The 72,089-nt window shown below is 40.4% G+C and overlaps 2 protein-coding genes across 6 annotated transcripts in view; one reads left to right on the forward strand and one right to left on the reverse strand.

Annotated features, from left to right (window-relative positions):
* Positions 1-13,633, forward strand: part of rasef (RAS and EF-hand domain containing) — a 22,274-nt gene extending 8,641 nt beyond the window's left edge. The window contains exons 2-17 of the mRNA XM_080894278.1: positions 1-58; positions 1,341-1,431; positions 2,690-2,785; positions 3,670-3,747; positions 3,851-3,966; positions 6,080-6,148; positions 6,289-6,355; positions 6,719-6,807; positions 7,804-8,104; positions 9,100-9,222; positions 9,611-9,761; positions 9,987-10,068; positions 10,187-10,301; positions 10,687-10,794; positions 10,958-11,034; positions 11,417-13,633. The exon at positions 1-58 is cut by the window's left edge and continues 89 nt beyond it. Coding sequence (XP_080750404.1) covers positions 1-58; positions 1,341-1,431; positions 2,690-2,785; positions 3,670-3,747; positions 3,851-3,966; positions 6,080-6,148; positions 6,289-6,355; positions 6,719-6,807; positions 7,804-8,104; positions 9,100-9,222; positions 9,611-9,761; positions 9,987-10,068; positions 10,187-10,301; positions 10,687-10,794; positions 10,958-11,034; positions 11,417-11,519 — 1,724 coding nt within the window. The 3' untranslated portion in view covers positions 11,520-13,633. The remainder of the gene's footprint in view (positions 59-1,340; positions 1,432-2,689; positions 2,786-3,669; positions 3,748-3,850; positions 3,967-6,079; positions 6,149-6,288; positions 6,356-6,718; positions 6,808-7,803; positions 8,105-9,099; positions 9,223-9,610; positions 9,762-9,986; positions 10,069-10,186; positions 10,302-10,686; positions 10,795-10,957; positions 11,035-11,416) is intronic.
* A 24,465-nt stretch (positions 13,634-38,098) lies between these two features.
* On the reverse strand, positions 38,099-59,314 carry LOC308404098 (transducin-like enhancer protein 1). 5 transcript variants are annotated; one of them, XM_080893958.1, is made up of 20 exons: positions 58,495-59,314; positions 58,078-58,166; positions 57,317-57,380; positions 56,605-56,649; positions 51,739-51,801; positions 51,540-51,614; positions 48,285-48,501; positions 48,086-48,102; positions 45,962-46,075; positions 45,767-45,820; positions 45,429-45,578; positions 45,183-45,321; positions 44,649-44,848; positions 43,571-43,647; positions 43,223-43,472; positions 42,109-42,356; positions 41,589-41,736; positions 41,261-41,411; positions 40,992-41,068; positions 38,099-40,558 (listed from the first exon to the last, which is right to left on the reverse strand). In XM_080893958.1, the coding sequence occupies exons 1-20, from the start codon at positions 58,516-58,518 to the stop codon at positions 40,451-40,453; spliced, it is 2,310 nt and encodes a 769-aa protein (XP_080750084.1). In that variant the 5' UTR covers positions 58,519-59,314; the 3' UTR covers positions 38,099-40,450. The 5 variants fall into 5 exon arrangements, with proteins under 5 accessions (XP_080750084.1, XP_080750083.1, XP_080750082.1 ...); XM_080893957.1 differs by having other exon boundaries at positions 48,285-48,504; XM_080893956.1 differs by having other exon boundaries at positions 51,510-51,614.
* Between the last annotated feature and the right edge of the window lie 12,775 nt (positions 59,315-72,089).

Here is a 72,089-nt window from a genome sequence, read left to right on the forward strand (position 1 = left end):
CCAAAGAGATCAAACAGCAGAACTCAGAGATGGAGAACTTGGCACTTGCCATCAAACGGTGAGCATCATGCACACACACATATATGATCAGTCATTACCTGTGAACGATTAGCAGATGACCTGCTCTACATACTGAACTACAGCCACCTTAATGAGCATGTGGCAAAGATGTAGACAGGACGAGTATGAACCACAGGAGAGAGACTTGAGCAACCAGATCATAAGTAAAACATATAACTACCAGTGCATCAATGTAGACTGAACCTCTTAGTTTGACCTGTTGATGTCAGACATGACATCATCAGTACTTTAAAAATCAGGAAACTCTGGTTGGGCCTTTCCCTACACCTGACGTACACGAAGGCTGAGAACAGTCGATGTAAGTATGCACAAAGGAGTTAATTCTGCAGCCTAAAAAATACAAAGCAACCTGTGACAGAGTCTTTGCTTTAATGTGCTGAATGTTTGATTTTGATGGCAACATAAAGCTTACACAAACAAACCCAGGGTAGTAGGTGCAGCAATATTACTTTGACAATAGCAAATCATAGCAAATAAACATAGGTAGAGAATAATGTGCTTAATGTGGAAAAAGTCAATACTTCTGAGACAAGTGGAGAGTATTCCAACTGCTCATCCACGTTGTCACAGTGGCTGTTATCGCAAAGTGGAAGAATAAAAGAACTACAGCAACTTGTTCCTAAATTAGCAAAACATTTAATATTATGAGCGGGATTACTGAGTTGTGAGGGACATAAGTCTCTAATGCGTAGCTGACTCAGTAATTACCGCGTTATAAACCTCCTTTGGCATTTAACATCAGCACAAACACTGTTCTCAGGGAGCTTCGTGTCATTGGTTTCCAAGGTCAAGAGCTAAATGCAAGCACAATGTCAGGTATTGGATGGATCGGTGCAAAGCATGCCAATGCTTATAGGAGCAGTGGAAGTAAAAGTCAAGCTCACGTTTCCCTGTCTGGCAGTCTGATGGACAAGTTTGAGTCTGGCCAGTGCCAGGAGAACCCGAGTTGTGTGCCAGCAGTGAAGTTTGGGGGAGTAGGGATAACAGGAAAGAAGAGTGTGAGTCAGGCCCTCTCGTCTAACATCAGTATCTGGCTTCAAAAATGTTCTTATGTATGATTGGACAAAAGTAGCATGACTGTTTGACACTGATAGTCAAGCTTGTTTTCTAAGAAATTACAAATGTTTTGTGTCAATCCAAATGTCAGGCGAACAATAAATACTGTCACAAATCAGAAAGTTAAGTTAGCGTCAGCTGCCTGGATCACATGGATAGAAATATCTGGAGTCTAGTGAGGTGATCTTATTACTGTGTTACAGAGCGCAGGACCAAGCATCAATGCAGCTCAGTGAAATGGAGGAAGAAATGGACCAACGCATTCAAGCTACCGAGAGAAAAACACGTGAGCAGGTGGGACCAATACCTAGCCCACACGACACACATATGAGACCCTCCACTGCAGACCCGTGACTTTGTGTTTTTACACTGTTTGCTTTTTTTCGGCTAGTTGCTATGATGCGTTTCTTTCCCTGGAGTTTGTGTAGGCAAAGTGATAAGCAGGGCGCGTTTGTTCAGCTCTTCCCTCATGTCAAACAAACATACGCAGCCGTGTAGCAGCTTACTGATCCCAATTCAGACACGCCTGCTGCTCTCACAACTCTGTGGATATAAAACAGCAGATAACTCGAGGTGCTGGGGCATGTTTTATCCTCTATTCTAAAATGATAAGGCTGTATGTGTTGGTGGTGATAAGGATGGTGGTGTGTGGATGAAGATGATAATCTATAAAGAGCCAGGTCAGCTACATCAGCATGTGGCTGACCTGAACTTTGAATTGTTTAACCTGCTTTTTATTGACTGATGAAGTTAAATCTCTATGAATTCTGTCTGTTTGTCAAACGTATCCACATCCACAGCTAGAGTAGGCAAATTTGTTATTACAGCAGCTTTTTAATGCCTAAATTTAGGTCTGTTTATGTCTTAATATATCGTCTATGAATTAAAAGCCCCCAGATTTGGAGCCTCATGAAAGCGGCAGATATTTCCCAAAATCCAGCAGAACACATAATCAGTGTTTTGTGGAAAACGATAAGCTTTGATAACAGCATTTAGCTTTCCATAACATGAAATAAAATGCAATAAAAGGAAGAAAAGCTGACAAAGACTGGCAGAAACATAAAGCATCACTTGTTATATCAGGAAACAAACCATTGAATTTATTTAAACATGTTGATTTTATCTGTGGTCCTGACGTTTCTTTAAAAGCTGTGAATATAAACTCTGTTTTATCACTGTGCCTAAAGTTATGTAAGTGTTCTCCATTGACTCAGCTAACTCGGGCTCTACTGTTTGTTTTGTCTAAGAAAAGCACACAAAATTAGAGGGCGGTCACCTGTATCCTCTCACACCATGATATTCACACTGTCATATCCTGGCACCTGTAACGGAGGAATTTATTTTGGAAATTGTACATTAAAAAAAAGTTTTTGATTCCTCAGACCCTTCATCAAGGGGTTTAAAATCCACTTTAAAATGGCTTTATGCAGAGTAAGAAGCAAAAGCCAATCACACACATACACAAACACACAAATCATACAGTAAACTGCCTTTCTGATGCAACTGATTGATATATTTTCTGTTTGGGGGGGTTGTATTTGTGCTTTTGCAGGAGAAGAAGCGAGCAGAGGCTTCGCTGAGTGAATTACGAAGAAGTTATGAAACTGAAGTGTGTGAGCTGCAGTGTAAGATCCAGAGGATGCAGATGGTACATTTTTAACTTGTCTGACTGAGTTCTGGTTTTTTACAACACAATTGCTGTAGTGGTGGTTTTAAACATATTTATATGATACTGACACGATAAGGATTTTACGCTCGAAACAAATTTAGATCCAAAATGCTGACTTTAACTCATTTTAATTATATTAGTACATTATTAGTAAATATATTAGTACAATGTAAAATGTTAACTTTAATGGAATCGGGTTTAAAATTGATTGGTATACCATTCAATTTATACCACATTTTTCTTAATGATTAATTAATTGAGTAAATAAACCTTTGATTTTATATATCTCGTGTTTATTGAGGATGAAGAATAATTTTCTGGGTCCATTTCAGAACTTAACATCTTTGAAAGCAGGAAGCAGCTTCACAGAGTCCATTAAATCTCAGCTGGACCTCTTTAACTGAAACTTCACAGTAAATATTTGGATAAGAAAAATCTACTATTGCTTCTCAATCTGACTGAGGTCCTTCTTACTGAAGATTTCAAGTCAGCTGTTTACAAGGGAAGTGATTTCATACAATCTTGAAGAGCAGATCAAGCATGCAGAGAAGCAAGTTATTGTGTTGGGTTGGTCTTAATGAAGACATCTGTGTATGTGTCCAAGCATTTGCATCAGGTCTGAGAACATGCACGGAAAAAAGCATCCCGAAAGTCATCAGGTTAAAATGTTTAAATAGTACAAATTTAGCCGTTTTATGAAACTTTTTTCCCCCACTCCTCTGAAACTGATTTGTAAGAGCTGTTTATTTTTATTTTTTTGAACCAATTAGAATCGACATTTCTGGATGCATGTACAAGTAAAAGTAGCCCACAAGAGTGAGTAGGTCGAATAATCTTTATCCTATACATTTCAACTTTACCAGATAGAGGAGAAGTACAAGAACATCACAGTGAAAGACGAGAGCCCGGCCTTGAAGAAGAAGATCAATGAGCTAACACTGGTGAGAGTGAATGTATTTGAACTCATTTATACAGTCATTATGCTTCCTGCTTACAACACACAGCTGTAATCTTCTGTTTTGCTGCTTGTCTGTGCGTCTGCAGGAGAACCAGCGGTTAAAGCAGGAGCTGCTGAGGTCTCAGACCAAAGTTGCCTGCCTGCAGAGTGAGATGGACTCGCTGAAGACCGAGCTAACCGATCAAAGCATCAACTCCGAGCGGTAAATCGGTTTGGCTGCTTTCGTTAAATAATTTAAACCCTCGGTACAGATTTTGACGTGTGGTCCGTGGAGTTAAAGTTGAGCACCACATCTAATTAGCCACATGTTATTTATTCTTTTTACTTTTTTACATCGATGATTAAAAAAGAAACAAAAAAAATAAAAAAAAAGATTTGTACTTCACATCATTTAGCTCTCTCTAAACACATACAGTTTCACTGCACACCATGAAAGTCTAAACCTCCATTATTGATGAAAAGAAGTTGCAGAACAGGTTTGTATTTCCACCTTTTTCTTTCCTTGTTTAAAGATTAATGAGAACTTGAGAAAAATGAATATTTACACTTGTAAAACCACTGAATACACTTCATACCAGCTAAATGTACTGACTCTAGAAGAATCCAGAATACCTTATCACACGACCCCACCCCTGAGCCGAGTAACAGAGACAGACGACAGAGGCACAACCTCTCCTGGTTGTCTGTCTGCATGTTGGCTCCTGAGAATTTTATTGTGTTGTCACAGCTGAAACAGGATATCCTGGAGTGCCTTCACACGTACAATAACATCTTTGGGAGCGTTACCTAGTAACAGACGCAACAGAGACAAAGGGAGGAGAAAACCCCGCCTGCTTCTGACTCATTGGGTTGACACTTTTGTTCCTCCATCTCTGAGGAGTCTCGCGTGTCTTTCAGTAACTTTGCACAACTGTGACAGACGTGTAAAAAAGGAGAAGACTGTATAAAAATATCAGCCATTATTTAATGGGGAAACTATGATGATTTTATTGAAAATATATAATAGAATTGCGCTGGAGAGATTATATCTCTCGGCTGGCCTGGGAACGCCTTGGTATTCCCCCGGATAAGCTGGAGGAGGTGGCTGGGGAGAGGGAGGTCTGGGCCTCTTTGCTTAGGCTGCTGCCCCCGCGACCCGGCCCCGGACAAAGCGGATGAAGATGGATGGATGGATGGATGGATGGATGGATGGATATATAATAGATTCAAGATTGATGTTTTTACCTACTATGTTTTTACATATCACAATAAGAAAAAACTTCCCAATAAACCATTTAGCAGGGGAAAAAGAAAAAGCAGAACAGAGGAGGGATCCCTCTTCCAGATGTTTATATTTTACATTACCTACCTTCAGACAGCAGATTGTAAATAAAAGAAAACCATAGTGCTAAAGCCAGTTTTCTGTATCAGGCTGTATGCAATTTTTGTTTACTATTGGAATCACCTCACTTCTGAAGCAGCCTCCAGTGGCCACTAGAGATACGGCATATAACCCATGTTGGTTATATTTTGCAGCAGCTGCTGTTTGACTGAAGATCCTAAATTTATTTTAAAGTATTGCATCTTTAGTTTACTTTGGTTGCTTCCCCTTCTGGTTTAACAATATAAGAATTAGTCAAAATTAAGACTTTGTAGAATTTATCATTTGAAAGTGTCATGTAATTAATATCCATAGTATCCTTATTTTCTCATTATATTGTTTTATGTACTTTAATCATGAAGGTTTGTAAAGCAAGGCCACTTTTGACTCATAAACTAAGTGCTCAGCCAGACTGAAAAACAGGAAGTTTTAGTGCACAGGCATATTAATAGATAAGACACAGAAAAGAGGAACTTTATAACCAATGTTTGAAACTGTGTGACATGTAAAGTACCAAAATAACACCTATATGAGGCACAGTTTATGATTCTAATGTTCGAGATCCTGCAACTGGCGTTTGGGCTGTGCAGGGGGTCTCTCTCTTTCGGAAGATGATTGAATAAGAAGAAATATAAATGTTTTAACACACTATGAGTCGGTGTTCTCTCTCTAATAAAAGTAATCCGTACATTTAAGGAGTTTGTGTTGTTTAAGCTTTGTGTAGAAACTGAGGCCCTAAACAGCGATGAACATACAAAAATATGTAACACTTTAGATATGTTTTTTTTTTTTAAATTGATAGATAAATATATGCTTGTGTTCAGATTTAGTAACATTTGGCTCCACAATGTAGTGGTTTACACATTCACCTTAAAAGAAGGAAGAAGGCTTTCTGGTGTAAAGCTTTTCTTTAGATTCACTAACTGTGTCTCTGTCTGTCTCTGTTTTCCTTCAGAGACGAGGAGCTCATGAAACACTTCTATGATGAACGAGACATCCTGGAGAATCAGATTGAGATTCTACAGTAAGCCAGATAATAACACACACACACACCTGCTGAAACAGATTTTACAAGGTTGCCTACATTTAAAATGTCTTTTGTGTGTGTGTGTGTGTGTGTGTGTGTGTGTGTGTGTGTGTGTGTGTGTGTGTTTGTGTGTGCAGGACAGCCAACAGGAAGCTCCATGACAGCAATGATGGCCTGAGAGCAGCTCTGGAGAGGATAACGAGGGTAAATCTTAACACTTAACAAAGTTACTTCATTCACAAAATAAATAAAGACATTTTAAATGTCTTCAGTTAGCACATTTTCGTATCTTAGTTTGATTTGATCCACTCATTTGATTGGACTGCAGCCTATTTTTAAAAAGTAATTAGTCTTTAAATAAATTTATCCTAAAAGCTCATATGTGCAAAATGTTATTTCATTAATTTAACTTATCAGTAATTTGAAAAAAAAAATTTCTGGGAATTATTTCATCATTTAGGCTCTAAGGGGTCATTAAAAACTATGCACTGCCTTACAACATAACATCATTCACATCTAAGATTATAACAATACATTTTATAGTTTATTTTTGTTTCTTGTGTGTAGCAGTCTAACGGAGGATCACCAGGAGAATTTAAGGAAAGAAGCAGAAGTAAAAGCATCTGCTACACATCACCATATGCATTATTAGACAGGTACGGTCTACAAACAACACAGATGACAAAGAAGAGCATCTGTGCATTAAATGTACATTAATCATCTGTATATTCTCTGCACTGGCACACTAGAGCTGGTCTTACACCAAAAATGGAATTATTTTGTTTTCCTAAAAAACAATATATATATATTTAAACTGTTTTATTTTTATTTTTCAAATAAATGTTGAAGTTACTGTAGAGTTTACTTGGCTCCGACAGAAGTTATCGGTGCATTCAGATGTTTTTGGAACTGACAAGGTTTCTTTTCCCAGAACATGTGACATTTTTATTTGTCTAGTAGATTTTGCTGCAAGTTATTTATTTAAGCCGCTGTGAGAAGCTGAACCATGAGATTCTGCAGTTATCCGGCATAAAGGTTTTGTTTTTGTACCATAAAGCAGCAAATTCAAGCCCAGTTTTGCACTAATAAGAACTTTTTGCATCTTAAAACGAGACAACAAAAGTATTTTCTTTTGACCAGTGAATACAATGTATGTGAGGATTAGTTTTGCCTCTCTGAAAAGTTAATTAAAAAACGATTCAGGTATGTAATTATTACAGTTTTAGCTTGTGGTTCTGCCTTTTGGCACTTTTACAGGCATTTAGGCAGAAGCAATATGAAAACAACATATATTGCACACAAGATCATGTACTTTATACAAAAACTACACATGCACATAACATTTTAAAATATTGTTTACAGGTTTTAGATCAATTTTTAAGTTATATATATCATATGTTTTTAGTACTTTACTTTATTACTATTCATTAAAAACAACGTAGACTGTGTAAATGTTATTACAAAAGAGCGTATTAACCCAAAATAAGTCCAGGACATAAAAAAAAACCTCACATCTAGCTTCGCAGGTATTCCATCAAAAATCCTACAGGAAAACCAACAAAACTACTTTATGTGTGAAATGATCTATTACCTGAAGCACACACAGGAGGAGATTTTGTGTTTTTTTTTTTTATTGCCTTTCTCGTCCTCAGGTACTCCCAGCGCATGGACGAGTACCCTCTGTTCAGCCGCCGGCCCAGCGGTGACACCCTTGCCCTGGCCATGTGTGACCCTGGCCTGAGGTGCAGGCACAGCAGCGAGTGTGAGGAGGACAGCCTACCTGAGATCTACGTGGACAGTGGCCTGTCGACGCTCAGAGGCTCACATGGAGGCTATGACTCAGAGCATGAGGTCAAAGGTCAAGAAGAAGAGGACGAGAATCACAGTCCGGAGAAAAAAAAGGAGGACGACGATAACAACGACAGTGTAATCGGAGAACTCTCTGACACTGAGGTAAGACCATAATCATGTCTAGCTTATAGCTACATATTTGTTTTACCAAGTCTAAGACTTAATAACATAATAACTAACAGACACAACAGATGTAATAACTTGAAGAAGAAAGGAAGTGGGCTTATTCAAGTCTGTGGAGACGTTTCACCTCCAATCTAAGAGGTTTCTTCAGGTATAAAAGCAAAAGATGGAGAGTCCCAGGTATTTAACCCTTAGTGGGGGTGTTCCCCTTTGGAGGTGGTTCTTGGTCTGCTATTGATCGCGTGCGTCATCACATGAGCCATGCTGTGAAAAAAGGCATTACCATCACCGGGGGTTAAGGGTGAAGCCACTGTGAGGCCTCGCCCGACCCTATCATGTGACCTATTGAGGTCACCTACAACAACAGTGGAAAGACTTGAATGGGCGTTGAAGTGCCTGGAAACCGTTGCCAACCTTTGTTGCACACATAGTGTTCATGGCGATGGCCTCTTTTGCTCCTCCTTTAAAACATCTGTCTTCCCTCCAAAGAGCTTCCTTTTACCTTTTAGTGTAGATCTACACCTGAGTCTGTTCCTGTTGAGGTGCCTCTTCAATGTTGTGTCATGCATTTGTGGAGTGGCTGTTGGGTTTCTGCTGCATAGATCTCCAAGTACTCCTGCACTTTGATGTTTAGCTTGTGTTTGGGAGTTTTGATCTTGGGATGGACCCGTTTTTGCACCGTCACGCTTGAATAAGTTTCTCTGACTAACCTGTTTGAAAAGGGATGACCAAGTTGTTCCATAGGGCTGTTACCTATGATACCTATGCATACACCATTTTAATTCCCTCTTTTTCAAGCTCTTGAGACCACCATGACCTGGATGACTGAGAACCTACATAGACGATAATAATTAATGATTAAATACAAACTGGTATTTAAACACATAGAGAGTGAAAATAGCTAACTCCAGGGGGGAAAAGCGTATTCTTGCCTTGAATGCTTAACTATCTGCTACTTTGTGTCTATATCACAGCCAGCAGAGACACAGGATGGGGAATCAGCATTCGGATCAGACAGCAGCTCAGTTTTGGACTGGAAGCCATCTGAACCACCAGCTCCAACAACGAGAAAGGCCCTCAGTGCCATCAATATTCAGGTGAGAGAGAAAATTATGAGAGGAGTCATAAAAGAGGGTTCTTTTATTTTGTAAGAAAGGTCAGAAAAACAGGATTATTGGGGTTATTGTTGAAATTTAAGTTACAGTCAGATTTCTGGAAAAAAAATTGTAATTATTTAGAGACCTTACCAGACTTTGTGACCCTTCGTCTCTTCCTAACATTTTGACACTGTAGAAAAAAAAATGTATGAGAAGGTACATTTCGCTCTGTAGTAGCTATGGCTGTGGACTTATTATGTGTAAATCGTCGCTAGTAAGAGTTGAGGAAACTGCAAAATGATCATTGCTGATGATAAAGTGAATTCAACTTGAAGCAAATGTGCAGAAAAGTTTCCTGGAGAGCACTACCTTCCTGTCACCGCTACAGAAGGAGGACAAGGACAGCACTGACCTGGGCTACATGACGTCCGAGAAGGCTTACAGGATCGTGTTAGCTGGGGACGCTGCTGTGGGGAAATCCAGCTTCCTGCTTCGCCTCTGCAAGAATGAATTCAAAATGAACTCTAGTGCAACTCTGGGTGAGCTGGACACAAACTAAAAGCAAGCATTTTAATGTCATGTCCTCTTCTCTACAAGAAGCCTTGTAAATAAAAGCTTGGAGGAAGTTTCAGCTGACTGGTTAATGCTTAATTTTTGTAGACTGTGAAGTAAGATCATTAAAATAGTATAATGTAGTTATTCTGATCAGCTATTAAACACTTTCACTTGCTTCCTTCTTGACTGGCTCTTCTTTGTGTTTTCAGGAGTGGATTTCCAGATGAAAACACTAATCGTGGACGGAGAGCCCGTGCTGCTTCAGCTCTGGGATACGGCGGGGCAGGAGAGGTATGTGTTGGTGTGGATAGTACGTGTTGCTATTTCTTGACAATAAATAGCACTTCATTAGTGGAGTACATGAGGTTTGTAACTGTCTAGTTTGAGCCATCTCCTGTGCTATTTTCAGGTTTCGCAGTATTGCGAAGTCTTACTTCCGCCGGGCAGACGGTGTTTTGTTGCTGTACGACGTCACCTGCGAGAAGAGCTTCCTCAATATTAGAGAGTGGGTGGATATGATTGAGGTAAAGCAATACCGTCCACAGCTATACGGTTACCACCTGACACACTTTGAAGTGAGATGTCCAGGCATCAGAAACATGTATAATATAGTCATATGGTTAAGTGTGTCCACTGTGACGCTGGCAGCATTTGTGTTATCAAAAGATATTTAAAGGTCACACTGATGATTCTGCTTGTTTTTCTTCATTTACATGCAGCCAATATGTAAGTGTTGGATAAGCATGCATTCAATATGATCTGGTGTTCTGTGTGTGTGTGTGTTGTATATTCGGCCAGTGGTGTTCAGAAGTTTGTGCTCAGTGTAAAACAAGTTCAGCACACCTTCCGTAACCTGTCACAAGAGATTTCAATATGATTATTATTATTGTTCATTGTTTTTCTTGGCAGGATGTGTCCCACAAGGACATTCCCATCATGCTTGTGGGTAATAAGTCTGATCTTAGACAAGATGGAATTGGCTGCGTTCCTGCCAGCTACGGGGAGAAACTTGCCATGGTAATTAAAAATAAAAATTTTTACCAAACATTTACATTTACAGTTACCTGTTACACATCCAACTTGGAGAGAAATTATTTAAACTGTAACCTGTAATTCGAGGAATGAATGGCAGTTAATAAAAATATTAAAACATTAAATGTTTTCTGTCTCTGACCAACAGACATACAACACTCTGTTCTGTGAAACTAGCGCCAAAGATGGATCCAACATCCTGGAGGCCGTGCTGCACCTGGCCAGGTGAGATTCACATACCTGATTATTCCAAAACAAAACAAAGCTGTGGGACTTCATGAATTAGACATTAAGAAGCTAACATTTTGTCATTAGTTTAGTGGGTGTTTCACTTCGTTATTGGAGGATGGATGTTGTATATACAGCTTATATCGCATCACTAACTAAGCATTGCCAGTGTTGATCAGTAACACATTAAGAACAACAAGTTTAAACGTCCACCAAGGGATACGTCATTGTATGATAACCATAAATACTGCTTGATCTTTTGTTTTACAAGTGAAACGCTTTCTGGCATTTAAAAGTAAAACTTTCTTTTTCTTTTTTCTTCCACATTCCCATCTTTCACCTGTTTACCCGTCTTACCTGTTTTTTTTCCACTCCACAGACAGGTAACAAAGTTCGCCAACTATGAAGAAAAAAGCAGTCGTCAGTCGCTGCCGATTTTAGACGCTCCCAGAAATCAGCCAAAATTCTCCTGCTGCACCTGATCAAACTCGTCCACACTGGACTTAATGTGGACTGTGCACATGCAAAAAGACATGAAAAGCAGAGCAGGAACAAATGATCAATGTGAATAACCGCAGCTGGATTAAGAGGGTGAAGTAAAGAAGTGGAGAGACGGGACATTACAAACATTTATTTGCTAAATCTTTTAACCGCTGGATCTTGGCTTAAACCTCTCGCCATGTCAAAGTTTTTTTTCATTATGTTATAACAAATTTGCCTTTTTCTGTTTGGTGTCATTTACACTGTTTGACTAATTGCACGTTAAAGCAGGTGACACAGGAGAAGCGAAAGGTAGCTGTGAGAGTAAAGTAGACTTTTAATGTGAGGTTTAAATCTGAGGCCAGGTGAGTGAGTATGGTTGTGATATTTATGTTGTTAAATATTTGCACATGGCAGAAAATAGAAAGCTAGTTTGGTTTATGTTCATGACAAGAAAGTACAGATCCTGATATACAGTGTTGCAAAACAGTTCCTGATTTTTTTTTGTTTTGGTTTTTTTTTTTTTTGGCATATTTGTCACACTTCAGTTCTTATATGATGATTTCATTTATTAAGGGGGGTAAAGCTGTTTAAATCCACCTGATAAAGTAATTCTTCTTAAATCTAGTCAATGTTAGTCACCCTCAGCACCTCAGCAGCAGAAATGGACAGTGAGTCTTTCACATCCCTGTGGAGGAATTTTAATTCACTCTTGTTTGCAGATTGGCTTTAATTCAGCCACATTGGAAGGTTTTTGAGCATGAATGGCTTGTTTAAGGTCTCAATCTGATTTAAGTCCAGACTTTGATTTGTTTTTAATCATTCAGTAGTGGACTGGCTGGTGTATTTGGGTCATTGTCCTGCTGCATCACCCAAATATGCTTGAGCTTCAGGGCAAGCTGTGTTAGTTGTATGCAGATGTGACAGGACTCAAACTCTCCAAGTTGTTAAACTTTTGGTTAATTTGAGACAAGCTTTTGTGTACTCTGCCATCGATGTCAGTTTTGCTCAGTTTCTTTCTCTTTGTTGCATATGAACACTGACCTTAACTGAGACAAGTGAGGCCTGCAGTTCTTGCTCTGGGTTCTTTTGTGACCTCCTGGATGAGTCATCGATGTGCTTTCGGAGTAATTTTTGCAGGCTGGCCACTCCTGGGAAGGATCATCACTGTTCCAAGTTTCCTCCATTCATGTATAATGGCTCTCACTGTGGTTCACTGGAGGCCCAAAGCCTTAGAAATGACTTCATAAGCCTTTCCAGACTGATCCATATCAATGACTTTGTCTCTCAGCCATTTCTTTTGATCATAGCACGATGTGTTGGGTTTTGAAATATTTTAGCCTTCTCCACTTTGTCAGACAGCTTCTGTGGTTAATCACAGAAACCGTTTACTATGATTTAACAACGGGAGCCAATTACTTTTCCACACTGGACCAAGTAGATTTTGATAGCTTTTTACCTTTAAGAAAAGATAAAAACATTTAAAAACCTCATTTTGTATTTAATCTGGTTATCTTCATCTACTATTAAAATTTATTTGATGATCTGAAACATTTAAATGTGACAAATATGCCAAAAAACTAAGACATCTAAAACTAAATGGGTTAATACTTTTTCATTGCACTGTAGCTTTGCTCACCACTGCAACAATCATGTAATTACATTTGCGCTCGGTTATTTTTCCTCTATGTACAGCTTGAAATGTTTGATGTTATTTATGTTTATGGTCATATCAGAATTTACCGCCATCACGTAGACACCAAGAATCACGGGAGAGCCTAAAGTGACAAAGGCTCGTTCTCTGTTCAGCACGACAAACCCTGGTGCAATATCGCAACCTACCATGTTTATTATTATGATGCCACAGCAGTGTTACTTTTTCGTCTTTTCATTGAGGATAATTTTGTGTTGTAGAATTTATTATCTTAGGAAATGACCCGATAGTTTAGGTAAAACTTTAAATAACTAATTTATTACACAATGAGTAGGTAAACATGAAATACAGGGGGCAGAGAACAGAGTATGGCTTTAACTGTATAAAGTTGTAATCCTGGTGATTTGTTCCAACTCATTTTATGGATCTCTTTTATTAATATTAGAGAAAAAAACAGTTATATTATCTAACTGCTGAATAACTGTATCGGTGTCTGTAAGCTCGGAAATAAAATCACTGGTTGGAGCTGGAGAGGCAGTTTTTCTTCTTCAGTTATTTCACTGGTACAAAAATATGTAAAAAAGTAAATGTTACACATGTGAAGAACAGTTTCATTGTTATCGCCTGTTGCATATCATGCCTTGGAAAAAAGAAAAGCATTAAAATGAGCTTTAGAAATTTTCAGCTCTAGTAGTAGTAGTTTGAATACTGAACTCAGTCCAAGACATGGTATTAAGTAGATAATCAATTAAAAAGATTACAACAACAGACACACAGTGAAGAGGTCCAGTTTCATGAGAGGAGGAGACCTAAAAGTTTCAGCTGTGCAGGTCTGTCATTCACATGGCCACACCGTTCAAACTATAACTGAGTTATCCAGTTTAAAAGGATCCAGGATATCCAGGATAAAATAACTCCACTCAGAGTCACTGAACTGTGAACGGGGAAACTCTCCATAGAGACCTGGCTTAAATGGGTTTTTTAATACTGTAAAGTTGCATATTTTAACATAAGAGTCCGTGGCACTTTATACTTTACCTTAAGACCCTACAATGATCAAGGGAAACCCTTTGAGCGTGCATTTGGCGACAGTGAGAAGGAAAAACTCCCAACAGAAACCAACAATAACAGATAAACCAGACATGAAACTCTACAAACTCTGAAGAGAAATACAACAAGTTACAAATAGGTAACAAAAAAATGATCAAATCAAATTTAAGGTATTACTGCTACACTAAAAGTATCAGAACAATATCAGACAAAAGAGCCTGGTGATATTTGATTTGACTGTCCATCTGTCTGTCTCTTCCTCGCTGATACTCGTGCAATCTGCAGCCCCATTAACAGCACAAAGGAGGAGACAAATCAATAAATCAGATATTTTCTCCTTGATTGCTGCTCAAAAAAAAAAAAGACCCTCCTGTTTAGCCATACTCCCCGAGCGTCTGGAAGTGTCTGTGAGCATGGCTGTTTGAATAACTGCAACATATGTCGAGGATTTCGCTCTGTGTGCGTGTTTAGAGCTGGCACGGGTCCCTGTCTCCACCTCCCATCTGTGTACATTGTCACGTGCTTGATGAGGCGAGACCATTCATTTGTCAAACAACATGTGGGGTGGCTGAGGTGGGGACGTGGTGTGTGGGGAGAAGCAGCTGAGAGCAGTGTGCGAGTGTGTGTGCGAGTGTGTGTGAGTGTTCACTGGTAGCAGGGGGATAATTAGATAAAGGAGAACGTGTAGCCGAAAGGTTAATGACAGTAATGAATATATTACCATAAAGGAGACAGAGCCGGTTCTCCTTTTCTCCTCTCCATCAGCAGGTTTAGAAAAGTGACAACAGCAGACTGAACCACGGCAAAAATCACTGATGATTTCAAGTTGATGGTTCACTAAGGAAGAACGATAAAACGGGAAAACTTCAGCGTCTCCTTAAAAAGTTTCAAAAGATAAATAATTCAAGATTAAACAGATTTTTAATCAATGGGACGCATTTTTGCTAGTTCAGGAACACTACACACTCTCTCACACACACTCAACACACAGAAAATGTTCCTTGAGCGTCCTCTGATCGAGGCAGGGACTGTCACCATCTGGAAAGGTCAAAGGTCATGCAATGGAACCAGTGGTCACTCTTATGACATCTGGGAAGGCAGACAGTCCGTACAAATCCACACCCATGTCAGATACGCACAAGTGCTTACACAGTCTAGTGCAGCCAGCACGTTTGTGTGTATTTGTGTGTGAAGATACTGTGTTAGCGTTAAAATAAAGGCACATATGTGGAAAATCATTAACTATTTTTATTGCATTTATTTTTTTAGTCATATCTTTCTCTCTGCACAATGATAACTGCATGTTTTTCTCTGTAAGTGCAGGCTGCCAGTCAACAACACTGTGCTGTACCAGATCTGCAGGCAAGAGGGCAGCAGCCTACTATGATACAAGCTTAGCTCATTGCATTGTGTAATATGTTGTAATACAATGTAGAATTACAAGAATTTATATAGCCTATTATTTGGGTGAAAGATTTTTTTTAATTGTTCTTTTTTGCAAATTAAGCTCTTAATTTGTGAATTATTTCAAAACTGTGCAGCTTTTTTGGTATTTTTTATGCTGTTTGCCAAGAAGGAAATTGTAAAACTGTAACTGTAAAACCACACCTGGGCTATGTTGGTGACTACTGAAGTCAATATGTCTAAGACTTGGAATCAGTGCTGCCGTCCAGTTTTCTAAAAGAACGCTTTAACTCACTTATGCATAAATGTGATATGTATTTATATAAATAGTAACTGCTGTAAGGGTCCAATAAATCCAGCAAACACTTATCCTAAGTGACAGGCCACTCATCTGTATGCTGAATGCTCAACCGCTACGATTTTATATAAAGTAGTAAATGAAGGGAAGGGAAACAGTTTTGTTTGTGGATAATGTGGATCTGGTCTAATAACTGAGGAGATGATGCACTTGTGCTTCTCTTGGTGAGCGTTCAGCTCTGTAGAAGGACGAGCAGGGATTAGTAGATTTTATAATGTGTGTTAATCAGATTAACTTGATTAGGTTAATCTGAGAATGTTTGTGTGTGACTGTATATCAGTGTGTATGACAACTTGGCTGCAATGTGGCAGGATTAAAGCTGGTGCATTGCTCAGCTGCAGACAGCATTTTAAAATGTCTTTGCTGATAGAGTCACATTACATGACCGGCGAACGGTGGGGATGCCAGACCGTATTCTTCAGTGTCTGAACAGCTTTTTTGTTGATGTCTTGTCAATGAGTTGTCATTGCAGTCAACGTCCACAGACGCCCTCTGTTATAAACCGAATCCTCCTCAGGGACCAGAACAGATCTGTACTTCTGTCTGAGGTGGCGATCCTGCAATTTTAAAAACTGCTAAAACTCAGATTCCACACGGTGTCCGTGAGCCAAAGAGTAAAACACAGATCGTGTTCATTTTACTTCCATCACCAGTGTCCCCTGATAGTCTACTGACGTCTCTATGTGTGCTCAACACAAAGCAGGCACCCACTGACATAATGACCTGCACAACAATACAGAGATCTCATTTAACTATATGGGCATATTGACCAACCTCGTCACACACAAGAGAAACCAATATCGACATGCTGCTCTCACAGCAGTGTTATCTTACTTTAGTCCAGCTGCCATATGGTTTAGTCAGCTGAACACAGCTTTATGTACGTATCACCTCTTGTGGATTGATGCAGCCCAAATGAGCATTAAAGCTGCACTGACTGAAAAGGCAAGATCAAATTTACAACAATAAAACTGCTAAAAGTTCAAATGGCAAAGGAAAACCCAAAGATCTGAGATCTAACCAAAGTACTAATTTACTAGTAAATTTAACAGCCAACGTAACCCTGTAAAACCATGAAAAAAAAGGCCATAAAAATTTTATTGACACTTCTGACAAATAAAACAATAAACCAAATAAATATAAATAAATATGAGTTTCAGTTTGGATTATTTTTGCTATATTCTGTATTTTTGTGCAATTTATTGCTTAAAAATGTATTGTGCAATTTATTTTTCAGAAAAAAAAAATCACACTTTTGATGTAGAGGTCTCAAAAACCTACAAAAACCCATCCCACATCACATATGATACATTTGGCATTATGGGGTTATTAAAGCCAGACTTTAAAATGTGTGCATTAAGATCCTGTAGCCAATGCAGACTGGAGCTGCAGTGGCTACAGGCTGATTTCTGCAGAGAGTGCAGAGGCAAAGGGTGCGGGTAAAAAAAAAATACTGATATACAGACTGGTTTTGTTTGATTCCAGTGATTAAAAAAAGTATTTGAATATTAAAATCAGTCCTGCAGGCAGCCAGAGGAATAAAACACTGTAGTTTGTTAGGGCTTATGGATCGCTACCCCCAGCTGCTGTGCACAGAGCAAGTTGTCAAAGCCCAAAAACATCATGTATGACAAGTCTAGAAATTATAAAACTGAGCACGTTTCTAAGATGATAAATTAAAACTTTTTGCTACTTGGCAAATAAATAAATAAATAAAAGTGCACAGAGAACTCTCTCTCTTTCTCTCTGAGCTTTCCCCCCAAGATTTTAAAACTTCTGTTTTGCCTGCAGGCTGTCTACCAATCAGAAGGTCAGGGGTTCGATCCCTGGCTCCTCCAGTCTGCATGTCGAAGTATCCCTGGGCAAGACAGTGAACCCCAAGTTGCCCCCAATGCATTCACTGGAGTGTAAGTGTGTGAATGTTTATTTAAACGTCTTAGGCAAAGGACACAGCTCGTGTTTGGATGCGTGAATGAATGAGCTTGTAGTCAGAAAGTGCTCTGAGTGAAAGCAGTGGTGCATGATTTTTCTCTAGTAGGTTTTGTCATACAAGTGTTGGACTGCAATCATTGTTTTATAATTTTTCTAAAGGCAAACACAGGTATAGGATTACACTATTTCCAAATCACATTCAAGAGTTAAAGTATAAAAATGTATACAACTTTCTAGATTTTTCTTAGTGCAAACAAATAAAATGAAAAGGCTCACACAAACACAGAAAGACACACACATAATAAAACAGATACGCACACACACACACCACAGCACACTTATCAAGTGATTAACTGTCAAACTGCACAGCCAGAGTTCAGCAAAGGTCAGGATTGATTTACATAGACAGATGGAGAACCCTAGTGTGTCAGTGTGTGTGTCAGTGTGTGTGTCAGTCTGTGCACGCCGCCTGCCATCAATAAGTGTATTGGGCTCCACCACACGCACACGAATGTTCTAAAAGACACACACATGCGCACACACACATGTGCACACTCCCCTGTGGCGCTGCTCTGTGCAACTCCTTCATGTTACCATGGAGATGATGAGCTTGCTGTACATCATCATAATGGGGTCGTGGCACAGTTAAAGGTCAAAGGTTGTGGGTGGCATGGTGTGTTTGTGTATAAGGTATCAGTGTGATTGTCCCGGTGGTTAAATCTTGCAATGTGAGAACTTTTCATGGGAAGTCAGCCTAAAAATTAAAAAAAAAAAGTTTGGAGCCATTTACATGCGGGAGACATAATTTAATGCATGAAACTGAGTTAAAAAGACAGCTAGTAGAAAGCATTGCCTAAACATTTACACTGTGTGGCTTAAATTCCCTACATTTTTAACCCAGTCTGGAGTAAAATAAACTATCTTGTAAGATTCGGATAAATTTAAAGCTACGTGTTAACCTAACTGAAACAAAGTGATATGCATTATATATATATATATATATGATATATATACAAATTTAGTATTCTCAGTATATATAATTAGAGCAACCTTTACGAGAACAGTTGGTATAGTTTGCCACACAACTAGGGTCCATTTAGGTCCAAGTAACATAGATTTTTTTCCATCAGGCGGTGGGTGAGAGTTAGGGTCTGTGCTGATGTCTGCATGCCTGCCAAGTTTTTATGACCCTACAGACTCATCCGTGGAGACTTAATATTACAGTGCACCTACTATGCATGCGCAGCAAGCACAGGGCTTCAAGCAGACTTCAAAGAAGTATAACAAAAACGACTCCTGGGCTGTCAAGCCTCCTGCTGTCTGGATCTAAATAAGACCTTACAACTCCAATAAGCCTGGCTTAGAAGTTAAAGGTGGGATATTTCAAGAGCTTTATTTAAAAAAAAAAAAAAGTTTAATTTCTCCACCCTTTTTTAAAAGCAAAATAATTTTTATAGTGCATGACTCCATGCGTGACTCTGCTGCATCTGCCAGAGAAACTATAAGAAACTGTTTAGCTGGAGACCTAAACTTCAAGGCTATGGTATCAGCAGGTGTCTGTGCCCAGAGGGTAAAGCTGGATTCTCTAAAATTCTCCAAAAGTCTCAAGTTCACAAGTAGTGGGTGACGTCACAGTGGCAACATCCATCATTTTCACGCAGGGTGGACCAAGAAGAAGCTATTTTTCTGCTTGTTTTTAGCCTGCACTAGGCTAAAAATGAATGTTAGCCTGCATTTAATCATTCCCTCCAGTCGTTGCTTGCCAAGAGCTTCAGCAGTTGTTGCATGTACCGTTTCTTGTATTGACACCTTCCACACTGAATCAGCAATAAAGTTCACATTAAAAGGCTATAGAAGGTGGTTATAGAAGGTGAAGGTGAAGTTTCATGACCTTCACTTAAAAGATTGTTGTTTGAATCCTATGCAGTACACATATTTTTACATTCAATGTATAGTAGAAAATGATTGTGGTTGGAGTTAAAATCCTGTGTTTATCACATTTTTGAAAGCTCCACTGTTTAGGTTGCTTGGCTTATGACTTCAGTCAGGGGGCTGTATTCAAAAATATTTGATCCAGGCAGAAAATCTATTTTATATTTAAATAAAGACAGAGTCATGAAGTGACACAATCACATTTTGTTACTTTTTCACAAATCATCATGAGACCGAGCTGGCAGTAGTCGGTGTTTCTCTTCTTCAACATGAGCATCCGTTGCCTCTGCAGTAAATAAAGTGACACTGACATGATTCTCGTGTGTTTGTGTGTTTGTGGGTGTGTGTTTGTGTTTGTGCGGTGCTGAGCGGGAAAGAATAGAAAGGAAGAGAGAGAAAGAGAGATAAATGCTGCTGTCGTGCTGTGCGGTGCGCCCCGTCACTTTGATGAATCTCACAGTGAGCTGACGACACCTGCTGACAGCACACTCAAACCTGATTGGCTGGAAAGGCTCCAGGTCAGGAGGATGCTAATGGATATGATGTGGACAACAAATCGCACGCAGCAATGCAGACTCACACAAGGACACACATGAAGAAATAGGTCACGCACGCCCACATTAAGAATATCCAGCACACAAATGCAGTACGAGCACACAATCAGCCCTTGTCTGGCTTTGTGTACATCATTATCGGGGCAATTATAGCTAATGATACAGTTGCCGCTCTGACTTACCTGATAATTAATTAACTCATTCATTATTATATTACAATATGCAGCTATTTTAAAGAAAATCCCTCCTGCTAGGCCATTACAGCCTACAGTGAATCCAGGAAAAGTGTTAACATGAGCAACCGTATACAGAACACAGAGTAGGGCCACTTGATACACATGTCAAGCATGTAACATGAGCACTCTATAACAAAAGAGCCACTCTGCTCTCTGTTTTGATTTGTGCTTTCATCATAGAGGTCAGAAAGCTTCATGCTCTTCCACTTGACTCCCTGTATCTGAACTCCGCATATTTCTTTTTCAAAATGATTTGATTTCGTTCTGATTATGATTTCAGCGCTTGCTGCTGAGAGAGAAACGCAGACACACACACACACAGAAAGAAAAACAGGGTGAACGGAGTCCAGCATGAGTGAAACATCAGTGAGAGGAGCTGGAGAAAGTCATGGTGTGTGGGGGCGAGGGCGGGATGATGAAACGCAGGAGCAGTCTGACCTTTGAAGAGCCGGTGGAAAATGTAGGGACAACTTCAAAAAGAGCACCATGAAATATACAACACACCACCGCCTCTGTCGTCGGAAAACCTCGTACCTCCAGGTGTGCTGTTTTCCAGCTGGTTGTTTTCGGGCCTGGGCTCGCCTTTGATATTTACCTTCACAGGTCAGATAAGCAGCGTTACCTCAGAAGGCCCTGTGAAACACGAGCTGCTGAGATACAGACTTGTTTTTTTGTTTGTTTCTGTCACTGTATTCGGCCAACTTTGGCTCTGAGATGGCAGGAGTTGTTTTTTTCTGTCTGTTGACAGTGAATCAGATGCAGCTTTGTCTCCATCCCTCTTTAAATCATCTCTCCTTCCATCTCTGTCCACGCTTCACATCTTTCACTTGCCCTATGTGCCTTTCCCTCACTCGTGCTGTTCCCCCGTCCTCTGCTATGCAAGTGTGTGTGTGTGTGTGTGTGTCCTTTCTCTTGATCTGCCCATCTATCCGTCTGTCTCTTTCTATCTTGCTTGCTTTCTCTCTATGTGTGTGTGTGTCTGGTTGATGCAGATGAGACAGTGATACATGATTTGCTGCGAGTCTTTCTGTCAGAGGACATCAGATCATCAGCAGCACACACACACACACACACTCACACTGTCACACACACTTGCAGGCAAGCACACATACATAGACATGGGGTGTCTGAGGAGATAAGGGAGTCTTTGAAGGTGGAAATTAGTTTTGGCGCCTGGCTGCTCCTGTCTTGCAGGTCATGTGACTAAATCCTCCAGTTACACCAACATAAACTGATAAGACAGCTACTCCGAGTGTGTGTTTGTATGTGTGAGTGTGTGTGACTGTGCACATTTACCTGATTGCATGAACCCATGTGTGTGTGTGTGTGTGTGTGTGTGTGTGTGTGTGTGTGTGTGTGTGTGTGTGTGTGTGTGTGTGTGTGTGTGTGTGTGTGTATGTTTATAGATTCCATTTATCCAGTGTGCATCTCTTGTGGCAGGCCGAGGTAATTGGTGGCAGATAAACAGCGCTTAACACACACACACACAGACACACAGATATACACATGCACAGTAATCAGAGGGGATTTACAATGTGTAGTTTGGAGCCTAATTGCTCTTCAGGTCCCAGTGAGAGTGCTGCCAAAGCCATTAGCCACTGCTGTTCTCTGAGTATTCAGTGCGTTGTCACTTGAATGTCTGTGTGTGTGTTTGGTCTCTAGAAAATGATCGTGCACACCACTTCAATGTATTTATGCATGCAAGCAAGTGTGTGTGTGCTTGTTCTTCTGTGTGTAGATCCTTATTTGCTTCTCATTGGTGCGCGCGTGCCCGTAGCTTTAGTGTTTTTCTCAGGGACTTGGCTCCCTTCCAAGCCCGAAGAGCTAATTGGAATTAGAATAACATTCCTCAAAGGCCGCTCGTTTAGTGCCAGAGCTGAGTGCTAACGACAGAGTAGTGGGTGAGAGCAAGGCGGGAGTGAGCGCCCTAACGATCTGCGCTAACAATGTTTTATTCTGATTTTTAATGAGGGGTAATCACTCAGCTGGATAAGAAGAGCAGCAAAAAAAAAAAAAAGGAGGGAGATGGAGGGGGTGGAGAGGAGAGAGGAAGAGAGGTGATGAGGAAACAGTAATTATCTCCTCTTCGAGCTCTGAATCACAGCCGTCTTGCTGTCTCTCCCAGGGAAATTAGAGATGCACACTAACTGCCTTTATTCAGAGTCACTGCTACCTGACAGCACCGTGATAACACACACACACACACACACACACATAAACATAAAAAAAGGCCTTTCAGAACAACAAAACTGCAGCCGTCACCTGATTCTGGTTCTGATGTCATTTAAATGGTTTGCACACTGCTGGATGTTTCCCTAATCAGTGAAAACTGACTACATAGGAATATTTCTACAAACAAACTCACGGAGATGGATGTTTAAATTGGAGTTTTGTGGATTAAAGGTGGGCCAGTCTGTTGATCTTAAAGAAAACCCCAACAATTTTAACTTGTAGCCTCAATATTGTATAAATGTGCCCTCCTATTAACTCCACTGCTTTTGTCTGTAGTATTTAGTCAGAAGGAAGAAACTATGTCCACACTAGCCCGGATAGATTTGAAATTAAGCGCAATCAAAACAACTGCTCTATAATGCCCTCTGCTAGCTTTGTTTAATTGGTCACATGACTGCATCACATGACTAAAATGCCTCATTGTTCTAGAAAGTCTGCGTTTTTGAGAGCATTGTACCTTGGCGAAAACGCTGTTTTCAAACGAAAACGCATTAGTGTGGACGTAGCCTAAAGTAATATTAGTCTTCACACCTTTCCTGTCAATGAGAGAAGGCCTGGTTCTTCTGGGGGGAAGGGTTATAGAGCTTACGATATAACCTACGTAACAGGACGACATTTTTGCATTTCTTTGTAAATTCACATCCACTCTGGTAGTTTCAGGAATTTCCCACCAGGAATTTGCTCATAAGTTGCTCATAATTTCCTTATGATAGGCAACGATTACTATTCTTTCACTGATAAATTAAAAAACTGTGGTAAAAAAAAAAGTAGCCATACATACACAGGAGGATAATCACAATAGCTTCTGCTTGCATCGAGCCAATGTGTGGTTACACGTTCTCAGGAAGTGTACGACAGGTTTCGGCATTTTGATTCAGGCTCATCTTCTAGTCATGACTCCTTCTGTGTCAAACAGTTTTCTAATGTAGACTGTTTTTGATATAGTATATATTTTTTTAACATTCACGACTGTAGCTAATGGCTGTGAGATGGAAAAGCAACACTGGTATCACACTCATCATACAACTTTACTTCCTGGATGGATGCCATCTTTGTTCGGCTTGTGGCAATTTTCTTTTAGCATACGATGGCGTTCCCCTAAACTCACTTCACTAAAGACTAGAGAGGAGCATGGAGCTGCTGTAGCACTTGTGTTAAGTGCAGCGTCCTTATCCACTTGGCTCATACTCAGACATCCAGATTTGGTTGATTATATACAGAATGATCGGCAGGGCCGGGTATGGAGCGAGAAGGATGAGTAATAAATGCTATCCTACAACACTCAGCGTCAGAGAAAAACAGCCTATGTGTATTAACACTCGACAGATCACTGATGTAACAAAGATGGAGCATCCAAATGCTTTCATAAATATTTAAGCATTAGATGTTTGGTTTTTTGTTTGCTTTTTTGTTTGCTTTTTTGCTCAAATTTGCTTTTCCTCTCATCACGCCTTTTCTTTAGGAAGTTCTACCAAACAGATAAACAACATAAAATGAGCTCTTGTAAACACATAAATCTTACCCCCGGGCTGTTTTCATAACAAAACATTCTCCCAGATGTTTAGTGACATATACCCTTCGGCATAGTCACATAAAACATATAAAATGAGCATTAATGGGAAGTTGATGCCATATATTAAAATCTTACCGACAGAAGACAACATTTAAAGACTCCATCCCCATTAAATCAACTAAATGTCACCGCGTGTGGTCGTGAATTCAAATTGAAATCCCACAATACCTTGTTCCCAATCCACCTAGGCCTTTAAATTGGTTTATATAAGCTTTACACTGGTGATAATGTTCCTTTCTTCAGAAATCAGTAAACGAAAAAGAAGAAAAAGACCCCTGTTCACCCCCATAGGCACTGAAAAAAAAAGGCCCGTAACATTAAAAGCTTAGAGAAAGAAATAGCTTGATGTAGACTTTTTCTGGGTCATTTATAATTGATAAAATACACATACTGTACAAAAGGGATGCGGTTTCTTTTTATATATATATTTTTGTGTATTTCCCACAACATGAACAATAAAGTCACCTGTTAGTTAACTGATATTGCATAGAGTGAATATTAAATTGCACTGTGTTTCCCCCGACGTTTCACAGTCATGGCACTTAGTTAATATGTATCATAGTTTAACAGAAATCTTTCCAATCTGGCCAATAAGATTGAATCAGACAAGCCAGTGAGCAGCTTTTGCATTAAAAATCCCACCAGGAAGCCATCAAGGCTAGCAGTTAACCCCCCCCCCCCCCCCATCAATATATTGTAAACTTGCAAGATTTTTCACCCAGTCCGACTGAGCGTTAATCAATACAAACCACAGAGGGGGTTGGTGAGAGAGCAAAAGCGGGGCGAGGGAAAGGACTTGAAAGAAATCAGATTTGCAAAAGAATCAGGGATGCACTTAAATGGAAATGATGGCCGAGAGAGAGATGAAGCCAGAGAGAGAGAGATGGAGTGATATGGCATACAGCAGTAGTGGAGTGTGAAACAGATGCTGCTCAGTGGAGAGTAAGAGGCCAATGGAGCTTGTAGCTTCGAAAGGGCAGAGGCTGAATCGATTCAAGCACGCAAACACACACAACGATCTGCACTACATCTGCGTGTGTGTGTGTTTGTGCAAAGTGGGATTGTGGGGGTGAAGGAGAGTGAAAAATGGATGAAGAAAGGAGGGGTGGGTGTGTGGAGGGTACAGTGAGTGATAGCAGCAGGGGAGAGATAGAGGTGGAGATGGATCAGCAGAGAGATAGAGGCTGATTATCACTGAGCACTGACAGAGTAAAGGTCCTGTGGGTGTGTTACTAATACGCATACATCTACACACGCGCGCGCGCACCAACACACACACCCACACCAGGTCTTCAAGTAAACACATGAACTTACGCACTCAGCCACAAAGTGATGGAGATGAAGCAGCCAGTGTGTAATACAGTTAAACCCCCATTTCCACAGGCATCATTACTAAATGCCTGTACCCCCTCCTCTCAGCTCCGCCTCTTTCCTCCTGTTTTCCCCCTCCCTCCGACAGCCTTTCAGCTCCCCCAACCCAAATCATAATCAACTCTCAGTGTTCCTCTGTCTTCAGCATCCTACCTCTTTTCTCCTTCTTTACACGCACCCCTCTTCCTTCTCCCCTTTTCCCCCCACTCCTCTTCTGCTTACTTTATCATAGCTCCTCTCTACGTGAGGGGATTCTCTGGCCCCTCGGAGCAGAAAATGGAGGCTAGTCGAGGGAGACAGCAAGAGATAAAGAAAAGCAAATATGTTGCACTGACACACATGTAGACACAGAGACATACATGCCTCAGAAATGCTCAGTAGTACAAACATCCAGTTTCAGCCATATTCAGTTCAAATCAGTTTTCTGTATATAGTGCAAATTCACAATAAAGGTCACCTCAAAACGCTTTACGGTTAAGATCTTAAATGAATACAGAGAAAACACCAACAATTCGGCAAACCCCTGTGTGTAAGCACTCGGCGACAGTGGGAAGAAAAAAGTCCCTTTTAACAGGAAGAAACAAGCTCAAGGAGGGCAGGTCACATATTAGGAAAGAGACAAGAATACAGGTGAGAGACTCTCTTCTGTGACTCAGCTGAGAGGAGATGAAGGCAAGCAGGCAGCTCAGGGCTACTGTCACGTATGTCACAATCCACCCGTCCGTCAAGTAGCTGACACATGTACCTTTAACTAATCAGTTTTGATGAACATTATACGTTCTGCTTCTCTGTAATTTTTGGCCATTTTAACAAACTAATATGGATATAGCATTACGTGACTTGTTGGCTAGTGAAGTCTAATTATGAGGGCTCGAGCTGACCTTTGCTGAATTAGCCATTATGGTATTTTCAAACCAGGTGTGATGAGGAGGGGTGGATCTGATCTGGTAAAACCTGGGACAGTGCATTTGTATGCCCTGGATAATCCTATTCTAACCACATTTTACCAGTTTAACTTAATTTTGTATTCGATTAGGCCTAAAACTAGCAACTGAGCCCACAATGGATTTACTGGTGTCACAGAGCAAAGGAACTGAGGACTATTTTCAACCTCGAAGATTTTCTGAAACCAGAGGAGTTGCGCTCTGCTGGTTATTAATGTTAAATTCTGGTTTTAGACACTTCCATCTTTGCTTCACCCTTCTCTCATCTTTAATACAGTGGTCCCTCGCTATATTGCAGTTCACCTTTCACAGCCTCGCTGTTTCGCTGATTTTTTTTGTGCAATTTTGCATGTTTTTTTTGTTTGCTTGTTTTTACAGCGCATTGTGTTCTGCATCCTGATTGGCTGTAGACCATTGTCAATCAATCTCGTGCTGGGTCTCCTGTACGGTAATGCCTCCAGCATGTCAAATTTACTTAAATCTTCGATCGCTAGCACTGTGACTCTGAAGTACCGAACTGTATGTTTGTAAGTTTTCTCCCCAATGTCGATGAAACGTTTTGCACCGGCAAAGGCACCTGGTTTCATTCTATAATACTGGACTTATTTTTCTGTTGTTCATACCTGTCTGAGAAAAGTGTGTAAAGTGTGTAGTGAGGGGGTTTTAGAGCCTTAAAACATCTATAATAATTGTAAAAAAATAAAAATAAAAATAGCGTTGGCTACTTCAAGGATTTCACCTATCGTGGGTTATTTTTATAACGTAACTCCGGCGATAAACGAGGGACCACTGTACACGTTATTTGATAGTGCCTCTAGTGGCCACCTGAAAAACTGTAGTTTCTTGGAACTTCCTGTTGGCTTCATTTTTCAGTGTGTTATGTTGTGAAATTGATTGTAATTCAACTACCCTTATCGTTAAAGGGATATCTGGCAATTACTTGGATAGAATTTCTAACTTATCCAAATGGAAGATAAATGTACACCTCCCCTTAGCTGGTCTGTCTTTTTCTGTGTTGATTAGAACCTTTGAAGTGGTGCTCAAACTTCAGGTCTTCTTTTGGGACCTCAGATTTCATGGCAGCATGTACTTTACACTGTGGTGGAAAGCTTACGTCACAACATTTAAAACTACAATTGTGTGGGTAAATGTTTTTCTTAAATAGCTAACAGATTGGACATTTGAGTGTTTGGTGTTCCATGTTTGATTCTGCACAGTACATAAACTACAATAATAGCCAAATAATGTCATTTTCAAATAAATAAGGACTTGCTTTGAGACCACAGTGAGAAGGATCCAAGCGTGCTTCATTTAACATGATACAGCAGCATCAGAGGTGACCTGTAGAATTAACAATGTCGACAGATTAAAAGGAAAAAAAACATAAAGCAATCAGAATCCAGTGTTTAATCTCCATTATGATTAGAATTTTGATCAAGTGAAGTCTAGCGGGAATGGAGAACATTACAACGCCCTTTTGTTCTGGATTTGACTGTGAGCATGAAACACCGAGTTTGTCGGAGTGCGAAGAATAACACCTTTAGAATCAGTGAAACAAATGGATGCTGTTTCACAGTCTGACAAAAAGGATGGGATGGGGGCGACAAACAGAGTTCTATCAGAAGAGGAGGATTATGGAAATCAGGTTGTGATCTCTGGTGCGGTAATCCTCGCCACAGCAAGCAATCCCATAAAAAGTGTTAGTGAGATTAACCAGCAGATTAGCCACGTAGCCACACACATGTTTAACTGATTAAAACCCTTAAAAATCCAGACTCTGGGGAAGACCCATTCCATTTAGCGTCTGTATTCAGAGTTTCCTCAAGCATAATTAAAGAAAATTTTCTGAGTTGCCCCCTGAGTGTGTGAGCAGTGGCAGAGGCAGGCTAAAATGAATGAAGATAGAGGATTAGTGTGACCCAGAGAGCGATAAAAGAATTTTAATTCCCTTTGTATCCTGATGATTGATGAGAAATCCCCTTTTCCCCTCCACTCTATTGCTGACTGAAAACATAACATTTTGAATTAAAAATGAAATAAAGAAAATGGAGATATGAACTACGAGGGGGTTTATGCATGTATGTTTAGTTGCTTGTGGTTAGCGATAGCTGAAATGAGTCACGCTAAAGGTAATCGATGTCTCTGATCGGCAGACTCCAGTTTATAGCTATTGACTGGGTGGTCAATACATGATGAGCTTTCAGCCTGCTGGGAAAAACAACCCTGGAGCCGTGTGTTTGAAAGCAGCTCGCCAATTTTCTGATCAATTCCCCAAAACTGGGTGAGTCAAGGGCTGAATGTCGAAAGTTGTTCCACTCATAGGAAAACAAGCTCAGTTAGACTCATAAATTAGAAATATTGAAGAAGCTTGTGCTGGTATATGCTGCAAGTTAAACGCACACACGCACACAAAATAAACAGCAGATAAGGTCAGTGTACTAGGATCAAAGAGCCAGTACATCAGAAGAAGTCTTGCACATATAGAAATGACCCTAAAATAAGACTGAAAGAAGAAGAAAATAAATGCAAGTGCAGTTTTTTCCTTAGTAAACTTTACTGAATATGACTTTTTATGTGGTGCTGTATTTTCAATCGGTCTCTACAGTGCATTATTGTGCAAAGGCCAAGTGAGGTAAATAAAGTCACCTCCCATTACCACCCAGGTAGGCCACGCAAGACATCTGGATGAGCTTACTGTAGTTCTTCTGTGGATTTAGGCTGTCTTAGTGACTTCCGCCTCGTCTAATCCCACATTTACTCAGTGATGCAGAGATCAGGGCTCCATCTGTTGCAGGACTCCTTGTTTTTGTTGTTGCTGAGGAAAGATCTCTGCGTATCTGGGATAAGTCAGACACTTCCCTGATGCTCCTGGATAATGGGCAACAAGTTAAACACCTACGCTGCCTAAAAGTTGAAGTACAGTATTGTGTTACTTCCCACCTTACCAGGATCGCAGATAGAGTGATTATTGTGATGCAGACAACTGTATCCTATAAGTGAATTCAGTGTTTAAACCTACAATGAGTGAGAAAATAGTAAATGTGCAAAGACCGAATCCTTGTGAATGCTATCATCTGTGCCAGTGGCTGAGGTTTCTTAGATACCTTAGCACTATTCACTTACACGGCACTCTAATCATTACCACATTTTCATAAACTATTTATTTTACAAGACTAATCCAAGTTACATTTCTCTGATTATGCAAGTCCAAGGTTAGGAAAACTCTGTGGCTTATTTAATCCTAAAACCTCAACTGACTCAAATATGAAAAACACATTCACATATAATGAATAACTACAATTACACACCCCTTCAACAAATTGCCACCCACAAACTCAATAAATGAAATTTGTGTGGCAGGAGTAGAGATCAGGCTGGAAAGGTGGAGGTATGATCTGGAGAGAAGAGGAATGAAAGTCAGTAGAAAAAAGATAGACTACATATGTGGGAATGAAAGAGAGACAGGTGTAATAGTGAAAATGGAATGAGCAGAGGTTGTGAAGGTGGATAAGTTTAAATCCAAAGCAACGGACAGTGCATATGAGAGGTGATAAAGAGAGTGTAGGCAGGGTGGCATGGGTGGAGATGAGAGTCAGGGGTGTTTTTTGACAGATGGAGTGAAAGGGAAGGTTTATAAGATAGTAGTGAGACCTGCTGCGAGGTATGATTTGGAGACGGTGACACTAACAAAAAGGCAGGACGCAGGATGTTCTTTGGCGTTCGTCTGCTTAACAATTAAGCTCCTAATTAAGACTTTATTGTAGATGACATTTCAGCAGCTGCAGTTCCTCTGGGTGGGGCCCAGGCTGAGGTTTAGCTGCTGGTGCGGACCGCTGTGGTGTGCTTCTTTTTTTTAAATTTTTTCAATAACTCTGACTGACAGTCAGCTTCAGGTGAGGATGCATATTAAAGATGGAAAAGCCTCACTCACATTCACACACACATACACACACAGATGCAAGTACACACCTTTATCTCTGTCCTATTGAATAACTCTCTGATGCTTTCCATATTCCATGCAAGGGATTATTACAGCTTACCCACAATCCCCAGCAGCTGATTATCCTGTGTGTTGACAGGACAGAGTTGTGCTATCGGCCCTGCGCAGCAGTCAGCTGTGTGTGTGTGTGTGTGTGTGTGTGTGTGTGTGTGTGTGTGTGTGTGTGTGTGTGTGTGTGTGTGTGTGTGTGTGTGTGTGTGTGTGTGTGTGTGTGGTTGAGAAAAACATACCGTGTTTGATGTGTGAATGAACATGAAAAGGAAAAGGAAAGATGTATTCTGCATTTATGTGTACGAGTGTAGCAGAGGAGGAAGAAGGAAATGATTTTATTCTCACGTGCCTGTGTTAATGTGAGTAAAATGGAATGAAAATTAGTGCGTGTGTGTGTGTGTGTGTGTGTGTGTGTGTGTGTGTGTGTGTGTGTGTGTGTGTGTGTGTGTGTGTGTGTAGTAGTAGTAGTAGTCCTGAAACAGGCAGGTGTTTGTGGTTGATACCTGCAGCTCCAGCAGTGCTGATCACCCCAGCATGGTACCTCACCTTGGGAGGGAGGCAACTCTAAGCTTATTAACACGCACACACGCATGCACAGAAACACACACACACACGGGGGGGGATTATTATAATAATGATAATAATAATAGTAGGAAATAGAAAAGTAAAAGGGAAAAATCGAATAAGCTCGGGGGAGAGCGAGGAGGAGAAACCATCGTATGTTTCCAAAGGAGAAGGAGACGTGTGGAAAACAAGTAGAGAAAGATGAAGGAAGGCGCACCAAGCAGGACCAAGCGGAACTATAAGAGAAGAGGAACCACAAAAGGCAAAAGCATCTTAGCTTTGAAAGAAGATAGAACAGAGGGAGGTGGGAAATAAAAATGAGAGTGAGGGCAGGAATAGAGAAAGGAGGAGAGAGAAAAGTAGAAGGAGGCTTGAAGACACAGCATAACAGCATGTAATAGTTTTAGAGGCCCCGGTTTTATTCATGCTGGCAGCACCCGCTCTCTCATTATCCCCTAGTCAGATTTGTGTGAATTTAATTTAATATAGGCATTTTGTAGCTTGTCTTTCTTCAGACTCTCTACTGTATGAGAGATGTCCTCAAACTCTGTGAGGAAAATGTAAACAGCATTAGAATAGAGTAACATAAAGCACACAAGTGATCCCGGAGTGACCATTAATAGTGTTGGAGTGCTTGTGTGACAACATTATAGCTCATGCTATTATCATCTTTCACATCGAGGTGTCATTTTTCAACTTGAAGGGTTAATTCGACCTAAAAATCAATGTTTCCCCCAGCCTGCAGTGATACTTATTCACTAGATTGTTTGTGTGTGTGTATGTGTGTGCGTGCGTGCGTGCGTGCATGCGTGTGTGTGTGTGTGTGTGTGTGTGTGTGTGTGTGTTGGCCAGGTTTAGCAGAATAACACAGAATTGGATGGCACTCGGTTTAAAGAGCAGATAAAACAAAATAACTTGAAAAACTATGCAGCAGGTAGACAAAGTTTCACCTCTCTAAAAGCAGAGGTTTGGGCAGGTTGCTGGTCTGGCGCAGTAAGGTGTCAGTGTATACAATTACCAAATAGGAAAGACATCAGCAAGGATCGTTATTGCTGTCTGCCAGTTTAGGAAGGGTTATAAGGTCATGTCCAAACACTTTGAAGTTCTACAGTCAAAAAAATTATTCATAGGTAGAAATCCTTCAGGCTGATGTTAGAAATGATAGTGCAAGAGACTGGCTGGGTTTAGGATTTTTTTTTTTTTTTTTTATCAGTTTTCTTTCCTTCAGCAGCCTGAATGACGTGACTGCACCCACTTGATTTTTCTCGTTACCGACCAGACCAAATTGAAACAACCTAAGAACAGTTTTCCCATTGCACTACAATTATATGCAATTGTGTTGTTTTGCTGCTAGTTAATGTCCAGCTGCAGAAAGCTGCATATTCATACTGCATTGTAACCATTTCTCATGCCTGTGTGCACTGACATAGTATTGCTATATGATTTTAACTCCTGAAAATGTTGATTTTTGAGGAGAAATTATCCTTAAATACCCATGTGTGCCAACTTTGCTTCCAAGTGTTTAGTCAGGAAGAGTGTCAGATCAAGAGGAGCTTGTGTTTTTTTTTTTTAATCATTTCTTTGTGCCATGCAGCTTTTAACTCACTACAGCAATAACCAGTTTGAGTTGTTATGAAGCTTCCTGGTCCTCTGTCCCCAAGCTTTTCACCGTTACCTTCTCAAAATTATCCACAAAAACAAAACAAAACATGGTGACTCACGTTTGCATGCCAACTTTTTTTTCTTTTCCAGTTTTAGAGGTAGTTGAAGCCTATGATGTTCCTGTCTTTGCTCCTTCTGCCTGTGAGTTAGAATGTAAACCCTCCTCCCTTTGCTTATATCGCTGCTCTTTGACCTCCAGTGAACTCTGTCTAGCTAGCATTGCTATACGCTAACTCAGCATCTTATCTCTTGACCTTGACCGGTGTGCACAGTTCAAACTCCTAACCTTGTTTTGAATGTGATTATGACAATGAAGCAGAAAATACTAAGAAATACTTTGTACATAGTTCAAATTCAGTACTTGGGTAAGTGAGTATGTACGTAGCGTGAGCTAGAAGGTAAAGTTGGCTTTTTAAAAATGATAATTTATCAATAAAAAAATAAAAAATAAAAAAGAAATCCTTCAGGCATTTGCCAATCTTCCCGGGAGTGGACATGTCAGAGAAACTGCAAAAAACATAAAGGCTACATCTCAGACACTACAGGCCTCAGTTAGCATGTTCAATTTTTCATGACAGCACAGTTAGATAAAGACTGGACAAGCCTGGCCTGGGTTGCCAGGAGAAAACATCTTCTCTCTAGTGAGGATGTTTCGCTATAATGCACAGCATCACATTTGGAGGAAACCAAACACAGCATATCAGCACAAACAGCTCCCACCAGCTGTCAAGCACACTGGTGAAGGAGTGATGATTTAAACTTGCTTTGTAGCCACAGCACCTAGACGCCACGCAGTCATTCAGATGACATTCAACTGTATTCCAGTATAAGTAAATGTGTAACTTTTGTATAGGCGACTCCATCTGTCTGACACCTAAAGCTTCCCAAAGCTGGGCCATGCAAGAGGAGAACAACAAGCAAAACAGGAACAGAAAGACTGAAAAAGAAAAGAATCAAGGTGTTGCAGAGACGAGACCTCAACCCGATTTAAATGCTGTGGTGGGAACTTTAAGAGCGCTGTACACAAACAAATGCCCACAAACCTCAATGAACTGAATCAGCGCTGTAAGGAAGAGAGAGCTGAAATTCTTTCACAATGACAAGAGACTGATAAAGTCATACAGAAAGGATTATTGGGGAGTACTTAGTTGTTCACAGGAACTGCATAGTAGTGTCCAGTGAGAACTTTCTTTTTTGCATTGACTATGCATGCCTGAATAATATAAATATTAATCACAATGATGGAACTGACTGTATGAAGTATTTTAAGAGCTTTTTTGGTCGTTCTGATCTTCCAGTCTAAAACTTTACTGTTTAACGTTGAGTTTCTCTGATCTTAACTGAGATTTTGTCCACAGCCAACTGTTTTTAGGCACTCCAAAAATCTGCGATAAAGACAATAACCCACTGTGCACCACCTCGTAACATGAAATGGTCCGTGGCGTTAACAACCAGTAGGTACAGATATGGTGTCACATTTATCAGTTAAAGATTCATGTGTAGAAAACCAGAAAAGATAAAAGAAGAGTGAACATTAAATATTACTAAAAAGGTGGCTAGAAACAAAACTACAAAAGAAAACAAAGCTGTCCTTGTGTCTCTGTGTCATCCGGATAAACATGTTTGCTTTAACATTTAAAGCTGTAATATCTGAGTGCAACTCGTGTCACTTCCCTGAGAGATGGAAGACGCTGATTGTCGGCCTTAAAACACAATAAAGTCTGAATTATGCTGAATCCATGCATTATAGTTTGTGATAAGGTTGAACCCTGCACGTGCATGCATCAGTCGCGTTAACGGAACTTTTTCATTCATCAGTAGATCATTTCTTTCTGTCTCAGGCATGCTGAAGGAAGAAATATCTTGTACCATACATACGCACTTCACCGTATGGGGTTTTTGTATTTGTCTGTATGAACGCTGTAGGAACCCAAATCCAATCTCTACTTGTGTTTAAATCCTTCAACAGAAAGAGCACAGCCTGAAATATCTTATATCCCAAACCGGTCCTCATGAATGTAGAGATTCGTTTCTACATACTCACACCCGTACTGTACACATAAGCTGAGCAGCAGGAAGAGAGCACCTTTTTTATGTGGCGTTGAGATAAATAGGATTAGGGATTTGGGAGATTTAGGGGGAATAATCCGTCTGTGTATCGGAGAGAGGCAGCAGCGGTGATGATCAAAAGAGAACACTGTGATTCGGAGCTCAGACATCTCCGGATGGACTGAAAACTTGGAGTGACATTTTCTCCATTTTTTTCCTCCAAGGATCAGCTCTCATTTTGTCACTGTGAGTGCTGTAATTGCCACATAATCACCTCGTACTGTACGACAGTGTGTTTATGCAAGTGCCAGGAACGGATGGAGAATTATATATTCAAAGTAATTAATCAGATTTACAGTTTACATCGGGGGAAACAGCGAGCTAGTCTGCTTGTTGTTGGTGTTAGTATTAAGCAGGGGATTGGACTTAGTTATTTAACACACAGATGATTTGAACAGCTGCTTTGTTCAGCTGTTATCTATATGTCCACATCAGTACAATACAGACAAAAAATGTTTAAAAAACAACAACTTTTTTTTCCTGCGGACAGATTGTTAAGTGGGCCACCCAACAGCTCCATTCTTCATCTACCCATTTAATGCTACTCTTAGCCATGAGATTTACCCTCAAAGCAATGCACAGAAAGCAGGAAAACACTTCATAGATGGAGGTCAGGTGTTTCTTCTAGTCAAAATGAGTGGTAACACAGGAAGAGGTTAGACTTTAGTGAAATTCAGCAACTTGTTAGCAAGACGAAGGCAGTCAACTGAAGCAACAGGAGAAATGGACGCTGTCACGTACAGATGTGGTCAGAAGTTTACATACACTCATCATGGGTCGTTAATGTCATGGTGATTTGTGGATTTTAATGATTTCTTTGAACTGTTCTTAATTGTACAACATGCATCAGAATTTAAAAAAGATTTTTTCAAAGAGAGCTGGATGCAAAAGTAGGTGGTTATATTTTGTCAAACATCCCAGTATGCAGTTGGACATCCACCAGATGTTTTTGGTAGCCATCAACAAAATTGGTTGGTTTCCTGGCACGGACCCAGCTTTTAAGAATAGTCCACAGATTTTCAGTAGGGTTAAGGTTAGGTTGGTTTTGATGTGTGTTTGTTGAGACCATCGTCCTGTTGGAACACCCAGTTGTGTTTCAGTTTCAGCTATTGAAACTATTGATTTTATCGATTTACCTTAGCTGTTTACTTGAAGAATTTGGAGGTAGTCTTTCATTATTCCATCTACATGCAATGTACCAGTGCCCCTGGGACCAAAGCATGATGCTACCACCACCATGCTTGACATTTGATACAGGGTTCTTAGGTTTGAAAGCCTCCCCTTTACTGTCATTGAGGTCAGATAACTCCGTCTTTTATTGATCTGAAGAAAAAAAAAAACATTCCCCAGAAGGCACCTGACTTTCTCCTACAGACAGCTACAAATTTCAGTGGAGCCTGAAGGTGTCAATTTTGAAGCAGGGCCTTTTTTTTAGTCTGCACCCTCTCAGTTCATGGTGATTTAAAACTCTGAAAACCTTCTATGCCCTTTTGCTTTTAATCATTCAGTGCAGTCTAATACCAAAACATTTCGCTCACTGCTCTTCTTCTGTTTATTTGCTGATGTTGTGCGTTTTCCATTTAGCACCTATATATGTTTACATTTAAGACATCCCATGAGGTTATTCTCCAACTGTCAACACCAGCAGACCCAAACCCAATCCAGTCAGTAATTATGGTCAAAACATACTCATTAGGTGTCTTCCTGTTCAAACAACGTTCAACCCCAACCGGGACAGACTGTGTCACGCCTCCCTTTAGCAATAACCAACTGTAATATACCAGAGTGCTGTCATTAGTGAGTGAAACAGTTACACAACTGCGTTGCCTTAACGGCAGGTCTCACCATTCAGATGTTGTACTAGTGTTGCAATCTTGGATAAAGGTAAGGCCCTGAGGAAGTATTTTGGACAAAGCAAGCACCAGTACATCTCCCAAGTTATTCAGCTGACTTTTCTTGGCGACCCTCTCAAAGCTGCAGTCATCCCAGTTGCTCGTGAAACTTTTCCTGCCACACGTTTCCAGTTAACGTTCAATTTAAATGCTTTGATAAAGTTAATCTGTGAGCAGCCAGCTTTCTGTGGTGTACCCTCCTTGTGAAGAGTATCGATAATCATCATCTAAGCAACTGTCAAATCAGCAGTGTTCCCCATGATTGTGGTTGCATTTATTGAACTTTGTGTTCTGGATGTACTCAAACTTGAAATGATCTATTCTGATCATTTGAGGTGCTGATTTTATGATTTTTATGATCTGTAAAAAGCCTTCAAAGTTAAAACAAAAAAAAGGCTTGCAATATGCCATGTTCAGTAAAGAGTTTCTAAATTATGAAAAAACTATGTTCTCATAATATCTTTTTGTTGTTGTTAGATGCACTGGCATGCTAGCTTCACTTAGGACTGTACAGGTTGGACCTTTCAGCTTATAAAGTAACAGAGGTGACAAAATCATAAGATTTTATCTCGTGTCAGCAGTTATGTGGGAAGCAGCGCACTCTGAATCTTCACTGGATGTTTTTCATGTGACTCCCAAAATAATTATCCTTGATCAGATGCAGTAGGCCAAGTCACAGCTATTCATTTCATGCAAGTTTATAGTGGTAAGATGGCCAATAGGAGCAGACAGGATGCAGCTTTTAGCTAAGAAAAGCAATGTGTTGTATGAGAGTTACATAATGACACTCAACTACAGTGCATTTTATTTTCATGATTCATCCACAAAAGCCAATAATTCCCTACATCTTCCTCCTTTAAAAACTTGAGTGTTGTTGTATCAAAGTGCAAAGTTAAAAGACACACGTTTTAAAAAAGAAACATTTATTGTCTAGACATTTCAATCATTTTAGACCCACTAGCATTAAGATCACTTAGTATTTCTCCCGATTAGACGTTTCTGCTTCATGTAAAAGACGTACAAAAAGTTTGTTTCTAAAGCAAATCTGGTAAGAAAAAAAAGAACATATGTACATTTATACAAACAGAAACAGATTTAAGAACAAGCTAAGCACAAGGTCGTGAAATTAATGAGCTGAAGTTAACCGACTCCTTCCTGAAGCTGAAGCGCGACTGCACCTTCTCTACCCTCGTCCTTAAGACGACGGTGAAAAATAACGATTTAATCTTTTCTTTAAAAAGTGACATCACATGTTTCATTTCAAAGCTAAACTTTGACCTAGTGTCCAAATTCAGAAATACAAGGTAAAGAAAGTATATAGCAAAAAAAAAAAAAAAAAAAAAAAAAAAAGTAATTTATTTAGTGAGTATAATCAGGAGAAGTTTTGTTTTGTTTTTTTACCCATCCTAGTCACTTATGATTTTCCAAATACAAGAACATTAAATTACATGTTAAGCCTTAATTTGTTCCCATCCAGGAAATATAATCATCGATTCATACAATAAGACATGACGTGTTTCAAAGATTGGTAAAGGCAGGGTGGGGGTGACTTACAGCGGTAAAGACATGGTGATTCTGTGACATCATTTCAGATCCATTGAGCAAAGCCCTTTCCGACATGCATTTCTTTCCTTTAATCACACAGCTTCATGTCTGAATGCACGAAGCAGCCTGTCACACTAGAATGGAGCCGGAAACACTGAAGTGTCACTTTCAACACAGAACAAAGTCTATTTGTCATGCCACTGTATTAACGGATGCACAAAAACTACTGCTGTCACTCACTCACTCACTCACTCACTCACTCACACACACCCCTACCTTTCAGTGACTGACAGGGAGTTTTAAACATCCAAATGTAACCACACTAGAGTTAACACTGCCAGTGCAATAAATCTTTTGCACGTATTGCAAAACTCAAATCGGACATCTGCATATATCACGTCTGAATGAATTCGTGTTTACTTTACCACTGCCCACACCCTACAAGTCAAAGAACATAAACCCCAAATATTTTTTTTAAAGTCATTATACTCACTTCACTACCCCAAAGTAGTCAACCTGGAAGAAACAAAAAGGGACCTACAGCACTTTACCAGTATGATGAAGCCATGGAGTATGATGTCTGAAAGGGACTTAACTGTGGGGTTACTCTAAGGAAACACCCACCAACATGCACTGATGGCATAGATTACTGCCATATTGTTATTATTGCCATGCCCCTGCCCCTTGCTTTTGTTAGAATAAAGCTCCATCTAAATATTTCTGTCAATATTGTGGAGATTTTACATTTGTGTAGGACAACTTTAGTGTGAAAATATATGAAACCTATGTAATAATAGAATTTGACAATTAGTTAATCAACTTTTTTGAAAACACCAGGTTTTCACTCTTGCTCTCACCTTTTCCCCTTTTCTTTTTTAAAATTAAGATCACAGAAATAAGGTTTTTCAGAATAACCCAAGTTAAGCATTCTGTAACATATTACCATTTCCTGTTCTTGAAGCTTATCTGGATTGTTATGCTAATTTTTCTTCACATAGCTGAGTGCTTCACTTTTTCCATTTGAAACTGGTATGGATCTTTAAAAAAACAACAACAAAAAAAACCCTATCATGTTACATGAGGATCAAATAAACTCATGACAGATGTTCGTGGCAGCATAATGTGAGACAAGTCATCATAGCCTTCAGCGTGTTTTAAAAAAATGTACCATTTGGACATTTTAAGTAGTTAAGTACAGCGTGTAGGTGGAAAGCTACAACTACAGTGCAGTTAGTGAGGATAGGACTTAAGGTAAAGACAGAGAATGTACTTTTCAGACAGAGTAGGCGTATCAGAACAGTAAGCTGAGGTTTTAAGGTCAAACAACCATAGCTAAGAGGAACGAAAGGCTGTGAGCGTCTTCTGAACCAAAATACAAATCAACATATTCCGCATTCACTGTTTGAAAATGTCCCTCCATTCTGTTGTTCCTCTTTTTCTACCATCTTTCCAACATGATGCCAATTCTTGTCCATTCTTCCTTTTCCATTTGTCGTTTTTTTTTTTTTTACACAGTCACCCCGCAGGCCTGAGAGGTTGTCCAAATGTAGTTGTGCTGACATTTAGTGTGTTTCAATATCTGATGTTCAGCAGTGTTGTCTGAAGAGCTCGTTTCAGAGTCCCCTTTGGTCCTTCTCTGATTCGTGTAAATGATCCCAGGTTAGCCCCCAGCAGTAAGCAGATATCTGAATATTTCCTGTGCTTCCATTATCATCCACTTGCTCCAGTTTATTCCCAGCTGAGTTGGAGTCATGTACACAGGCACAACAGATCAGTGCATATACAACATGGGTCTCCTTAATGTGTTTCTCTGAAGGTTTCTAACAGAATAAAGAATGTGCCATCAAGGTCCACCTTATCTGTGGTGTGTTTCTAGAAACACAGAGCATATTGGAAAAAGAAGAAATGTCCCAGCTTTCTTTCCATATATTTAGTAGATGACCTCATAAACAGTGGCCTTCTTGTCCCCTGAACCAGTAACAATGTACTTGTCATCCACAGATATGTCACAGCTTAGTACCGAGGATGATTCTTTAGACTGAGGAAAAAAGAGATAGGGGGAAAAAAAAAAAGTCAGTAATGAAACATTTTAAAAGAAAACTAGAAAATAAATTCATGTGTGTTTGTATGGAACACAGTGCTTAAAAGTTTTAAAGTTGTGCTTTTAAAATTTACTGAATAGTACTGAAAGTAATATAGGAGCGACTATGAGACTGCGAGGCTTTTACCTCAGTACTCATATTCAAAGTTTAAGCACGTTTTTCTGTATAATTCTCTTTAAACAACCTCCTTTGTTGGACAGCACTGACTGTTTCATAGCATTGACTCAGTTACTGCATGGATGCAAAACAGTGCTAGTGGATTTTGCAGGGTGGTTTATTAAAGCCAATGCAGCAACTTTCGAGGAGCACATTTTGTGTCATTTATGAAAATATATAATACAATGAATGTACTGATCAATTGCCACCAACCTGGAATATGCTCGCCCCATAAGGTGTCCTCCATGCATTCAGTAAGTTGTCCTTTCCTGTGCTCACAAACCATTTGCCTAGTAGAAGAGTAAATACAAGCATGCACAATATAAAAAATGAAAGCACTGTAGAATGGAACATACAACGTACAGACATAACTTCAGTGAAACCACTGGGCTGGGGGTGTCTTCACCTAACAATGGATTCCAAGCCCACGTTTTTTTTTTCCACCTCTATTTTGCAGCTCATTTAATATGCAAGTTGCTTACCACAGTAGGCAAACTGCAGGGAGAGCACACAGCTCTCATGTAGATGAAGCTGGTATTTATCCGGTTTGGTTACATGAAGGACCTCAACATTGCTACTCTCCATTCCAACAGCGAGCCATTCTCCTGTCGGACAGTAGCCGAGCGAGAAGATCTGAACACAAGAGAAAATAAATATTAATAAGTCCTGTCAGGATTACAAATTTAACCAACTGATACACACAGATTTTGTTTTAGTGGGGATGCTACTTTAAAATAAAAACTGAAACTTGTGGATTTCTTTTTAAGTAAATGACTGAAATAATGTTCAAATGCCTGTATGATTGTGCACCTGTGATGTAAAGTCATGCTGCTGCAGCTGCCGTCCCTCCCTCAGATCCCAGGAGCGGACTGTGTTATCCAAGCCTCCAGTCCACAGCTTGGTGCCATCATTGGAGATGTCGATACAGCTGGCTCCATCTGTGTGGCCCTGGAACTGCCTGTGGGATACACACATACATTCTCAATTAAATAAAGACGGACATTTTGGAACAAGGCACCAACCATGAGCTGTGCAGGGCAGTTGGTATGCATCACATGTTACCATATGGAGAGTGCTTACAGCATTTCTCATCAGAAGCCACTTTTGTAGTACTAACACTACAGATTGTCTGCCTCTTGGTGCTACAATCATAAAGGTTAAATCAGTCAGGGGCTGAGACTGCAAATTAAAGGTCAAATCTGTTGCTTAGAGGAGATTAGAAAAGCCAAGCAGTGATTGTAGATGTCCTTAACATTTAGCAGAGGCATATATTTATTTGCAGCAATCTTCTGAAGAGTGACAGAAGTAAAAGCATACAGTTATCTTTTACCTAACGAGTGTCTGGTTGTGCAAGTCCCAGACTGCAATGTTTCCATCGCTGCAGCAAGAAAAGCAAACTTTGGAGTCTGGGCTAATTGCCAGAGCATAGCATGCTGGTGCTGATGATGTTAACTCTGCTTTAATCCTGGGAGTAGGCGTGGCCAAATCCCAGATTGACAACGTGCTTGCCTCGCCTCCCACAATAAGCGTCCGACCATCAGGGAGAAGACGGCAAGACCGGATGTAGTTGTCTCGGTTCTAATTTGGTAGGCACAAAAAAAGTTAATATTTAGTACAATATACAACATTTTATTGTGTTGTATATTCACCACATACATTTCATTCACTATTCTGCAATCTAGAGCACAAATTCTAGTCTGATCATTTCTGACAAACAAGTGTTCCTCAAACTAATACTCAACTATATATTATAAGGCCATTACTGTAGTCCTATCCCGGAAGGAGTATAGTAAGTAAAGCTAATTTTTCATGGGGATTCGACAAATTTGGCCTGTCCATACAGTCCAATACTTTTTGTTATATGGACTGATCACCATCAAAACACTGCCAAGTGGTCAAACCAAGTCTGGACAGGTAAAAGGGAAGCTGTTGTCACCACACGAATAACACAGACAGGCAGAATAACAACAAATTAGTGTTGTAGAACAGTTTTCTCCGCTATGCATGTTGATGGCAGCTGGCCAGTCTCCCCTCACAGCTTCTATGTTTGGCTTTGTTTTGTGCTCATGTTAATTTCCCTTTTACTTCTGCAAAATAAACTCATTGTTATATGTGGTCTCCTCTTTTGAGCTAGTCCAAAACCCTATTGTGGCAGGAAATATTTTCCACTTCTGCACCTCAACAGGCCTTGCAGCAAAAGTACATTAACTTTTGGGTGGTGCAATTTTGAGAGTCTCAAACTGGTAGGCCTGGGAAGACTTGTTTTGTTAGAATTCATTTGCTGCTACAACTCGCCTTGCTCTTGTGGCGGCTGATTCCTTTGCAAATTATCCCCTAAATTCTAACTTAAGCTATGTATATATAGAAAAATTCTCCTGTGTTTGTAAACTGCTATCCACTTTATGCAAACCATGAGCCAGCTCATAACAATACACCTCACTCACCAGACAGTCTAGCTGGGACACAGGACTCTTGTTTCCTGGGTGACTAATGTCCCACACCTTGACACAGCCCTTTCCTCCTGTGTACACATGTCGGGTGGGGTTACTGATGGTAACGGCACACACCACCTCTCCGTGGTTCAGTGTGTTGATCTGACGGGCATGGCGAGGGATCCCAGGCCCCACCAAAGCATCTGGAGGAAATGGAACTGGCTGCATCTGTCCGTCGGCCGCGACATGAAATGAATAAGCACTGATGACAGAGTGGAAAAAGGATCAAGAAAAAGAAATCATCATTGTCACCATCATCATGGGAATTATAAGACTAATTAGTTTTACAACTATACTTACGGTTTGCCACCAGGGATTCCTGTCAGACTAGGAGGCATTCCAGGAACTCGCATGTGAGGATGAGGATCAAAACCAACCTTTTGGACAGAAAACAGACATTTTATAAGCCCAGGACTAACAAATACCCATGAGAATTGGCAAAATGCTCACAGGTCAATACTAACCTGTGAAAAAGAGCATAAACACTCATGAGCGCAAAGCTAACACATACTCTCAAGCACACATTAAACTGCTTATTCTAAATGACAACTACAAGAGACAGCAAACACACACAGGCAGATCTGTAGGTATTTGTGACTGCCTCCCACCCCATCCTCATCCAACAAACAAACACACACAGCTGCTAAGTACACAACCTGAGTTGCTATCAAGTGTTGCTCAGACACTGCTGTGTGACTACTAAAGATATTTAAACAGTGTAATGAACACTATGCAAATACAGCAAAGAGTAATGTGGCGAATGTACTGCACATAGGTATGCCATCTGTATAAATACTATCCAAAAGAAAGCAGGGACATGAAGCTTTGCAACTATTCACAATTTAATAGTAGGTTTTTGCTGTTGTTTTGATTCTTGTTTTAAAGTATTCACATTGATTAATGTCACTTTCTTTAAAATAAAATTTCCATTCTTTTGAGTATTTAAATGCCCTTTTAAGTTACAATGCATGACACGGGAAACTACAACATAATGACTATTTCTTTAGAGGGGTGTAAGTTCAATGAATGTGGTAGAGATGAAAATCTGCCTGGAGCAGGTTACAGAGTTTTATGGCTGAGAGGTGACAACAACTGCTGCCCACCTGCTTCAGGTATAATAGCAAAGAGAAAGGCACAGTTGAAAAGTTTCATGTGAAGGGAGCAGAACTCAAAAATGCACTCTGTTCTTTTCACACACATTCACTGACATGAAAATTCATAAAACTAAAGAATCCAGAAGTGCAAACCTGACACCAGGCTAACATAACTCTAGCATCTGAGTTTCTGCCAAAGTTCTATCTTGGCATGCAATCCATAGACATACACAGATTTAAAGGGTCACCTCATTTTATCACGTTAGTCTTGTTCTTCTACTCACCATTGGTGACCGCCCGTATGCGGCCACTGCAGCTGCCGCTGCAGCACTCATCTGAGGTGACATGTTGTGCAGCCCAGCAGCATAGGCTGCAGCTCCAGCTGCACCAGCTAGCTCCCCGTTCATTCCTGCTGTGTGGGGCAACATGCCAAATGCACCTGGATATGGACCTGGTACAGCCAGGGGAGTTCGCAAACCTGCAGCTGGAAACAAGCACAAGAGGATTAATTAGTTAATGTCTAAGAATGCAAGTCTACGTCTTTTCACCATGCACTTACCAGACATTACTGCCAACGCTTGACTAGACTATCATGTAAAAGCAACTTAAGCCTAGGTAAACTGAGATTTCTAACCAGATATCTTGCAGTCACACTTCATATTAAGCTGTCTCTAGGATAAGGTTTTAAATATCTTCCATGAAACTGACTGAACGAGCAGACTTCTGCCTGAAGCAAGCAAACTCATTTTATTTGCCTCTAACAGAAAACTACATCATTTTTATAACCATTTATTAAGTAGTAAGTTTAAATGACCTACTAGGTGGATGTGGTATTTCCATTGAGGGGGGTTTTGAAAGATTTGGTCGGATTCCAGGTGTGGAGCTGGGCCCGGGGGTGGAGTCACCTCTAGGCGTGGGTGTGCTTGACTTCAGCCCAGGTGTACCTGCCTTATCTCGCTGCCAAACACCAAGGAATAATTATAAATATACAATAAATAAATAAATCACTCCATTTACTGGGTTTATTTATATAAAACAAATAAGTTTTTCTTTTCCATTCCTACCATTGCCATCTCTTTAGACTTTAAGGAGGAGGAGCTGGCTGATGATGCAGTAGAGGCTGGACTACAGGGGTCTTTCTTGAGAAGACGCGCTTTATCCAAACCATTTTCTCTAGGAGAAGGAAGAGGTGTGCCACGAGGGGAGGCTGGATCCTGGTGAAGTAACAAGAATTCTGTTAACTATTTGGGAGTTCAACTTAATACAATCCTTGAAAGAAGAAGACCACAGACGCCTGAATATGATGCACATCTTAAAAATGGACCATTGATGTAATGTAATTTAAGCATGTACCAGACAGCACAAAAACTAACATTTATAAAATATATTCAAATGTACTGACCTCATTTGAGACATCCACCACCAAATTGTCATCACTTTTCTCTGCGTCACTATCCTAGGGAAGAGGATCAGTTAGATAATCAAATTAGTCCATTGACTGGCTGTATAATTAATAAAATATGTTCAAATGAATGAAGACATTCCTTTTCCTTTGTCACGTTACATTAAAGACACAGGTACCAGAGAGATTCCTTACATAGTGACTTGAGTCCTTGTCATCCACCTTTCGCTTTTTGGTGTCATTTGAGAAGTCAGGTCCGTTGCGTCGCTTATCTGAATTCCTAAGACTTTCTGGCAGCAATGAGTTACTCTGCGAATGAAAGCAACGAGGAGGATGAGAAGGGCAGAACACTGCCGTTCATAAAAATATGAAAAAGAAAAAGGACAATTTGGAGGATAAAGACAAATTTTGCCATTTACGGTTCTGATTTCACTCAGTTGTGTATGCATCCTGCATGAGCTCACTAAAGTGTCTGATCCGTCTACCACTAATTACAAGAGCTATTCAGCTATGTAGAGCAGGTTAGAAAAACATACTCCTACTTGCAAATAGGTTAATAGTTCACAGAAGCATGAATTAAGCAGCACTAACACTTAAACAGCAACCTCTTTTCTCACTTGACCAAAGCCCGTCACAGCCACACACAAACACATGCCTCTGAAGTTGATGATTACATTAAGTGGCTCTCAAAATCTATCAGTGCTCCCTCTCCTGGCTCTGACAAGCTGCACTGGCTGTACTGAGAGTGTGGGTGAGAGTGTGTGTGTTTGTGTGCACAGTGTGTAATTGACTGTGAAAGCCTGTGTGTACGAACAAGTGTGTAACAGACTGTGAGTGTGTATTGCTTGCATAACACTCCTGTGTCCCTGCGTCCCAAGACTACACATACACACAGAGCTGCCTCCCCCTGGCCTCCTGACCAATGGATCCTATTGTTAATGGATTAAAGCTTCATGTTGAGTCCATTATAGTCTCAACCTGTCAATGAAATGTGCATCCAACATACACAAACACATGCGCATGCACAAATCAAGCAAGGGAGTGAGTGCTTGGGCTTTGAGGGGGGAAAAGGGTAAATGAAGGAGGAATGGAGGGAGGGTGTGAGAGTGTGGAGGAAAAGAAAGGGTGACAAGAGACGAGGGACGGAAAAGAGTTTCGGGGGGGGGGGGGGATCTGTATTCTGCCAAAGGCCCCTTCCTTCATACCCCCCAAACCTCCTTTCCTCCCCTCCTCTCTTTATTGAAAGGTTTTAGTGAGCTGAGCACAGAAGCACTGACCCGCAAAACGTAAGCAATTTCCCCCCTCCCTCACTCTCTGTTCGCTTTTAGCATGGTGCCTCTCTCTCCCATCTCTGAAATACACACATATACACACGATGTCACATGACTGCTGGTCCCTCACCCCCCACTCTTCCCCAAGCCCTCCCCTCTCAGTGGTGATGATATTAAACACAATGAGAGTCTTTAAGCGCGGGATAAGGGGCGGTGGGAGGGGGAGAAGGGGGTAATCTGCTCACTGAGGTGTTAAATAGGCACAACAATGCAGGCTAGGGTTGAGAAGTGTGTGTGTATGAAAAATGTGTGTGTGTCTGTGTGTGACCATGCTAAAAAGCTCATTTGGAGGAGAAAGGAAACCTAAGTTCAGAGCAGATCTAGGGCAGAACTAAAGAGGCAGGCCAAAGCCCTACCCAAAGAAATCCCACCACCCCTGCAGACACAGACACACACAGAGACACGGACACACACACACACAAGCTGAGAGTCAAAATGCACAACTTAAAAAGGTAAAAGCTACCTGGGTGTGAAACAGCACTAAAAACTACAAGGTGCTTTTATTCATAATGACATGTCATAAATTTTATTGATCCCTCAGGGGGAGTTACATAATAAAAGCAATTTCCATATAATGGGGGGACACACACACACACAGCAACAGGTGACATCTACTCGCATTATGAAATTCTGTCCTACAGCATTTGGATGGATTTGACATCAACCTTTAGCTACTGCATTTTCAATTAAGCCCTACACCTTCTAAGAACTGTATGAGTGGCCAAAAATAACCTTTTATATAAGTGCATTAGTAAAAACCAAGCAATTAGCATATCTCTTGAAATTATATAAATTAAATATGTATAATTAATGTGTGTGTAAATTTGCATTTGACCATGTTTAGGAGCAGTTTACTTACTCACAGCTATCTATTAACTAGAAGAACAAAGCAAATTTCCCGTAAACCTAAACTATCCCTCAAACAAAAGTAAGACAATAGTAGCTCACCAGAGCAGTAAACATTGCTGCAGAAAGAGGAAGTACTTACTGTGCTGGGCTCTCGCTCTGTTGTCATTGGAAAAGCATGTGTGTGGTTGAGGTCACGGGGGGTTTACCAGAGCAGAAAAAAAACCAAACAGATAAGGGAAGAAGAATGAGTTCAAACAGACTTCATTGCAACACAACTCATACATAAACAACCCCTTTCTATCAGAAGTGTTTCTGTGCTGGAAGGTGCGTCTCCTTACCTCTCAGGTGTTCAGGTCCTGCAGGGTGAGAGTCTTGTCCAGACATGTGAGGTTTTTTCTCACCACTCTCTTTTCCTGCCAGATGAGGAGGAACAGCTCCGAGTGCTCCTGACAGAGCCAGAAGACTAGCTGAACCACCCAGCTGAGAAGGATGGAGGCCAGCAGGGTGAGGAGTGAGGGGCACAGGAGCACCACCATGGTTATGGGACAAGTGCTGCTGCTTTAAGAGAGGGGAAGGGGAAAAAAACAGAAGGCGAAAGAGGTGGTTAGTTGGGAAAAACATTTTTAAAAAAGTGACCTGCTACAAAGAGGCACCAGTCCATTTTTATTTAGTCTGTGGTATACACAGCTGGACCTGTAACAGACAGGTCAGACAGATGAATAAAAAGCAGTTTAAAAGAACCACACCTATGTGGGTATGGCTTAATTCAGCAGTTGTGATGTAGTGCAGTACATCACAATCATGGCTAAAACAAAAAACAAAAAAAACAGAGAAGTTGAGTTCAACGAGAAGTCTCAAATTTCATAATACAACTACCATAAATGTTTAAAGCATCAGTATCCGACACCAAAAACCCAACATAAAAGCAAGCCAAAAACAGCTAAAACTTAACAATGCTTTGTAACCTAATCAAAAGAGACTTCTGTCCCTATTAAAGTCTTCAACAGATGGGACAGTTTCTCCACTGTCTGGGGTTTACACCACCTCAACAAGCTGCTGCGCTCTACAAGGTGGTGAACACAGCCTCTCCCCCCTACACACATCCTCCTCCCTCTAAGGTCAAACACTGAACAATACTGACAGCTGGGATCACAGCCCAAACCCTGAGGATGTGGAGGGGGTAGGAGGGAGGAATGACGAGAGCCCCAGCTGCTGCTTGCACTGTCAGATCTTGTGAGAGAGTGAGGCGACTGAGCAGAGAGGGGAGGAGAGAAGGAGAGAAGAGGGTCAGAGAGACAGAGAGAGAGGGAGAGCCAGTTTGGCTGGCAGCCCTGCTCTCTCTTTCACACCAAATCAGGCGCTCGTCTGAGCGTGAAATGCCTTTGTGTTCCAAAACATCATTATTGCCTCCTCAGACAGTAGCTGCGGGAATCCAAGCTCACTGATTCGCCGCAGGGAGGGGAGGAGGAAGGAGGGAGAGAAGAAGGGAAGGTGGGGCACAGGAGGCGACTCGGCGGGGTTGGAAGCAGTGCTGAAGGTCAAACCGACTTTTATCTCACCTAATTGACGCACCCACCCCCATCTCACTTTGGATCCCCCGCCTCCTTTTACCTCTCCATCTATCCTTTGCTCCCTGCATCCTCCCCCAAAGAATGGAGGTAAAACAACAAAACAGTCTTTTAGCATCAACCCCCATGCCTGCCTGCGCTCACACACTCAATTTCCAGAGTTAGCTCGCCTGCCAAACAATCAAACATAAACACACCCACACGTCACACTTGATCACACTTAACATGCATACGCATAGTCTAGATAAACAAAGCAGGCACACACATCCTCACTCAACCATCCTACCTCTGCCTGTTGTTTTCTGGGGATAACAGAAAAGCATGCTCTGCTACACACAAACGCACACACACACAAACAGATGCAAAGCACACACACGCACGCACACGGATACACAAACAGGACCCCTGATGGGAGTAAATGGAGGGGAAGTATTGGTAGAGGCAAGGGGAGCCTGGTTTGTCATGGGATGTTAGTGTGAACTGGTGTGTCTGCGTGCATTTGTGTGGGATGTGCATGCGTGTGTGTGTGTGTGTGTGTGAGAGTGTGAAGGTAGGGGCAACATGCTTCATTACGCTCATTTAACTCACAAACGGGGTGAATGACAGGCTGGCGTGGGAGACGAGAGGAGATGGGAAGGGGGGGGTGTAAGGGCAACGCTGTGACCCCCCCTTTTACAAACACAAAAATCCTGCAATTAAGACTCAAACAGCAACTGCCAAATCCACCTCTCACACCAATCAGACACTAACAGAGACCCCCATCAGTTCACGCCAACTAACAAGCCCACCCCACATCACACCAAGCCCTCTCCAGACCCCTCCTCTTTCCCACATTCCCCTTGAACCAAAACCCATAGCGTCTCCTCCAGCCAGTCAAGCCCCTATGGCTCCTATAAGTCCGAGTAATAATGGTTCTCTAATCCCACCCAAAGAGTCATCACCACCAACAGCTAGACTCTCCATCTCCGTTTTACGTTGAGCATCACTGTCAAACCTCAAGGAAAAAAACTACTTTTTACTCTTAGTGTGCCAAATCATTTTCTACTTAAGTATGAATAGCTGGTCATGCCCCATCAGTCTTCCAAGTCTGTCAACATCTTTTCAATAAACACCTTTCATAATTCCTGAAGCATATCCTCTTTGTCAACTTACTCATAACGAAAGAGTCCAGTTCTATCAATCAAAATCAAAACCATAGTCTCAAAAGAGAAAACATATTTGCACAAGGGTTAATTTTCTTTCATTTCCCATAAAAATCACTCATATGCCCTACATCTAATTCTACAGTCTAAGTCCAGTGTTGGCTTATATCCTTGAGTTAAGTCTGGTGACAAAGGAATAAGGAATCTCATTTAAAAAAAAAAAAAAAAAAAAAAAAAAAAAACAACAACACACAGTCTCAGGCATATTCCTAAAACTTTATATAGATATCTGTTATGATTTGGTAGCAGTTCTCAGGGTTTTAACTGAAATTCGAAGAGAGAAAAAAAAAGACAAGACAGGTGACCAAAATGAGGACTTTTACCTTGTGTTTGACTTTGACCCATTTGTGTTTGAGTAAACAGTAAGATGTGTATTTACAATCCGTTTTTACTATGTAAACAGTACAAATTGTTTCTTCAAATAGAACACAGACCTTTGATGACACAACAAGACTGTGGAAAATGTGGCTTCTATGTTAATCATTAAATGGTGCATATGCAATGTATTAGGTAATTTGCTATACTAATGTCCATGTCCTTATTATGGTTGCCCCCTAGGCAGCGACTAACACTAGTCATACTTACTATGTTAATTACACACAAAGAACAACAAGAACAAACAAAGAAGATTACTGTGGTAGCCAACAACAACCTGAGAACTGAAATAATTTTATTACCAGAGCAAAATCAAACTGTGTTCCAAACTTGTTTGTGTAGGGAAAGAAATATTTCCTATGGAGTAAACACACACACTGCGATAGTTAATGCAAAGAGAAATTAAAGGAATACACACTGTAGGTGGAAGACCGGGCAGTCCACGTACCCCGATGACAGCATTGAGCTCTGCCATGGTCACCTGTTTGGCTCGCTCCACAGCCTGAACCACCTGCTGCTGATGCTGTAAAACAAAGATGCACAAACGTTTGCCAAAGCCTGAGAGTAATGGCAGATTTACCAGTAAAATTAGAGTGTATAAATGGGATACAAAGCACAGTCTGTAGCTCTAAGTCACACATACTTACCTCCTGTGAGAGGAAGGGAATGACTTGTGCACAGATGGTGTTTAGTCTCTTGGCAATCTCAGTCTGATGAAGTAAGAGACACACACAGATAGAAAGAGACTTAATTGTTGATAACATAATTACATTCATTTAGAAAAGACATCTGTTCAGTAACACCAATAAAGCAATAAACGTGCACACACACACACACACACACACACACACAAGAAAGTGCTGCCACCACAGCAAGCAAGCAAAATACCCCCCCCCCCCCCCCCCAAAAAAACCCTACCAGACAATGATACCAATGACACTCATCGACTTCTCTCCACACAGAAATCCAGTGTGTGCCATTTTCAGCACACACAGTGTAATGAGATTTTCCTCTCTAATTATAATTGTGGGCTCAGCTCAGGTTTCTCTCTTACCCGTTCTATTTCTTTTGCTCCCTCTCCGCCTGTCCTCTGTGTTCTTGTCCCTCTTCCCATCAGCACTTCAACATAATCTCATCAACTACTAACTTGGTTTGCTCTCCCTCGGTATCCATGCCAACACATCCGCCTGCCCCTTAAACCCCCGGAGGTGGTTACAATTGGCTGAAACCAGATACCCCCGTGGTGGCATCAAATCAGATAAGGGGACTCATATTACACATCATCCAATCAAATTGATACGAGGACGACCAGAGTGAAGTGGGAATCGGGGACCATGAAAGGTAGTAATGGCTCAGACGACACACACATAAATATATAGATACATAGAAACATGCATCATATCACCCTGTATTATTGTTGGGTGAATACTCAGGAAAAATGCGATGGTTGTCGTCACCGAAACAACAAATGGTTTTATGGAAACTTTTCAAAACTCAGCCAAAATTAAGTCATCAAGCTAGAAAGAAATGTAATATCCCACAGCACAAAGCAACCACCTGTGTGGGTTTAACTAACCCAAAAATGACTTCCCTTGCTATGCAACTGTTATGACTCACTTTACAGTAATAGCAAACAAGTAACTGTTCAAGAATTCATTGCCCTAATCTCCCATCTACATATAATTAATTTAACCTGACAATCTGCTATTGTTTACAAATTAGAAATTTGAAGAAATGGCCACAAAATCAGGGGATTAAAGCTATTACAGATCATCCAGAGAGTGATGGTAAAGCTAACATAGGCAAAACCTTTTTTATGCTGTCACCGAGCAAAAATTCAAGACTAATCTATGAGTAAAGTGTAATCAAAATGGTCCGAGAGGAAACCTGACTTCTGCATGTTCTCTTGGCTGTTTTAAAACTGTGAAAAAATGCAGAGAGGAAGACTTTGGGAAAACGCTTATATTTTTAAGAATAAAGGAGCTCCTGTTGGCTGTTCTACAAATGCAGATGTACATGAATGTCCCTTCAGATGGAAACCCTGATTGAGTCATGGGAAATCCCACTGGGAAACTTGCTCTTCAATCACTGGCATGAACTGGCCGCACAAAAAGGAAGATGGTCTTGTCAAACAAAGAGTCTAAAAGGGAGACAGCCAATAAACATATTAAAGCATGGTGTATGTTTCTTTTACAAGTTGGAGGATCGCTCATTAGGTAAAGGGGAGTGTTAGTAACGTTACACACCTAGCTAATGGCATGGTAAGTTCCCAGACATCAGCAACTGTTTGAAGGAGACATCAATATACAATATGTTATAGAGTTTTATTACCCGATGAAGGTACATCACAGCACGACCGTTTTGGAAGCATGACTGTCTGTTAAAACTTCATCTCAGTCCTTCCACTAGTCACTAAGATATTTCAGCCTGGGCCAAAGTCCAAAGGCTGACAGGCACTGCCATCTCTAAAACTTTAAAACCATGGCGTTGCTGCTCTAAATTATTTAATGATTTTAATGGGTCTGACAGCTCCTGAAAAACTGAAGTGGAGACGTCCTCTTTAGCTGGAGCATACTTGCGCTCAATTAGAGGTCTCTGTCACGCACACACCTGTCAGCTCGCCAAACAGCCACAGTTCAGCCAATTATGTACTTGGATGAGCTAAATCAAGTGCTACCGTTTTCACAATGAGTCTTGAACTACACACATAACTGCTTCAAAAATAATAGTACTTTCAGTTATATTTATAAAAATTATGAATATATTTATAAAGTAACACAACATACATCTTGACAAGTCAACAAATGATACTCCCCAGACAAATTTAAATAAGGTGGTTGAATAAATACTCCACGTAAAAGTAAGCAAAGTCAGAACAAATAGACGTAAGTATATATGGAACAGCTTCCCTCTGAGAAAACTAAACACCGAACAACTGACTCTTTATCCAGAATCAAAAGACATGTTAAGCCTTCAGAGTACGCATACCTCCGTGTCATAACTACATGAGCTCAGCAGCCTTGCCACAGTTTTAACATTGCTGTCTGTGTATGTGCACCTGATGGCTACAGGACACTTTCGACAAATAAGAAAGGGGGATCTTAAAAACCTGTATTCTGTCCAGTTTTAAAGTTTCAGACTTTCCTGTACTGCCAAAGTGCGTCAAAAATAACCAAGTCATTCCATACCAAGAAATTTTGAAATGAAAAGCTATTTCTGGCATACTATGTATATCCATTCTCAGAATTATGAGTTGTAAGCCTATAATTAGCTTTGTATACAGGGTCAATCATTAGGCTGCCTGAGAATAGTGTGACCAGATACTAGGGCAACCCAGCAAACCTAAGTCGAGAGACAAAGTCAAATGCTCAAATTTCCCAGGCTGCAGCCAAGACTTACAAGTTCATGGTGTTGGCTTCAAAAGTTTCTCCTCTCACTCACTTTGAACAGGGTAACGTTATATGTTATCTAACTGAATTATATTTGCTTGTGGGGAAAAGCTGCAAAAAGTTTTCAGGCAGCAGCTCAGGTGCTAACCAATCAAATTATGTTATGCAAATGTCCTGAGAGAGCAGAATGAAGATTGAGTACTCTGTCATTCATTTGAACTTTAGCAATAATCTCCAGAAAACAAACTAGACTTCTATCAGTGGAGGGACGAAGACTGTTTTGTGATTTTTGGCAATATTTATGATGAAAATGATCAAGTTAGAAGCAACAAAACATGTTTCTTTTTCCTCTACTTGGTGCCCAGCCTTTGTATAGGTGGTACAAAGGAAGGGAAATAAAGTATTGTTGTGTGCACTAAAGGAAAAAGCAATGTGACTGTGATATTACTAAACCTAAATGTCAAAACTGAAAGCTGAATATCCACCCAATAATCAAATATTAGTGTCCAGCTCGACCAGTTCTCTTGTATATGCTTACATTTAGACCCAACCAGCTACACTAAGCTCATAACTGCTAATCAAAGCTTTCTTTGCTTGCTTTGTGATTTTACACAATATGATCTGTTGTTACTCTACTACGCCTCTCCCCCAACATTGAGACATGTCTAATGTCAAGCATAAAAAAGTAACAAAATCCACAAAAACTCACAGCCCGTGCATCCAAACCCTTAAATTAACATTTCTATATAGTGAATGAATCGAACAATGACTCATAACTGAGACAGTGGGTGAACAGAAGTTGAGGATGCAGAGACAAGATGCAAGCATACACAGAAAATGTGCGAACAGAGAAGCAGCTTCCCATTACACATATAATTGGAGCATTATGCACCCCCCACAAACGTACATCCTCAGCAGGAGGTGAGTTGTTAGTCTATATCCTCCATACCCCCACCCACCCACAGAAGCTTGTTGCTCTGACAACTGCAGTCCCAAGCTAATGACCTCCCCTGGAGCTTTAGTGAGTGTAACTGTGTGTTTATGTGTGTGTGTGTGGACAATAGGAAGAGATGCATCTCCCTTACAATGAAAGAGCAGTAGCTTCACATGGACATAAAATGAAAGAGGAGCCAAAGAAGGGGGAATTTGGGGTGGGGGGTGGTTTGTAGCAAAAAGGAAGAAGAGATCCCATAACTGTTATTGGAGAGCAGAGGAAGGCAGAAAGAAAAGAAGAGGACTTGGGGTATAAAAAGGGAGAATAACACAAGAGGAGAAGGAAGGGGAAGGAGTGTGAGAGAGGCGGAGAAGTATCCCCACTCTTCACTGAAGCATCCAGCCAATCCACCTCCAATTTCCTCTGGTCTGACTGGTCGATAGCTGTGGTAATTACTGGTAAACGCTCTGAGCCCTGCACCACTCCTGTGGGGAAATGTGTGTTTGTGTGTAGCGAGAGGGTGAGTTTTTCCCCTGCTCATCATCCACATGTCTACACACTTAAAAGAAAATTTTTAACTTTCACATATGTATATGCATCAACAAGTTCTGTGCTTGTGTTCACTCTACCGTCTGTGAACTGAAACTGTCACTATCGTCGCGTTTTTGCATACATTACTTAGAGCTATGCAAAGTGCCCTTGCCTTTCTGCATGTGCATGTACACTGATTGGGTAATTGCCCTTGTTATTGTGCGCTTCATGTTTGAGTCTGCCTCATTACTGTGTTAACCTCCCAACTTCAAAAAAGGGAGAGCTCCACTGTATCTCCTCCGTCTGCCTCACCGTGATCGATTCCTCTGCCCTCACCAGCCCTACCCCTCTAATGTAATAAAGCAGGCCGCTCCCCTAGACAGCACCAATCAATCTACAGAGCCATTCATCCTGCCTCTGGGCTCAGCCGGCCGGCCCTAACTGGGGAAATGGAGACAGAGCCCCATCGATCACAAATAAACACACATCCACACACACATATACAAGCATACAGTAAAAGAGAGACACACACACACACAAATGCACTCGTGCACACGCAAGGACACGTCAACAGGCCCACACTCCACATACATCAAAATCCATCCATGAGAGGAAGAGAGATAAACAAGAAGACCGACAGAGTAGACGAGCAGCCATACCTGTTTGTGCATTTCAATGTTGAGGCCATACGACATCTCATAGTACTGGGGGAGGGGAGGGAGGCAAAGAGTGAGAGGGTTAGAGGGGGTGAAACAAATCCTAAACCCCTGAAAGAAAAAGCCTGAATAACTTAAACAATAATTAGCTACACTGTAGATGTCTTTGAGGATATTTGCAGATCTTTTTAAATGAAGTGTTCCACAAAAAGGTCAAACTACTTTGAAAGTCAAAACATGCAAGTCAAATGCTTTTTAACTTGAACATGAGGCAATGCAACATGCTCGCAAACAATCTGAACTGAACAGCATTCGTGTCCATGTTATGTTTGTTTCTGTGCTAGATTAGAAGCTTTTGACACACAGCCACATTGCTTTGTGTAAAAGAGGTAAAACTTCAGTGATTTAAGGTGAAAAGTAAGCTCTCATGTATATTTTATTTTCTGAAACAGTGAAACACATTTTAAATCAACATGAAAAGTCGTAACAGCACAGCATCTTTACGCAGTAAAAGCAGGTGACACTTGCATGTTGCTCTTCCTCTTCCCTTCATTTAGTATTTAACAATACATATATTTTGTATTACGAGTCTTCAGATAGGAATTTGTATTCTGCTTTATAAGATATGGACAACTTTCTCCTCTAGGAAACTTTAGAACTCAGGCATGTGATGTGTGACCCTGCAGGGCAAATGAATTGAGTATAGGGAGCTCACCATGACGTAGTGCCTCTGCATCTCTGTTTTTTCACTGGCCAGCTTCTCACACTCCAGTTTGAGACTTTAAAAAAAACAACAAGAAATACAATACACCATTTACTTTGAGTGGGACTCAACATTTCAAGTTAAACTAATCAGTTTTCATTCTTTCTCTCACCCCTCTTGCTTGATGATTTTAAACACCTTCTAAAACAGACCATGGAGATGTTTTTAAAAGAATTGATGCAAAAATGGAAAATACAATGATTGTTCCCGTCAAATAATGGGTATATGTTTATGACAATCCTCTTCTTTGAATATGTAAATCAGAAACATTATGTCTGCAGGTCTAGCTTTCACCTGTTGTGAATGACCCACACTGACAACATCTAGAGCAAAGTTAAAAAAAACAAAAAGAAAAAAAAGAAACACTCACATGTAGTACTTAAGCAAGCCTTTTCCCTACACAGCTACACACACAGGGGAAAATAAGGCGTGATTTATGAAACCCTCAGCCCACACGCCACCCCTCTGGCTCTCACCCATCAAGAAGATGTAGACCTACCGCAGTGCAAGCGCTAACACTGATGCCTGCTTGCATATGTGTGCACTTTTGTATGTGTATGTGAACCTAATCCAGGTTTATGGGTTAGTCTGAAGCCAGGGTTGAGGTTTTGTTCATTATGGTTATGAGGATGACTGTGGTTAGGGTGAAGTTTAGTGTTGGGAGGGCAGATGACAATAGAGGAAAATGTGAATTGAGTGTTTGTGTTATCCACCTGTGGTACTGTGCCTGAAGAAACTGAAACTCCTCCTTGATGCGGTCCAGTGACTCTGGGATGGTGAACTTGAAGGGCTGGCCTGGAGCCTGGTGGGGCACACACACACACAGACGGATTACCAACATCACACTGGTACATTACTTACACATTATTGGTTACATTATGAATCTGGTACTTTTCAGCACAAATACAATATCAACAACTTCGAAATATTAGTCGTTATTTAAAAAAAAAAAAAAAACACAAAAAGCTAAAACGCAGTATAATCAATCCCACTGTAGAGCCCAATTAGTTAGAGGACTGAGCTTAATATAAACACACAGGCAGCCCGGAGGGGCGGGTCATATAACGAGGTAATGTTACCCGGTTAGCCCGGTGAAATGAGCGTCTGTTAATGCACAAAGAGCGTCTTACCGGGTGTCGCCCCTGGGGAAACATTGTTATCTCCGGGAGGATGAAACTGTTTCTTTCTTAAAACCCCGTCAAAGTGGGATCAAATGGGGATGAAAAGTAAGGTTGTGGGAAGCTCCCAATCACGGAGAGGAATCCATCCGCCGTTGTTATTAGGACCCCCGGTCGTTAATTACAAAAAAGCACCGCTTGTCCGCTTCGTCTGGGTTCACCGACCGTTTAACGTGAATTTCCGCTTCTCCCTGTCTCTCGGTCGTCTGTCCTCCGCTCCACAGGCAGCGCGACCGTAAATCAACCGGAAAAACACGGGAAACGGCTCATTAGTTGAAAGCAGCTGAAGGGGGAGGGAAGAGAAGGGCAGGAGAGCCAGGTGAGAAATGAAGAAAAAAAAAAATAGGGCTGGAGCCACCTTCGCCACTCCGGCGTTTGTTTTGTGTGCGAACTGATGTATTCCGAGTACGGAGGGCCGACCAAACAAACAAACAAGATAAAATCAACCCCGTAGATCCTCAACAGACAGCCGCAAACTGCCGGCGCTCAGTCAGAGCATCAGAAACAAATCCACACAAGTTAATTGTAGAGAAGAGTTCCCACTTGACTCGCCGCAGTCGCTGGCTGGCGGTTGAACGGTCAACAAATACAGAAATATTTACTTCCTCGATCAGTGTGGAAGCAAGCCTTGCCTCCAAAATAGATTTCTCGTTTTTAAGACAAAAGATAAAAAACGAGGAAATATATCGTTAATTTTGATAACAACAACTCCCACAGCGGCGGGAACTGTTCACGGTCTTGCTCTGCTTTACCTCAATGGCAACTTTCTCACGCGGTTTCACGCTCACCCAGTTAACCGAAACTATAGGCCAGCCCACAAAACGCCTCCGAACCAATCAAAGTCTCCGCTCCACGTGGGGACAATAATGTGGGTTATGAAACTGGCCAATGGTCTCTCTGCGAAGTTCCTCGATTCCGTTGACCTCGTTGAGCTACGCAGATTTTGACCAATCAGCGCGTCGCAAGGAGCTGCCACTTCGGAAGCGCGCAGGGCGGGCAGTGCGGTGGGGAAAAAGGCAAGTCTCAGCTGTCAATCAAAGTAACGTGGGTTCCAAGAGCAGAGCTGTAAATGTGCGCGTCCACACATACACACACACGCACACATTAACAAGCACACGCAGGCACACACTCAAACAGAAAAACACAAATATTGTTTTTCTTAGCTGCCGTGAACCTTCCCAGCAAGTGTCGTGACAAATAACCCCAAATCTCTCTCTTCCTCTGCTTTCTCTCCCCTTCTATGTAATAATTTTCAGCGTGGGAATTGATTTAGTAGGACTTGAACGCGCTTTATGTTCTGCTCCTAAAAAAAATCTAATTATGCTGCTCATCTGTTGCAGTTTATTGCTATTTTCATACAGTCAGTCTACAGAAATCGCTCAGTTTGCCTGATCACGTTTCCTTCGCTGGCCAAGGACAAATCCAAAACTCCTTACTTGTACTGTGATGTCTTTATATCTCTTCAAAAACGTAGCTCGGCATTGTGCAAATGCGATTTTGACCCAAAGAAAGCAGAAAAATGCCAGGGGGGTTCCCGATTCGTTGTAATAAAGCTCACAGAATGGTATTTTATTATACCAGCAGTCAAAGCCAGACTGAAGCAGCTGTAAATAAAGACACACTAACAAGTGAGCAGCGCACACAAAGAAAAAAAGCAGATAACAAGTCAAGAGTAGCTGCTAAAGTAATGAATACAAAAATATAAATGATAAAGAGGCTTTTATTGAAAATGTGTGAAGAGATATGCCACCTTCATCAAAAACGAAGACCATATCTTTTGCACATAAAAGTTTCAGCAATGTTTTTAAAATAAAGACGTCACCATTTATTGCTCTTCTAACCAACAAGCACAAGTTATAGCTCCATTCCCAATAAAGGCTATTGCTAAGTTACACTCATGTGCCAGCTACCTGATGAAATACTGCATGGCTGAAGTCACCACGTTGTGACTGGCGAGGGGTGTTTGAAGCTGAGTCATAAAGGAGGCTCGCGGGATCTTCTCTACTCCTCTTATCCCATCTACGCACTGCTCACTTCACATTGGATGGCCCCTCAGAGACACACTGGCCTGTGATTGGCTTGGAGACCTCAACCCCCTGACCCACGTGACCTCTGACCTCTATGGTGGCTGATCCAGTCCATATGAGAGACTCCTGACTGTGACCAACAGTGACCTTTTTTTGCAGGTCTCACACATGCACAGACACGCAGGTGCTGTGGAGTGGGTGGTACGGTTACAAAGGCTTGCATGGCAGCTACACATTTGTGTGGGTGCTTAAACGCATTTTTTCTTTTATAAGTGTTGGTTCACATTTGTGTTAACCTTTGCTGCCTGTGACCCACACCCTCACCCCACCCCCGGTCCCTCTAAAATGAACAACCAGGATTTCCTTGAAGTGCAACTCAGCCACACTGTTTGGAATTCACAGGAAAATTTTGTGCTGCATCAACCTAATGGTTGGACCTTTTCATTTAGGCTGTTTATATTAATTTATTCGTTTTGGCTGTATGCGACTGGCTTCTGGAGCTACAGTTAATCACAGTTACTGCCTTTGAATATATGGTAAATTTCCACTAAAGAAAATCATCCTGAGTGTGTGTAATTTCTGAAATTTACAGCATGTTTTTAGAATCTTGGCTAGTTATGTTTGCTGCATAATGTTTTGTTTTTTATTGTTTTCCATTCTTAAACCTCTCTACGGTGCACTGAATTATGCACATTGCTACACTTTCATGGCCCCAGTTCCCCCATCTTCTCTTCTGTTCTTCTCAAATGCTTCAAGGCTTAATGTCATCATTTTTTTAGTGCAGATTCAGTTGTTCAGAATCAAGTGCAGTGTTGGCCTTATTGAGTGTACCTGAAACGTAATCTAAAATTTAGATCAATAACTTGTCCATACTGTGTGATAAGTTCCTACAAAAAAGAGGTACAATCCCAGTTCTGCAAAGTTGTGATGTGGTGAAAAATGTAAAAAATTAATAAATAAATAATCTCATAAACACATACTTTATTTACACATCAAATCTTTCTTTTTAAAGTATTGAATTGAATTCGGTGGCAGCAACATGTCTCAAAAGTTGGAGTACTGCCACATTTACACCTGTGTAGTATCCCCTCCTCTTTACCACTCTGTGTCTCGGAACTGTGGAGACCAGCGGCTGCCCCCCTTTAGAGCAATGTCATCCCATTCCCTGGGTCTTCTTTATCATATTTTCCATTTTATGATCTGCCAATTTCTTTTAGTTGTTGGAAGGAGTGGGCCGCAAGCAATCCAGTTCAGCATCTGAACTCTTCTACTACAAAGTCATGCTGTTGTAAAATAGATGGAACATGCAGTTTAGCATTGTCTTGCTGAGGTATGCAAGGTCTTCCAAGAAAAAGATGTCATCTTTTAGGATACGTTGTCTAAAGCCTCTGTATACCGTTCAGCATTGATGCCTTTCCAGATGTGGAAGCTGCCAGTTCTTTTCACTATTATATCGCCATAGCATCAGAGACTTTTGAACTGCAGACTTTTGAACTGAGTGCTGCAAACCAGATGGTCCCTGTCCTCTTTAGCCTAGAGGATGCAGCGTCCATGTTTTCCCAAGAGAATTTCAAATTTCGATTCATCTGATCACAAAACAGTTTCCCACTCTCCTCTGTCCATTTTAAATGAGCTTTGGCCCACAGAAGACACCAGCAGAATTTCAGGATCATGTTCACATATGACTTCTTCAGTGATTTGCATGACAGAATCATCCCTGTTTTTAATGCAATGTTGCCCAAGGGCCCAAAGATCAAGAGCATCCCAACTTTTGTGAAGCATGTTGCTGCCATCAAATTATATTTGAGCTGTTATTTTTCATGAAATAGTAAAAATTTAAATATTTGATGTTTTTCATGTTCTTATGTGGATAAAAAATATGGTTCAGTGCAAATCACTGCATTCTATTTTGATCTACTCTTTACAGAGAATCCCAACCTTTTCAAAACTGGGGTTGTAATCATTAACATTTTTAGTGCTCTATTAGTTCTACAAACACAGCAAAACAAGAAGAAGCACAAGGCAATATGCTCCTTTTTTCCTTACCTTAACTCACCTCAATGCAAAGATCCTAACAGCCCATCAAGTAATAGTTAAGAGGTCACACACCAGTCAAAACTAAACCTTTTTAATACACAACACAACATCTATAGTTAAACTATACATTGTATTAATAAAGATCCATGTTTTCTGTTGGTGTCTTTTCTGCACTATAGTATTTTATTTAACACTGTATTTTGAATATGCTAATCATCCAGTATCCCCAAATAAACAGGATGATTAGCATTTTATTATTACTTTATGAGAGATTTGCATTTGAGGTTATAGACACAAGACACCACAAAGTGTTGAGTAATGATGAAAGTGATGAGTGAGACAAATTGCTTCTACCTAATGTTAACCACAGGTTACTGGAGAAAAAAGTAAAAATACAGAAAAACACATGTCCTGTATAATAGAACGCTGCATTTTTTCTTAAAAGAAACACTGGCGGTTTTTTAAATACAGTTCAGTTTAATTTAAATTATATGGCATCAACTCACAAGAACAGTTTCCTCAAGGTACTCTAATGTAGAAACCTCCATATCGTGCACTTGGTGTCACAGTCTGGCGAGGGCAGACTGTATGAATTGAAAAAGGACCCAAAATGCAGACTCCAAGGAACAGGGAACAAAACTTGAATGTTAACAAAAAGCGAGCCGTTTAATATGGCTGGAAAAAAAGGTACAAACAAAGGGCAAGGCAAACTGAAGCAAAATTAACACAAACCTAAACTGGGAAATCTAAACAAACAATAAGAAAAACCTAGACAAGAAACTTGGAAGCATGGCATAGGAAACATGGCGTGGACAACAGACGACCTGACAATCACACACTGAAAACAGAGGACTTAAATACACAGGAGGTGATTAGGGGAAGTGGAGACACATGAGGAAACAGCTGGCACACATGAACATAATGACGTCACAGTGGGAGAGTAAAACTGAACATGATGAACACAGAACACCAGACCTCTTCACAATAAAACAGGAAACATAATGAGACATAGACATGACAACCCGAACTTGACAACGTAAGACACAGACATGAAACGCATGAAGAGCAGGGGAGATTTAACATGGTTGGAAACACGAGGGGAAAATAATAACTAGAAACACTTAGGCATAATAATACAAACTTGATAACATAAGACACGCAGCATGAAACACGAAGGGTGAGGGGAAGCTTAAATACAGGGGAAGAAAACACAAGGAGTCTAATAACCAAATGAACTTAGATAACCTAATGAACAAAATAAACTCAAACTTAAAACGCTGGGTCAAGAGACCCAGGACCATGACACTTGGCGAAAGTAGGAAGGAAGAACTGCCTTTTAACAGGAAGATGCAACCAGAGAGGGGCAGCTATGTGCTGTGATTGGTTACGGGGTGAAGGGAAATATAAGAAAAATAGAAAGCATGAGGAGATAAGGACACATCACAAATTATGTTAGAAGTAAAACACGGAAAGTGAAAAGAGTAGTGTGGAGAAGAAATGCTCAGTGCAGCAGGGGAAGTCCCCCAACACCCTACTTGGCTCGATTCGACTCAAATCTACTCTACCCGGTTTCCATCATTTTCCATTACAACTAAGTATCACCTCAATGTGGGTGGGGTCATTATAGAAAGACTGCCAGAAAGTATGTTCACATTATTTGTATACAACGCAAACACAGCACAACGAAGCGATGGTATACCTGCTGCTCGGTCCATGGCTTTCTGTCAGACTCAGGGTAAAAGAAGAGCACCGGAAAAGAGTGAAGTTGGCAAGACAAAACACTCCAGACCACGATGTTGGTTTGCGTGTTGCCATTTCCCTCAGTTTCAAAAATCACAGGCTTTATTCTTGTGAAGGAGTTGCTCTCATGACTCATCCAGTGACATCACTTCCTGGCCAATTAATGACATGCAGTCTGTTAACGTTACATTTTTGGTTCAACTCACCTTACTTGGAAACCCATAAGTAATAAAACCCATTATTACGGGTAGATTCGATCTGACCCAAGTATGTGCTATTGAAAAAGAGGCATAATAGATAAGTCAGTTGATCTAGCTCTAACTATAAGCTTTACCAAAAATGGTTTGACCTTAACCCCAAAACTAGATAGGATGTCTTCTTATTTATTAAATTTATAGTGCTGGTTTAAATCTGCGCCATAACAGCCCCCAGCTATTGTGATCGGCCGCTGTGTGTACCCGCTGTGCGTGTTCAGCTAGTTTTTCACTTCAGTTTTTGAATTTATCAGTGCGATGATAACAGTCATCACCTCAATATAAGTACTCAAAGACGTCAGCAAATCTCTAGACTGGGACTGCAGAATCAGATTAAGGGAAGGAAGGCACAAATTAGTGGAAAAACTTAAGGGATACATATGATAAAAATGCAAAACACAACCTCTTTGCCTTTACTTGTCATTTTGTATTCTATTTGCATTCTATTCATTTTATATTCTATTCTATTTGTATTCTATCTTGATGTAAGTACATTAATCAATGTATCATGACAGGATTAATCATGATTTCTGGGACTAGTATCAAAAGAATCTCTAATTCACTCATGAGCGTTGATAAAAATCTAAAGGTCATCAGTGGATCAGTAGCGGATGTTTGAAAGTCTGTATCCTGTGCAGTGAACATAAAAAAGAGGTATCCATACTTGGTAAATCTAGACCTCTATAAATATATTTAAGCAGGTCTTCTAAAGCAGGGGTATCAAACTTAAGGTCCAGGGGCCAGAATTGGCCTGGCAAAGACTCCAGTCCAGCCATCTGATGGCTTTGGAAAATGTGAAGGAGCGCATAAAGGTTTTTAACTTTAGTTCAATTGCAGCTTTTTCTTGTGATAAAGACGCCCCCCTTCTCTCCCATACCATTTTATTACACCAAAGTAATTAAGAAATGAATGAACAATTAAATGACACAAAAGTTCGCGTTTTTCAACTATCTGCTATAGAAATGTCTCTTCTGTTTGTTTGGTTTTTGTTACAGTGATTTCACTGGTGCAGCCCACTTGGGCTGAATGTGGTTCTCAATGTAAAAAGAGTTTGACATCCCTGGTATGAAGCGTTCATTTCTACTGCCACATGCCTCAGATATCCTCAGGAAGATTCAAGGGAGCAGGTCCAATGCCCACAATGATACCTTGAGTTCCACTCCAGTGATTAGACGGCAACAGCGATTAGACGGCGACAGTGAAGATGGCGCATGAGCTCACTGGCCTCATGCTTTCCCTAACAAATGCCCTTCCCTTCATTCACTTCTAAAGTCTCTCCCTCTCTGTGTCCCAGTCATTTGTTTAGAGTGGGCAAGCACACAATTAGCCTCTGCTTTCGATGGGGTACAAGAACCTGCCATACAGGCCTCATTTGGTTTGCAAATGCCCAATTTCTTTCTGATTTTAGTAGCTAAAACAAATGCTTGAGCTTTGTTTATAAAAGAGGAGGGAGAGAGAGTGGGGTAGAGCGAGAGAGTGAGAGGAGCGAGGAGGCAGAAGTGGCTATTTTAACTGTGACCCGGTCATCTTGCCTGTAGAGGAGAGAAGAGGCTCTCCAAGATAATGACTGAACAAGCAGCTTTGTGTGGGATGACAAATGGAGTGATCCCACTCTCATCCCACTTACCACAAGAAGAGCTTTGGCGCAGTGTGTGTGTCTTTGTGCGCGATCTTATATGCAAACATATGTGTTTTGTTGGGCTGTGTGTCATTTGAATGTGTGCATATGCATACATCGGGTTAGTTTGGTTAGTGTCATTGTGTGTGTGTGTGTGTGTGTGTGTGTGTGTGTGTGTGTGTGTGTGTGTGTGTGTGTGTGTGTGTGTGTGTGTGTGTGTGTCAGGAGAGGGTGTTAAAGAGTGTATTCATGGTCAGGAGGTGGTGTGTGTCAACAGCAGATGATTTGCGTGAGGGTTCTGGCCAAGCTGTCCTACGGAGGCCTTTTGTTTTGTTTTGACTCTTCTGTTTTTAATAGACAACCAAGGGCGTAATTTGAATACCACCGACCCCGCCTGTGTGCCACTTTCTCTGTATTCTGGCTGTGGAAGTTCTAGGCACCGGTCAGCTCCTTCTCTGGAAAAACGCAACTCCCTTTGTGCCAAATCCAGTCATCCTGTGCACACTTTGGGATGAGGTTCTGCATGAAGAAGAGCAAAGGATATAATACTGTATATATGTTCCAAAACAGGTAGGAGGCCAAAGTCTTTGGGCAGATGTCTGAATCTGTTCACTGGTTCAATATTTGTCAGGATCAACTGAAAGATCAAAACCATCTCTAATCTGTAGAGTCAACATAAACTGCTGCCAGTGAAGAGCCATGACGCAAACATACAGAAATGTATTTGCTTTGCTTGTTTCACTGTACCCTTTCAGAACTTCACTCTTGATGCCTTCTCAGTTAACACAACCCTTTTTTTTTTGTCATTTTCCATTTTTCTTCAAGAGCAAATATAAAATCTTTTACATATTTATCAGATTTCACCTTTCCAATCAAAAACATGCTTTTTTATTGTGACTCTGGAAGTCTGTTTTGGCATCCGCCTGGATCACTTGTATCACCCTCTTGCTCAAGTTCAATCTCAGTCTAAGGAGTGCCCATATACAAACAGGATTTTGAGATGTAGCAACTAGTTTGGAAGCCAGTTGCGATCCAATATGCAACTTACGCAAGTGTGATGTGGAAAGCTGAAACCACAGGTACACATATACTGACAATGGATGTTTGAGCGAGAGGTATCTTGGATCTACAAAGCTAAAGTTTGTGAATTGATTTCATTAGTTTTAATTAATCATTTTAATCATTTTCACTAGTACATGCGCATGCTGCTGTATTATTTGGTGTGTTTCAGGTGTTGGCAAGCTGACGTGTTTAACCACACTGGGAAAAGTAAAAAAAAAAAAAAAAATCCGGAGTGGTAGATGGTTTTTTAAATAAACAGAAGAAAAGTATGCAATTCACTGTGTTTACAGTGCTTAACGAATTTATTACACCATCACACAATACATCCAATGTAAGGTTTATGCAGCATCTTACCTAAATTAACAGTACTGGTAATTACCCAAATCATTATTTGTGTTTCTGTAATATTAATCCACAAGTATGTACAATCTCTTTAATCAAAATCACAGGTTTAATACTAAAATGTGATTATTGTTGTTATCCATGAATGTTCAAATGTACTATTTTACAAAAAGGCAGAAAAAAACAGCAACACACGTTATTACAGTCAAATTACAGTTATTTACTTGGATTGACTCATTTCCAGTGTGTCACCTCAAATTTGTGTATAAAAATGTGAATTCAGTTTCTCATTTCAGAGTCAGAATACTTTGTTAGTCCCAGAGGAAATTATGTGATCACAGTTGCTCTGAGAACAATAATAAACAAGTTAATGTACTAAAATAAAATAATACAATATATTACAAAATTCCATATAGCTTAATAATACAAATATCTTTAATATAAAAGTATCCTGATTTGTTACACAAATTATAATATTAATAAAGTTGTATAATAAATAGCAATATTTAATAATAATTTTTAGTTTTAAATAAGATTTTGAGAGCTTTATAAGATATTTGTGTTTTCTTGTTTTTATGACAGGTGGTTTAATAAATTTGTTTAGCACTAATATATATATATATGGGTCCAGGTCAACATATAACTTCATTCATCAGACACTGTCAACCCTTGTAAAGTGTAAAGGGAAAAAAATTGGTATCCTGAATTTGCATTAGTATTTATTTATTTTTCAGTGGCCATGTACAAAAATTAGTCTCCTAAGCGACTCACTGAACCAGATTTAGATATTTGCTAATTTCCATCTGCAGTCTCTGGGTGGGTCAAACTGTAATAAAAATACACAAAAAAACATCATCAAGGAACAAATGATACTAATATACAACCTACTCACAGTTCCCACATGATAACCCAAAGCTCAGCTCAGGTGGTAGATCAGGTCACCTACTAATTGGAAGGTTTGTGGGTTGATCCCGTCTACTCGAGTTGCTCTCTGATGCAGCCACTGGAGTATGAATGTGTGTGAATCATACTGAAATATCAAAGACACCTAAATGGCCCTCTTAAATCTTCATATTTAAAAGAAACAAAAGGACTACAAACTCTCTGTTTTTGACAGATTCTCAAAATCCACCTTTTGATATCACATGAGACAGACTAGAGATGTATTCCAGATTTCAAGCATTCAGGAAGATAATAGTTTTAAAAGAAGATGCAGGTTGGGAGAAAGCAGAGTATCTCAAAGCTCCAGAATAAATATATTCTTAGCAGCTGAATAAAGTTTTTTGCAACGTTATTTTTTAAAAAACTGTTAACAATAGTTAATGTAAGAAAAAATAAACATTCTGTTTCTTTCATGAGTAAATTGTGAACTTGTCCAAAGGTAATATTGTGTGTTTCCTGTCATTTTAAAACTTTTAAAACTAAGTTTAGGTTTCCCTTAATGTTTAACTTCACCAATGTTGCTTATTGTGATCATTTCATTTAAGAAAAGAGGATTTAGTACAACAACAAGTTGTTTATATCCCTGCTGTTATTTGCACAGTTTTCCCATTTTCTGTAAATAGTCGGTTGTTTGTTTGTTTTTTAAGCGCAAATCATTTTAAATGCACTTTTTCTACATTAAAAAAAATCTTACTCAGTTGCACATTTCTTTCAATGTGAGCCTGCTGTCTTTAATAACCGTACAGTTTGATATTCTCTACTTTTGTGCGAATCTGCGTGCTCCATCTTCCTGTCACTTTGCTGCCGGAACACCTGCATTTTCCCAATGAGGGACAATAAAGGACAATTCTATTCTATTCTATTAACTTCACCAAGGTTGATTATATTAGGAATAGAGAATTTCAGTGATGGTATATTGAGGTGCTTTGTGGTTGAAAAACACGTATAAAAGATTTTTTTATATAATGGATGGAAATATCAAAATTAATATATTCAGTATTTGTTAAATTAGATCATACTACCTGGAAATGAAATTTATATGATGCTTTTATGAGGTGGTATTGGTGTCTAACTGCTGAAATGGGTTATTTTAGCCTGTTGCTTGGTTGCTAGACAACACAATTATGTCATAATATCTGATAACAACCTTCAGGTGCCTCAGATATACCTGAGAACCAAATCTAGTTTCTCAACTTCTGATTGTGTAGGATTAGTTTGCTGACAAGGAAACAGAAAGACAGACGGATAGAGCTTCCTTATGTTATAGTGAGATATTTTGATATGCAACAGATTTCTTTCTTTCTTTCTTTCTTTTTGAAAAAAGACTGACTCTTAAGTGCTTCAGTCATGTCCATCTCAGAGGACAGCCTCAAGCAGGACCAGATCACACTGGAGAGGTTTTGTTTTTTTTATCAGGCTTGGAAAAAATTGCAATATCTCTCCAGGAGACTTATATACAGCAATAGGGAAATGTGGGTAGCTCTGATTAGGCTCCTGACCTGATTGACAAAGACCTGGTTAAGTATTAAATACTGGATTGATGGATGTCTTGAGCTAATACTTCACCACGAGCATCACCTCATCCTTCCTTGCCATTTACACTTGATACATGGCACAGAGTGAACTGTTGTGTGCGCACTGAAATCTGAGTAGCAGTGAACACACTACTGCAGTCTTGTCTTATTTTTACTGCTATGCCTACAGGAATGAGCATCTTCAACTGAACCTCCACCCATGCCTTTGGTAAATCACTCGTTTGCAGTTTCCCATCATCTCCAGTCGCTCTGGTGTCGTGTTGTCATGCAGAGAGTGATTCTCTTTCCACAGACTTTTGTTTTGTAATGCTGGATCAGCGCTATTCGTTTTAACACTGTGTATACATTCTTATAGACACATAGCTGAAATCAGAGAAGGGGAAAGTCCTATGTAAATATGGAATGCAAATATGTAAATGGTATTGAAAGCAGCCTGAGTGTGGTTCTGTTTATTCAGACTATAAGTTCGTGTTTCATCTTTATATAGGTCAGAAAACCTGGCTGCAATGTTTTCATTGTATTTTACTGATGTATAGAGTAAGCACTTTTTCTTTATATATCATCTATGCACTTAAATTCTGATTGGGCCCTGGGTTAAATTGGTTCCCGGCACTCTTACTTGTTACTTGAAGGGTTAACTCCACCTAAAGGTCAAGAGTCTATAAATTGCCACACTTAAACAACAAAATATACTGTAAAATTGGACTAATTCATTAACAGTTTGTGTGTTCAGATCATAAAAAAACTGATTAATTGATTAATATTTTATGTACAGTGACTAAAGCAGCATGAAGCGTGCACAGACAAGATCATAATTTCTTTAAATTTAAATCACGTTACAGTGAAATAATCAATTATACGTGGCTGATCTACTTTTCAAAAGTCTTTATGAATCACGTGGAGATTTTTTTTTTTATTCCAGGTTGAATGTAAGACTTCCCATTTCACTCTTCAAGAGTCCTTTTTACTTAAAGGGCGTCACAGATTTAAACTGAACCTGTGAAACAGGTTTTTGGCATTTCTTGAAGTTGCAGTATTGTGTTCATTCCCAGTACGCTGAGCTCGTGTATAATTTATGACGGCGCATTAAACAGCCAAGCACCAGGCTGCCTATCATGTAAACAGATCAGGATTTTACAGCCCTCTTGCCGGCTGTTTAAACAGACGAAAGGAAAAGGAGGGAAATTAAAATCCAAATGGAAAACATGTGTGGCACTGCACGCGCACGTGTGTGTGTGTGTGTGGAGGGTTCACTGCAAGATAATGTGGAAGTGACGCAGCGTGAGGCAAAAATCCACACATTAAAAACTTTCAAACACACACACATACTCACATATGGACACACACACACACATTAACCAAAGTTCCACAAAACCTCCAATTTTATCAAGTGCAGCTGTGAGCAGAGTCGTATCAAAGGCAACATGTGGAGCAGGGCTGTGGTGCTGCAGAGAAGATCAGGTCCAGATGGGTTTAGTCTGTCAGACAGATCTGCTCACCTCTGCCATCATATCCGACTTAGTTACGTTACTGTATATATTGCTCCAGCCGCCAGACTGATCGTTTCTCCTCTGTTCTGGCCCTTTGTTTTATTTTATGGCTTTCCTGTTTTAGCAAACCCAAATAGTAACCACAGGGGTGACATGCAACAAAAGCGACGAACCGGTTCAGGCTCGTATCGTGTGTGTGGGTTGTGTAACTTGGCTTCGAGCCACCAGGACGTCCGTCTGTGTTTCTGATCACAAAGATAGCCAACCAAGCCAGAACTGCATATTGTCAGTGGGGAGAATAAAGAGTCTCTAACTGTGCGGATCGTGTGGATGTGTTTTTAAGAGGTTACTTTGTGTGTCCTAACATGTGTAGTTGCAGTCAAAGGCATGATCTACAGCAGATGGGTTAGAAAAAGACACATCCACACATGCAAGTTCAAAGAGTGGGTAAGACTTGTGCCATATATATGCCACAGACTGGAAAAAAAAAACAGCTAATC

The sequence above is a fragment of the Rhamphochromis sp. 'chilingali' genome, assembly GCF_963969265.1.
Source record: "Rhamphochromis sp. 'chilingali' genome assembly, chromosome: 10".
NCBI classification, from domain to species: Eukaryota; Metazoa; Chordata; class Actinopteri; order Cichliformes; family Cichlidae; genus Rhamphochromis; species Rhamphochromis sp. 'chilingali'.

Coding starts and splice junctions, on each gene's coding strand:
- LOC308404098 (XM_080893955.1), bottom strand. CDS start 58,518: ATGTTTCCCCAGGGGCGACACCCG. Junction 56,650..57,316: donor TGCAGAGGCACTACGTCATG/GTGAGCTCCCTA, acceptor CCCCTCCCCCAG/TACTATGAGATGTCGTATGG. Junction 41,069..41,260: donor CCTGCAGTTTGCCTACTGTG/GTAAGCAACTTG, acceptor CTCTTCTACTAG/GCAAATGGTTTGTGAGCACA.